This window comes from Martes martes, assembly GCF_963455335.1.
Source record: "Martes martes genome assembly, chromosome: 9".
NCBI lineage: Eukaryota > Metazoa > Chordata > Mammalia > Carnivora > Mustelidae > Martes > Martes martes.
The window spans coordinates 10,074,843-10,135,790 of record NC_137896.1 but is presented as its reverse complement, the minus strand read 5'-3'; the positions used below and the strand labels follow the sequence as shown (position 1 = coordinate 10,135,790).

General features: G+C 41.0%; 3 protein-coding genes across 4 annotated transcripts; 1 reads left to right on the top strand and 2 right to left on the bottom strand.

Moving 5' to 3' along the window:
• Nucleotides 1-765: 765 nt before the first annotated feature.
• Nucleotides 766-30,838, bottom strand: ADNP (activity dependent neuroprotector homeobox). Its single transcript, XM_080812967.1, has 4 exons — nucleotides 30,712-30,838; nucleotides 10,389-10,501; nucleotides 8,514-8,606; nucleotides 766-6,269 (listed from the first exon to the last, which is right to left on the bottom strand). Exons 2-4 carry the CDS (start codon nucleotides 10,494-10,496, stop codon nucleotides 3,162-3,164), a joined length of 3,309 nt encoding a protein of 1,102 aa, XP_080669093.1. The 5' UTR covers nucleotides 10,497-10,501; nucleotides 30,712-30,838; the 3' UTR covers nucleotides 766-3,161.
• Nucleotides 30,839-34,946: 4,108 nt separating this feature from the next.
• Nucleotides 34,947-54,175, bottom strand: DPM1 (dolichyl-phosphate mannosyltransferase subunit 1, catalytic). Of its 2 annotated transcripts, XR_013967362.1 has the most exons (10): nucleotides 54,012-54,172; nucleotides 51,348-51,447; nucleotides 46,116-46,149; nucleotides 44,496-44,572; nucleotides 44,385-44,410; nucleotides 42,025-42,120; nucleotides 39,485-39,553; nucleotides 37,777-37,891; nucleotides 36,694-36,901; nucleotides 34,947-36,527 (listed from the first exon to the last, which is right to left on the bottom strand). XR_013967362.1 is itself a non-coding variant. In XM_080812814.1 (9 exons), exons 1-9 carry the CDS (start codon nucleotides 54,170-54,172, stop codon nucleotides 36,797-36,799), a joined length of 783 nt encoding a protein of 260 aa, XP_080668940.1. In that variant the 5' UTR covers nucleotides 54,173-54,175; the 3' UTR covers nucleotides 36,551-36,796. The 2 variants fall into 2 exon arrangements, 1 of the variants encoding a protein (XP_080668940.1); XM_080812814.1 differs by lacking the exon at nucleotides 34,947-36,527 and having other exon boundaries at nucleotides 36,551-36,901; nucleotides 54,012-54,175.
• Nucleotides 54,176-54,491: 316 nt separating this feature from the next.
• Nucleotides 54,492-56,674, top strand: MOCS3 (molybdenum cofactor synthesis 3). Its single transcript, XM_080814109.1, has one exon. The coding sequence runs from the start codon at nucleotides 54,494-54,496 to the stop codon at nucleotides 55,868-55,870; it is 1,377 nt and encodes a 458-aa protein (XP_080670235.1). The 5' UTR covers nucleotides 54,492-54,493; the 3' UTR covers nucleotides 55,871-56,674.
• The last annotated feature ends 4,274 nt before the right edge of the window (nucleotides 56,675-60,948 follow it).

Genomic DNA, 60,948 nt, shown 5'->3' with positions numbered 1-60,948 from the left:
CTGACCAGGCGCAATAGGGTAGGTTAGAAATGAGGGTCACGATGGGTAGAAAAGACCACTGCCGAAGGAAGGGCAGAGGCTAATCCGATGCTCTGTGAAACCCATGTACTTAATACATCCTAATTTCATCAGTAAAGAGTGTGTTTTCCATTACGCAAATTAAGTGATTCTCAAGCTTATAGCACAGAATCCCTGAGAGGATTTTGGGGCCTCCATCCCGAGGGTTTGATGCTGGCAGTCTGGGGTCAAGGTAGGGAAACCACCCCTGTATATAGCAGTACTTACTCGACAAAGCCAAGTTTAGTGGCTTCCAATGGTGTTTCGGTTGGGGCGCCCCACCCCCATCACAGGTTTTCAAATCTGGCACTTGTTTTGTTCTCCTCTGAAACCTATCGGTCTTTACAAACGGGCAGGCATTTGGGTTGGATACATAACTACAGGGCAGTCAAAGGGGCAAATCCTTTTCTTTTTAGCTCTTAGGAGGGAGACAAAGTGCTGTTTGATGGAGACCAACGATGGGAGAAGAAAGTGCCTCAATGTGCTGAAAAGCGAGAGAAATCCCGCTGCTCGTCGGTCGGACTCTGGAAGTCAGGGCCACAGGAGAATTGGAAGGACATAAAGGAAAGTCTCCTGGGAAGAACATTTACAGACTTGTTCAGTCTACGGTGCATAGACATTCTCTAATTAGAAGGTGGCAGGTTGCCACAGCTTTTATTTCCAGATTATTCCAAAAGTAAACAGTAGCAACAACATTCTTTTAAAATGGCTTTTATTGAGACACTTTTAGGGCTTCGGCAACATGGCTGGTTGGGGATCTTCGTTTCCAGTTCTCAGGTGGCCGAATTCTTCTCCGAATGCCAACAATGCCCGTGTCGACCGCCTTAGCGAGGAAGCACACTCATCTGTCTCTGCTCAAATGTTCAACCAGGAACGTACGCCCCTCTCCACTATTCTATGCGAGTCTCCTTACAACTCCACGTAGGCCTCCTGAGCCCGGGCGCCATCCTTCCCACCTAGTAATTTATTAGGCAGCCTAATTTCACCCCAAGGGCGAGAGGGCTTCAGTACAGCTGCTATTTACTATCCTTAAGTAGGAGAAAAATATTTCTCAGTGCCAGTTCTTCTGATGTGATCATCTGTGGCATCTTAGTTTGGGGATGTCCTGTCCGAACTATCATTAGTGGGTGTCTATAGAATTTATCCTCTCCTTACAGAACAGACTTAACTCCAGGCCAGCCCCAAATGCCCTAAAGGTCCTGGTCTATTCTTGCACTTGCTCCTGTAGTTTTTGAGAAGCAGGACAGTACCATTTTAGGAGGTTGGTCAACTTACTTTGGTCTTGTTAATGCTTTTACAGCTGTTTTTTGGAAGGAGTCTTAAAAATTATGGAAGCTAGCCACTTAAGACCTGTTTAGACCAATGTCCCCAAGAGGTGCTTGCTCGGCTTCTGCCCTCTGTAAGGTTTGGAGCTTTCCATCATTGTAATTACTGAAAACGATCCCCTAAGACTGCTTCCTCCTACTCTTCCACTCTTTAGTCCAAGCTGCTTTTGGGAATCGATGTAGTAAATATACTAGCTCCTTTGATCTTAACAGCCCTTCAGGTGTGTGATCTCCAAAGCCTTTTTAGTGGCAAGATGGTCAAGAGAATTACAACAAAAGCAGAGAGTAGTTGCCTGTTTAGTACAATTGTTCCCATTGTAAGGCGAAAACTAACACTTACTTCCTTTTAGAAGAACGAACTGCCAGGGCATTAATACTCTGCTTGCAAATTAATGCCAGTTTGTTAACAACCTTTTCTCCAGACATTTACATATATAAGCAGGCTCTGCTCCTTGACAAAAGGGGAACTGAAAAACTCAAGGATGTTTATTTTTGCAGTCAAAAAGGGGAAAGACAAAAGGAAACCAAAAGAAGTTTTAACAGGTGCCTTGAGAGAAAGCATTCTTAACGCCAGTGGCACATCTTGGTCTTAAGTTTCCTCAGTGGCCATGGCTTCCGGCCCTGGTGAAAGTGAGCCATGGCATCGGCTGGCACATGACATAATGGACACATAGGATTGTAATTTGTAATAAAGCAAATATTTACATTAAGCACAATACAGCAATTTATTTAGATGCTTAAAATGAATACAAAGGGAAATAAAGATCACAAAATTATACATACTACAACAGTGTGTCATATATTAGATGGTATAAATGAATACACCGGGGTGGTGTTTAACTAAAGATAAAACTAAATATCCAAAATGCAGCAGTGGTTTGCTGCTTCAACACAACACACTTTCATACAGATCTAAAAGGTGTCAAAATTAGTAGCTGCAAAGTCAATTCTTGCATGTGATTTTTAGCTTAAAAGATTTCAGAAAACAGATCTGAAATGCCAGTTTTTGTTTCTGTCAGCTGTAATGTCAAGGATATTCAGAACGAGAAAAATTCTATAATACAAGAGAGTCCAGATATATATCTTATGTGGCTGGCCTCTGTTGCGAGATTGTACAAGGTTATGTGCAAAAACTAAGTCTGTCCAAAAGTCCATACTAGCGCAGTTTCAGGCTTTTGCTAGGTAAACTAGATAGAGCGTTTATTACACAGCAAGGGCAACACTAAAAAAAGAAAACAAATCTAGATGGGTACACAATAACAATATCATAGGCATCACTTGAATAGGTCTAAAAGACTGTACAAATATACATTTCAACTATTCAGAATGAATACATGAAAAAAAATTGATTTTCCCCGAAGTCTACTATACACATTGGACTGGTAGCTTGAATGTTGGCCCTACACTACAGTGTCAATCAGGGTAACGCTTCCCAAGATCATCCAACCAAACATTTTACAGAGGGAAAGAAATGTTGAGAAGGCAGATAAAATAAACCTCTGCTTTTCCTCATGTGCGTTCGTGAGCCACCAGCTTATCGGTTTTTCACATTTATTTACTGTGTCTGTCACAGCAAGTTCTGAAGCCAGATCAGCCAGTCGTGTGTCATAGACAAGGGAAGAACCACCGGGATTAGCAGTGGCCTCGTATCCCCACAGCCCGGTGACCTAGCACTCAAAAGGCGGTACCAGTCAGAATACAGCTTTGCAGTCCCACGGAAAGGAGAGCAGAGCAGAGCCCCAGGCAGCAGCAGGTCCCCGGTGCCGGAGAACCTGGCACTCAGGCCTGCTGGCTGCTCAGTTTCACTCCGGTCAGGCCACCGTGCATCGGCTCGGCGACCCCGTCAGTCATGTTGTCAAACTGCTCCCCGTCCTCACTGTCAATTGTGCTATTCTGCCACTCAATCTGTGGGTTAGATAAGCGCTCGTCATTTTCAGATGCGTTCTTCCACTGTGACTGGTCCTTGGACCAAAACCCTTCAACTTTTCCATAGGAACTATTCTTCCATTTCAACTGATCTCTGTCGCCTTGCACGGTAGCCTTTTTTTTGGCAGCTGGCTTACTGCTTCTTGCGTCTTCACTCTGGGAAGACTCATCAGACCAGGTTCCCGCTTTCATTTCACTTGTGTTGTCCTCAAAGTCCGACACCTGTTGGGAACCGGGGCCACTCTCAGACGGAGAAGCACCATCCTTCCACTCAACAGCGTCATCGTGGTCAACGTCACTGTCAGAGGCATCGCGCAGCAGCTTGGTTGGTTCCTCAGTCAAATGAATAGTTTCGTATTTTGAACCATCCTCCTCTTTTTGGTCTAGCTTCTCCTCAGATTCTAAAGCATCCTCAGAAATGACCTTCGGTATGTGCTCCTCCGGGGTATCATTGGGGATTTTAGGCTCGACTTCAAACACAGGGTCAAAAGGGCTACCACTTCCATTGGATTCTTCCTCCAAATTTTCAAAACTGTCTGAGGAGCTGTCCTCCTCCTTCCCAAGGCTGAGCTTTTTGTCAGCAGTTTTACTAGCATTGACTCGGGAATCCTTCTCGTCATGATTCTCAAACAGCCACTCAGCGTCAAAATCCATCTCGTGCTTCACTTTGTTCAGTTCTTTCATGTTGAAGCCCAGTAACACACCAGGCTTGTACTTTTCACAGTCTCGGACACACTTCTTCCTCTTGTTACTAAAGTGGGAAGCAATGTCACTCTTCCACAACCACAAACTGGCAGCCAGCTTCTCAATTTCTCTCCTGGTGGGGTAGGGCTGTTTATTGAAATACTTCGTTAGGAAGCTTTTCCTGGCTTCATAGGAATCATCTTCATGACCCTTGGGGTCTAAAGCTAAAACAACAGGTTCCTCAGGCTTCTCTTCAAAGCTGGGCGAATCACTATCATCATCTAACTTTCGCTTTTTCAGCAAGGGAAATTCCACTTGCTCGTAAGTGCGCTTCACAGGTGCCAGGCCTGGTGACTGATTAAGCCGAGAGGGTGCATTTGTCTTATCCTGGCCATTCTGGGTCTTTCCAACACCCCTGCAGTGAACTAGATGCAAAGTGATAGTCGAGGCGGTCATGTTGCTGGTGTACACACCAAGGCAATGGATGCATTTGTAGGTGAGCTTTTTTTCCACGGGATGAACCGTCTGAATAACTTGGTGCCTCTCTCGTAGGTGATGGGCAAGTGCATCAGATATGGGTCCTTTTAGGATTGAAAAGCAAAGCGGGCAAAGGGTTTTCCCAACATCTTTTTTATAGGGTACAGCAGCTTGAGGTGAACTTTTAACAGGTATATCTGCCTTTTCCTGAACTTTTGGCTGTGGCTTTGGAGGGACCGGAGGGTTATTCTGGGCATGGTAAGCAACAGATTCAGCTGGGGCATCCCTCAGGTTGTATGTGGTTACAAGGAGATGGATATTAGTGTGACTACCCTGCTGCAATGTCAAATCAAAGCTCAAAGTAGAATCTGTTTTAGGTCCCATCTCTTCATCAATGTGAACCATCCGCATGTGTGCCGCCATCTTTTCCACGTCATTGAAAGTTGAACGGCAATATGGGCAAGACAGACCATGGATTAACATGTGGTTGAGCAGGGTATCTGTGGGCAAATAGCGATTACAGTAGAGGCATTTGCTAGTAAAATTGTGTATTTTCATAATGTAGTTGGCTACTGCTGGGACTTTCTCAGCTTTATGTTCTTTTTCGAAGTGCACACTATAAACATTTTCAGGAAAAAGCTCATTACAGATTGTACATATTTTCCACTTTTGAGTTGAGGAAGTATTGGCTGGGGGAGGGCCCGTGGCAGCTGCAGTAGGTTTGGAACTGGACTGACCTAATACTCTGGATGCCTGTGACTGGGAGAGGGAGGGAGACTTTAACTGGCCTGATGAGAGAGAAGAGGCATTAGCAGACTGCAGGGAGTATCTTGCTGGTGCCTGGGACCTCTGCTCTGACCCAAGCCCGTAAGATCTTCCATTTCCACTCGGAAGTAGCTGCTTCACAGACTGAGACTGCTGAGGGATGGAGACTGGTGCATTGCCACCCAGACCTAGTCTCATTGACTGACCAACGCCATAGCCCTGGCCTACAGATTTGACTCCGTAGTTATTCTGCTGTAGGTGAACATTGGACATCATGTTGACTCCTGTAGAATTTAAGTTAGGCTTTGGTATTGAAAGTCGATTTACCATCTGCTGTGATGGCAAAGACCGGACATTTCCAGAAGCAAGGGAACCAATTCTTGATTGGAGCCCCATGCCCTTCTTCTCTTGAGGTTTGGGAGCAATTAGCATCAAGGGTTTGGATCGGGGAACCACCACATTTGTGTGCCCAATCATGGCAGTGACCTGATAGCCTATGCGTTCATGGTCTTCGATGACATGTTGTACCAAAGCTTCGTAGGACTTTGGCATGAAAAGGCATCGCTTGCAGTGAATACTACTCTCTTCCCGGGCATTTGAACCTAAAGGGACTGCACCGTTGAGTGACTTCTCACCTGCCTTTGCTATGTAAGGCGCCGCCACGTGCTGAAAATGTTCCCTGTAAATGTGCTTCCTAACGATCTCATAAAGAGGATCTCGGTAAGTGCACTTCTTACAGTAATAAACAGCTTGTTCTACACTGTCAGCCTGCTTAGGTTTAAGGCCATCATTTTTGCTTTTATCTTTGAAAGTGCTGAGGCTGCTACTTGGTGCGCTGGCGTTTGGAGCATGAAATATTTTAATGTGTGTTTCCAAAGTCTTTTTGTCTGCATTGAAGGTACAGTAGGGGCAATTAAGGAGAATCCTATTTTCAAAGTCTTCACTATGGACATTCCGGAAATGACTTTTGTAGGCAGAGAAGAATTTTGAAGAAAATGGACAAGCACTGCAGCAAAAAGGTTTCGTCCGGTAGTCCTAAAGAAAAGACAAAACCTGGAATCAGAATGCCACTTCAGAAAAGATAGTAATAGGTTCTAGATTTTCTCCCCGAGATGTTCTCTATTTTCAAAATAGAGATATAATGCTATTTTTAGACCTGAAACTCAAATGCATCGATATAATTTTTTTTCCTTTTGCAAAATCAAATTGTAAAATACAAATCCAAATGAGAAAGCTGTTTTAAACCAAATAATTTTATTTGGGTCCCAGAGTATTAAAAAAACCCCTCAATTCCAAGCTTCCCCTCAATGTTTAGAAAAGATCAAAGTCATATTTGCTGATTGGTTTTAGAGAAGCCAAAGACAAATGGCTTCAAAGATAAACATTTTACAGTTAGAAATGACAAAAATAAACACTGTGAAATCACTCTCACTCTTGCAAAAGGTTCCAGATTTACTATTCAGTGAAAGTCAGGGCCCAGAGTGCTATAGTGCCATTAGAAAGTAGGATATAAAGATACACCTTTCATCCCTCCCATCATAGAAACTCTTCAAAAATCTCAAAACATTTTCCCCCTCTGATCGAAGTGCAGTGTAGTATTTAGATTTCATTACTGATCAAAAAGCTACTGATTTGAAGGGCTGGCTTTCTTCTATAAGCCATGCTCTCTCTTCTCAAGCAAGAGCAGCTTCAAAAGAACTAATGAAGTGCTAGCTGCTTTGATTCAAATTAAGAAGTTAAATAAAAATTTCCCATAGACTATGAGGAGTGCATGATGTTAAAAATCCAATGAAGTACTGCAGAATATACTGGTATCAAAGAGCAACTTCCAGAATTATGCTCATTAGCACTTGTGCAGTTTGTCCTTTGAAGACCAGTGAAACACAAGCGGGGCAAGAGATTATCTTTTCTCCCTAGAAACCTACTTTGTTTCAGATACTGGTTTGACACAAAATAAAATACCCTGCTTCTCCTTAAAGCTCAATCCCCTATTCAGTGTTAGAATGTGAAGCTTTGGGATTTGTTAAACCCAATTAAGTGACATGTCCCACTGGAAGGCTTTTACATTTGAAGACTTCTGGTGCATACATTTTTTTCCTGTGGTATGGATAAGAAAAAAAACAGGTAACTATACTCTCAAATTTCTGAGGCAGAGTTTTTTTTTTTTTTTAAATTTATTTATTTGACAGACAGAGATCACAAGTAAGGAGAGAGGCAGGCAGAGAGAGGAAGGGAAGCAGGCTCCCTGCTGAGCAGAGAGCCCCACGTGGGGCTCGATCCCAGGACCCTGAGATCATGACCCGAGCTGAAGGCAGAGGCTTTAACCTACTGAGCCACCCAGGCGCCCCTCTGAGGCAGAGTTTAAAAGTACTTCCACAATTTAAAATCTTTGCCCAAGTATAAGAGATCAATAATTATAGAACTAGGGGCACCTGGGTGGCTCAGCGGGTTAAGCCTCTGCCTTCAGCTCAGGTCATGATCTCAGGGTCCTGGGATGGGGCCCCACATCGGGCTCTCTGCTCAGCGGGGAGCCTGCTTCCCCCACCCCGCCCCGGGCCTTCCTATCTGCCTACTTGTGATCTCTGTCGGTCAAATAAATAAATAAAATCTTAAAATAATTACAGAACTACAGTCACTACTGAAATAGGTAATGATAAAGTCTGCAGTGACAATCACTTCTCCCTGTGGGACAGAGACCACTACCTATACCACCTTCTCTGTTACATCTTTACCTCCTGATACTTGCTGGCATCACTGGTGCCTTGGACTACCTAAGAGTGTTCTTAATTCCAATCTGAAAAATATAAATGATACCTTTCTGTCATTACTGTCCTATAAAGCCACCCATCCCCTTCCCCATGTGCTGGCTTAGCAACCCCAGAGGTTGGATGATACCAACACAGAAAAAAACACCTTCTCCAGAAATAACATGAACTGCAACAGACACAAAAAAATGACGGATGGCCTAGATGAACAGAATATTGGAGGGGACGTTTCGGAAACAGAAATAGAAGAGCAAAAGTACTGCTGATATACAGTAGACCTCAGAACATTTAAGTAACAAAATTTCCCATTATTATACTTTAAAGTTTCAGTCCAATGACAAAAAAGATTCTTTCTAGTTCTCCCTGCCACTTAGGAAAATTGAAATAATCAACTTTGACATTTTCCACACAAGGTTACTGACCACAAAACAATGCATCACTATGAGAGGCCTAGAGCTGAAAAGGGAGTACACCAAGGAGGTTGCCATTTGGGAAAGTCCCCTGTGCTACTTACCTGATTTTTTGTAAGTGAAGGGTCCCACAGTCCTACATCCTCCCATGTAGTGTTTTTCAAATAAAAGTCATTAGGTTCAAACTGTTTAAAATCCTAGAAAAACAGTGAAAGAAGTTTACAAAAACATAGTGATATCAACTCTAGCCCAACCTTACTTATAAATCCCATCTCTTAGCTAGAACTGGGAAGACACACAGAAAAATCAATCCCACCAAGAACTAAACTAGGAATGATAAGGCTCAGGAAATAAAAAAAGGCATAAGGAAGTTGCATTCAACATTTCCTAACAACCGAACATTCCCCAAATGGTCAGCTAGGTTTCCAAGGAAACCACTGGAAGTTCTAATTAAGTAAAAACTTCAGCCACGTAGTAATACCAAAGCTCCTTTCATGAGAGTATTGTAACTCCTCGGTTGTAGCATTAGAATGGAGTGTAAGCTAGCAATGTTTGCTTACAGCACCACGGATGTGATATTCTGAGGGGGACAAAGGGTGGAAATGGACGGGGAAGAAAACTCAGGATTTCTACACCCACAAAAGGAAGAAAGCTATCCGAAGAAAAGTAAGCAGTGTTACGTTAAATTTATACTCTTACGTAAAAATTTAATGGCCCGTTTCCCCCCCCAGGCCAGGAAGATACAAAGTCTCAGGAGAAAATTCCCCTTGACTCCTAAAAGGTTCACAGTTCAGTGTGGGAAAATCAAGCACATATAAATTCCACAGTATGTAATCGGTGTAATAATGGGAGGAACACATCAAATGCAGGATAGAAAAGGCACCTTAACATTGGCATTATTTAGTCTTGTGCAGATTACCCCACTGAGTGCAAAGTGGAATGAGATGGACTGTTTTATTGGGCAGATCTGCCTGAATTTGAGGGGATGGAGAGGCAGTGAACTTCCACACTGGGGATAACGTAACTAGAGAAGCCCACTTTTGAGAAGCTTCGGTCTTCATGAAAATACCCCCCCGCCACCAAGTATTATTCATGGGAGTCAGGAAAAGAAAATCTGTTGCATGAAGGAAATTGCTTTTTAACTTTCAATTCCATCCGAACAGTTGCTGAATGCCTGTTATGTACCCAGCACTGTGCTAGGTGCTGGTTATACACGGAGGGACAAGGTAGTTACAGTTCCTGGCCAGATGGAACTTAAAGGCTAGTGGGGAAAACAGCTTTAAACATTTCAATCAGAGGCTCTGACCAACTAAACCGCAAGACCTAGAGTAATGAGATCTGGAAAAGGAGGAGACCAGTACACTGGCTATCCCACAGGGCTGCTACAAAGCTCAGAAAAAAGGTCAGAAAAACAGTTTGCAAAAGTCCAAACTGTTATACAAGGGGGAAGATAATAGTGTATGATGGGTCAGAAGGGCCAACAAATGCTCGTCCTAAGGAAAGAGACACAAGCACCCAAACCACCAGCCTCACCAATCAGAAGGTCAACCAGAACACTCAGGCGTATCAGAATGAGAACAGGCTCTGGAGCCTGCAGACAGACCCTACCATATGCTTAACTGTGAGGTGGACCTAAACCTTTACTGGTTCTTCATTGTAAACTGGAGATAAGAATTCCTACATCCCCCCCAGGGGCTGTTCTAAGAGTGTAAAATTAGAGACAATTTTAAAGCACCTAAAATGTCTGACATGTTACACCCTCACCAGTAGAACTGCTTTTGCTTCATGATGCAAAGATGAAAAAGCCCATTTTAGGGAGAAGGGAACAAGTTAAGTCAACTGAGAAAGCTCGGGTGAAGCTAATGCTGCAGTTACAATTCAGAATCACAACTAAGAATTAACCAATCCCGGCTGCTGACACAAAGTAATGGATCAGAAGCTGAGTCATGTTAAAATTTAAAAAATGGCATGCTACTTACTTCTATGTGTTCTTTACAGTATTCCAACCCAATGTCACTAAGTATTTTTTTCACAGTTTTCCGGGCTTTTCTTAAACTGCCAAGATTGTTGACAGGAAGTTGGAACATAGTTTCTATTGGAAAAAAAAATTTAAGTCAAGTCAAAACACGTACAACTTGTAATATTTCCTACTTCCACTGATGGTAGGACCACAAACCCTGGCCCGCTGACAAAGAAGGAGAGTAGATACCCTTATCTAGTATGTTCCGATTACTTATAAAGCAGACAGGCAAAGTAAGTGCTCTCTGATCTTTTCTATTTTTAACAGGGTGCTTTATGTTATATTATCAACTATGGGTCTAATCTGGCACAATTCTAATTAAGTTCATCACCAAACTGGTTTTTTTAAAGTTGAGAATTAGGTTAATAATACCAACCGATTATCTTAAAATTGAGTTAGTGCTTTTCTCCTTGTGATGTTGAGCCTCTGAAAATAGAAAAATGTTCACCATTTCAGCATCATTATCACAAAATTTTGAGTGCCAGGGAAAAGAAGTTTTTGTTTTCTGGGAACTGTCCTGCACATTGCTAAGAAATATCCTTCAGTGTTTCCAAATACTATCCAAACTAAAGACAATACTGGTTGTGTACCTGGCCCCCCAGCCAGCATGACCCCTGGACAAAGGCACTCAGCATCAGGGCAGGTGATGACTGTGTTACAGACTTTAGGGGATCCTCTTGAAAAATGAAAAGCTTACATGTATGTGTGAAGGAACTGAAAAATTCTTTAGATGACCTAATACATTAAAAGCACAAATTTAGGTCCACTTCCCCCAAGTTCCTTAAAAAGCAAAAGTTAAAATAAAATTAGTATTTGTATGGCTTCTACGTGACCATAAATGTTTCCTATAAAATACGGTAAGAATTTATCATCAATGTAATAATCCAAATAAATTTTGTAGAATATTAAAGAGTTCCAAAAACCAAAACCAGAGGCAAACCCAAAAGCCAAAGCAAGAGGAATTAAAGTTTAATACACACAAATCTGGTTTTCTAATAAAGGCTGTTATTCTATAATACCACTACCATTTGTAAGTACAACCATAATCAACTAATCCAAATGTAATATAGTATCATGTTACCTCATTTATTATTCTAATCCAAAAATCAATATTAACTATGAAAAATGGAAAAGCCTACCAAAACAAACAACTCCTACAAATTCTGAGTTTGGATGTGTCATCAGAACTGAGAAGTTTCAAAATATTCTACATGAAGTACAAAGTATAACTGAGGCCAAAAAAGAAATGCATTTCACTAAAAAACACTGCTTATTCTTCCCATCCTCAGCAGCTAAAAAGCATGACTATGTGTCCTTCACACTCTCTGCCATCCAACAATCTGCATATTACTTAAGAGTGGACTCAGAAATCACTTTGGTTACAAATTAATGTGCATTCACAGACAGATCCATTATTCCTTGTGGAAATTTTATTGCTAAATCGTTTTAAACCATCTTTTGGAAAGTATTAGATCAGTTGCTGCTTAATGAAACTGTTCCCACAGCCAGGTCACTGAGAGAGAACCACCGGACAGCAACGTTTCAGAAATACAGCAAATGTTACAGGCTAGTTCTGAAGAGCCCAGGCATCACAACAGATGCCCACCAACGCCCAAGTCTGAGAAGAGACATCTTGCTTCTCTCTTCATTTCATAAACTCTCTGTGGGCCCAAATCCAGCAGTTCCTTTGGAACTTCCCAAGTCAGTCCTGCTTCACTTAAGAGGAGAGATGAGCCCAGAAGGCAGCCACTGGTTTTCCCCGCCTCTGGTTATATGCAGCTGAACATCTCAGCAGAAACAAATACACAATGATTGGGAAATGTCACCACCACTGAAGCCACCAGTCTATACAGAAAGCACCCAGGGAGTTAAACTGCAGCCAAGGATAAAGGAAAACTCATTCTCCTATGGGCAATACATCAGGCTTTCTCAGTGCCCACCACCCACGGCTAACCAAGTTGTCTTAAGACCTCCAACTGAAGCACCTCCCTGCATGGTAGGCACCGAGTTTACACACCTACAGTTCTGGAAATGTCAGTATGTTCATAAAGGAGCTTCGTTACAAGAAACTTGTAATTTATAAAATTGTGGTATTTTAGCCATGGAGTAAATCTCAAGTCTACTTAGGCTGAATTAAACAGGCATATAAATATTGAACACTGCTTACCAGAAAATGTTGTATAAAAACGTTTTTTTTTTTAATGATTAGCAACTAGGAGGAATCTAAATTAAAGTTTACACTGGAAGATGTAGAATTAAATTACTGGCATTGTTCATGGATCTGGGGACTTCTCTTTGCCCTCTCCCCAGATGGAGGTACCCTCTGTATTTGCTTATGGAGGTCACTTAAGATTTTGTCCATCTGGAGCTAGAATAACTCACTCATTCATGTGTGTTAGCATCATCAAAAGCATTTACAAAGACTCCTGTTTTTTTAAGTAAAACTTTATAGAACAGGCACACAGTGTTAGAATATAAGCAAAGAAGGATCCCTCCTGCTCTTATCCTTTTGCCATGGAGCTCCCCTTCTGTTAAGGGGCCACTGTTATCTCAAGCTTTTCCGCAACGAGCCAGAATTCAATTCTGTGAATGTTAGCATTATTATGGGTGACAAGATAAAGAACTCAAGGGCCCTACAGGTTGTTTTCCCCAGCCTCTTGCTTGCTGTTAAGAAAGAACTTCGGGGCGCCTGGGTGGCTCAGTGGGTTAAGCCTCTGCATTCGGCTCAGGTCATGATTCCAGGGCCCTGGGATGGAGCCCTGAATCAGGTTCTCTGCTCAGCGGGGGAGCCTGCTTTCCCCTCTCTCTCAGCCTGCCTCTCTGCCTACTTGTGATCTCTGTCTGTGTCTCTCTCTCTGTGTCAAATAAATAAATAAATAAATAAATAAATAAATAAACTTAAAGAACGAACTTCAAGGGGCCCCTGGGATCAAGGCCTGCATCAGGATCCCTGCTGAGAACGGAGCTTGCTTCTCCCTCTCCTGTTCCTCCCTCCCCTCTCCTTGTTTTCTCTCTTTCTCTCTGTCGAGTAAGTTTTCTTCCTTTAAAGAAACAACTTCAAATCAACAGCTGGCTTCAGGGTTCATCAATGTTATCTATTTGATTCATACTTAAAAACTTTTACAAGAATTACTCCTGGCCCTCTGCACCCCTCAAAAGTCCTCTGATTTAGAAATGTGTCCAAGGGGCCCATACCATAAGTGACTGAGGGGCAGGAACAGAGTAAATGGGAAATCAACTGTTTGAGATTAAGGGCTGATCCCTCATTTTTGAATAGAAATAGGGCTAAAAACAAAATATCTAGAATAATTACTCTTAAGTAGGAAGAGCCTTTAATGTCAAAAATTGCCAGAAGATGGGCTTTCTCTCCAGATTTATCCCCAGGTGGCTAGTCCTTTCTCTTAAGCCTCCTTGTTTGTCAGAATGGCCATTTTCACCATTATCCCAATACCAAGGGGAGCTCCTCCAGTCAAACCAAAAACCTTTCAGCTCACGGCAAAAAACGGGAAAATATCCAATTTAATAGACTGGAACCACTGTTCTCCTGTTTATCAGTCATTTTTGAAGAACCTATACTTTGTCACTGTGCTGGGAACAGAGAGATGAACAGGACACAGTTCTTCCCTTCCACAATCCATCATATCTAAGGGCCAGGAACTAGAACACACAGCAGGCACCTGGCCACTGGAGTAAAAAAGATGGCTTCTGCCTGCCAAACTGCCTCTTGGAGCCACCTCCTCCATCAGAGCAGAGTGTGTCTGACTCAGGTCCACTGATCGGAGTGTTCTACCTCTGCCGACACTGAGACTGGTAGAACTGGATGTGTGCCCCAAACACGGCTGATAGTGATGCTGAAAAGGACTCAGGACCTGCTACTACATGGAGAAAGCAGAGGGAGGGAAAGACTCCCATTCGACAATACTTAAAGTCCTTAGTCCAGCTGTGCCTGACAGCCGCTTCCTAAACAAGAGCCAAGTACATGACCACTTTTGCTTAAGCCTTGGTTCACATTCCCTGCAACCAAAAGTCTTTGTAGACCCACTGGGCAGTAGGACACAGAAGAGGAAGTGAACAAGAGAAAAGATGAAGAACTTTATGCCAAGTAATTACACTTATTTATTAGGTCTAGGAGAAAGAACAAGTTTGTTAGGAAGACAGAGTTCTTCTGAAAGATGCTTTGGCCCCTGGTTTCATTAATCAAAAACAAAAACACCGAATGGTCAAACACCTCTACCATTTTTTTTTTAGAGACAGGGAGGTCAGTGTGGGTGGAGGGCCAGAAGAGGAGGGAGAATCCCAAGCAGGTTCATGCACAGTGCAGGGGCCGACACGGAGCTTGATCCCACAACACCAAGATCATGACCCAAGCCGAAATCAAGAGCTGGGTGCTTGACTGACTAAACCACTCAGATGCCCCTCCCCCCAATATTTTAGAATATTAGAAAGGGAGCGCCTGGGTGGCTTAGTCAGTTAAGCATCCGACTCTTGATTTTGGCTCGGGTCATGAGATGGCCCTGCATCAGGCTCTGCACTTGGCATGGAGACTGCTCAAGATTCTCAACCTCACCCTCTGCCCCTCCCCCACTCTCAAAAATAAAAATAAACAAGAACAATTGAAAGATTTGGGGGAAAGCTCAATGACCTATTAATAACAGAGTCAACATTTGCAAGTATTTTATTAACAACTTAAAATGAGTAGTGTTTGAGTAAGCATATGCCATCTGATGAACTAGACTTAAAAATATCAATTTTTAAGAATGATTTAAATTCATTGCTGAATGATTCAGCCACATCCCTTCCTATTGATCTTTGTGAATTTTACCCACACCTACTGACTGGGTCCAAAACATTAAAGTTTTACTTATAATCCTGGCCAAACTTCTACTCATGTGCTTTCTTAGAAAGCAAGAGTCAGATGGCAGAAATGAAAAATCTGAGATCTGTAGCCCTAGGCTAGAGATGAATTGAAAACATACATAGAAGACTGATCAAACACAGGTTTCTCTTTCCCTTCCAAATACCAAAACTAAAAATACTCCTTTACTCCACATACCAAGAGAGAAATGAGGCAGACTGAGCCTGTCTCATGAGGAAGGATCTATAGGATGAACCTGTACAGGTAAAGAATAACAACATCTCAATGACTGTGAACATCACTTAAGCAAAGAAGTCATCATCTGAGAAACGTAATTATAATCATTTATGAAACAACAGCTCTGCCAAAAGGCTTGAATCAAATCAGGTGTTGTATTGATGCTCTTCTGGGTCAGGAAGACAGAGAGAGGATCCCGACAGCAGATGGTTCTAGTTTAGCCCACTCACGGCAAGGTTCGCAGGACCTGATGTACCAAGGGTCAATGAGGCCTGTCTATGTACATGATAAGGTTCCTTGCAAAGGGATCGAGGATGACATCACTTAGTCTGTTTTTTGGAGTAGGGAAAAAGCAGAAAAACATCTGTAACTGTGCCCACAGAAAGTTAAATAACAAAAACAAAAACAAAAATACCCCATAAACTTTAAACCTTTGACCAGGCACAGTTAATCAAACAAGCCAGGAGAAAAAAAAAAGCCTCCAGATCAAACTTTTCCAGATTATCTTTTAAGCTACTGCAAGTGTGGATGTTAACATGACATTTTCCAGGATATAATTCTTCATATTTTTATGTGCCTTCTTAGGTTTCCCAAGTTCTTCATAAGAACATATGGTATTAATTTAACATACCAGAAAATACAGAAGTAAATATGATAGCATGCCCTAATTTCCATCACCTGCAACTTTCTTCTATCTGTGAACCAAAATCTGCAGGGTGACAACTAATGCGTCAGTTGTATCAGTGAATACAAATTTACAAGTTTCTTAAGAAAACGTTTCTAACACTGCATTGACAGCTAGACAGGAACAGTTACTTCTTCCTGGTAACACCTAAACACAAGCTGCTTGGTCTAAACAAATGGTTTTCAACATGCTCCCACCCCTCTTTTAAAGAGGAAACCCTTGTTTCTGAACAAATCTTAGCTGACTTATTAAAAAAAAAAAAAAGAAAGAAAAAAAGCAGAGGGGCTCAGAGTTTGAACTGGTAGGAAGAAGGAGGGAAACTTCTGTTACTAAGTATCTCCTTGAAATAGTTACTTGTCTAAATTAAGCTTCTAATGAAAATTTAAGCCAAGGTGAGCCGTCTGAAATGTAGAATGAGGACCTAGTGGACAATCAACCAAAGCAGAAGTTTGATGGCTACAGGAGAATTCTAAAAGTTTACTGAAAACCTCCCCTGAGTAAAATTAGTCTGATCAGAGTATGGCTGTCAGAAGCCCACAGTAAGCCTAAGGATCAGAATACAGTTTATACTTTGGTGGTGTCCTTTAAACATTTCTACATTAAGCTGTAAAGAAAAACACACATCTGAGAAAATATTTTAGTGGGGGTGGGATCAAAGGCTGGAAATAAGTCCATTACTAGTGAAGAAAAACAGCAGTTGTATTTTCTATGTTAATAAAAACTAGGAAGACATTTTAACTACTACAATATAGACAGTTTCATTTTTGGTAACATCATCAATCCAAATTAACACAAAGGAAATTCAGATCCTTGATATTAAATCAAGAAAACAAAGTATTCTATTCTCACACAGATGCAAGTATTTATATAAAGATCTTATAACCTGAGCTGGGATTTAAGGATCAGATACATTTTAAGTTTCTTTAAACCACTAACTAAAAAGTACTGTTTTGTTAAGAGGCACAGACATTTTAAGAAGACTGTCATAAATCTTCATGCAACCCAAGATGGCACCTTTCTTTTTTTTTTAAACGGATTTTGTGATGTCTCTGTGGAAACATTTAGGACCCATTAAAATAAAAACTAGGCAGAAAGAAAACATCATTTCCTTATTTATGTGCTCACTTTTCCTCCTACCACCCCCTCAGCAACATACTTAATACCTGTCAATATCACTGAGTAAAACTGTGGTCACTGAAAAAGTTTCTTTTTATAATCAGTAAGTGCTTATCTTTCCTGACTATTCTGGGATCAGAAATAGTGAAGAGAGATACCTTATTTGTTTTCTAAGGGTGTCACTAAGTCCTACATTTAAACTAAACCAGTTGTAAATAGGTTTATATGTTTGTATTTTGAAAAAATAAACACCATAAAGCCTTTTTAGAACAACCCTCCGGTGAGTGAGCATGTTGAGAGCCCAGAACCTACATTTGGTCTGGAAGAAACCACCCTTCTCCATCTTTATACAACAACAAACATAGTCCTAAACAGAAGCAACTAATCTTTCAATTTCCTATAAGCTCGGGTAAAAGATGTTGCAGATGCCAGAGGCTCTTCACAGAAAGGCAGATCTAACTGTCTCCTCTCTTTCTCAATCCCAAATACGACAGAACAAGTAACTGATAATCCAGGGCAGAATGCTCTTCTGGATTAGCAGTAAAACTGTGCAGTGTGACAGTGGTGAGTATTAAAGTTTAGACTCCTTTCTCCTTAAGTAACAGAAAATGTGCAGTAGTGTTGAGACTAAAAAGAGGGGGTTATTTGTAAAGCCCAGGAGGATTAGGAAAACTTCTTGCAAATGAAGACACACTTGTACCAAAAGCCAACTTTGAATAATGAACACCAATTATTTTGCATAGGTTATTGTATTAGAACACTGTTAATAAAGACAAGAAGCCGACAGAAAATGTAACCAACTTCTGTTTTCTTCTATACTCATCTACTAACTGCACTGGCTTTTACTATTCTCTAATAAAAAAATTGCAGTGGAGTTAATTGTGTCAAATACAAAACTGCCTTCAGAAAAAAAGACACTTTGACTTTCTTGAAGTTTTTACCAAATCAATGATTAAATTCCGCAGATTTTATTTATTTTTTATTTTTTTGGGTAAGTAGACTTGTTACTTATGAAAGGCAAAATGAGTACATTTCCCTAAATATAGCATCTGGTACAGCAATGCTTGGTCACAGGAATACTTTTGGCCACAGTCTATAAACAATGTGTGAATCCCTTCCACAAGTAGCCCCGCTCTAATCTAAGACACTCTCTCTGCCTGATCACAAGTGAGCGGAGCACAAACCCCGCCAGGCAGTTTGTTTCACAATGGACATATGATGTTCACAAGCCCACAGTTCTCAGTTCAGTCTACAGAAATCGAATTCCCTAGCCACAGAACAGCCTTTCACATTTTTAAGACCCTTCCTCCTTCCCTCCTCCCAAGTCAAGCATGCTCAGTTCTTTTCACCATTACTTCTGTTATCACAGGAGCCAACTGCTAATGGATGGGCTCCAGTCTGTCAATCTCTCTGGTGCCCTGAATAAAACTTATTCCAGACGTGACACAATCAGAAGTCAAGTGGGACAACACTTCTCTAGTTCTAGATATTTTCTTAAAAATTTTATTATTTTTATTATTAGAGAAAAGAGAGGGTGTGAGTGGGGGAAGGGAGAGAGAGAGAATTCCAAGCAGATGCTGCGTCTGGTGGAGGGCCCAATGTGGGACTTGATCCCACGACCCTGAGATCATGAACTGAGCCAAAAATAAAGAGTTGGGTGCTTAACTGACTGAGGCACCCAGACAGACACCCCTAATATATTATTATTTTTTAAAAAGTAATCTCTGTGCCCAACATGGGGCTTGAACTCATGACCCAGAGGTCAAGAGTCACATGCTCTACCTGAGATATTATTTTTAAATTAATATTCCCAAAAGGTGCACTGTGTTGGTGGCAGCCACTTTACACATATTACAACAATCAACCAAGATCTTTTATTTTTTTAAAATATGTGTTGTGCTTCTCAGTATTAGGTAGTTCAGTTGGTAGGAACAAAAACTTTCTGTACTGAATCCAAGTCTGGTTAAAGGGAAGTTAACTATCAAGTCTTTGAGTATCTTCTCAGTTAAAGGGGCACGAACATTCTGATTCCAAAATGTAGCATCGTGAATCACTGAAAGAACCGAAGGGTTGCCTCATCTACACTTGTCTCATTTTACAGATTAGCAACTGAGGTGAAGCAACTGGCCAAGGTGATCAGCTTGTCCGTGACAGACCTGGGTCTCAAAGTTATCTCCAGATCTAGGATGCTGTGCTCCTCCCACTACCCTTGTAGACGAAGCTCTTATCTCAGACATTAAAGGTAAACAAGAGCATGTTAAATACATACACTGAAAGTGCCAGAACTTCATACTCTAAGTTGAAACAACCTCAAACAAGTTCAACCAAACTAGCTTAAGTGATGAAACAGATTAAGAATACACACACATCTCAGGTCAGATGGTCCCGTCAGATGCAGAGAAGAACTGAAACAAGAACCTACTAGCTCTGAGACCACTTGCCCAAAAGTGCTCTTAACCATCACCATGGATGCCGAGAGTCGACAGATAGTCACATCAGGAAGGTAGTCCTGATTGTATTAATACCCTGCAAAATAAAAACCACAATCTTGGTATCCCTCAATAAAATAACAGCTTTTCAAAAACAGATGTATCCCATGTCTTTCTTTTATCACCTTCCCATTATCAATACTCAAAACATGCTATTCCAAAAATTGCTTGGGAAAGCAGAGGCTTTAATGATCCTTCTTTTTCTGGACAGTAGGGTTAGGCAGGAGGGCAGTCTGCTTTCAACTACCTTTTAGGCTCCTTTTTTGTAAATAAAGTTCCGGTTGTTTTTATTAGAAAAGCAACTGGGAAATAAAAACACATACACACCAAAACCTGTACATGAGGGTGCCTGGGGGGCTCACAGTCGGTCAAGTGTCTGACTCTTGATTTTGGCTCATGTTGTGATCTCATGGGTGGTGAGACGGAACCCTGCATGGGCTCCGCCCTCAGCTTGGGAGTCTGCTTGAGATTCTCTTCCTCTGCCTCTGCCCCTTTGCCCCCAGGCTCGCTCACTCTCAAGTAAATAAAATCCTGAAAAACCAAAAACACCAAAAAACCCCCACAAAAAACCAAAAAAGCAAAAACCTGTACAGGAATGGTCTCACAGTAGTCATTAATACCCAAGAAGGACAAAGAACCCAAATCTCCATAAATAAAATGTCGTATATTCATACAGCAAAATATGATTCAGCCATAAAAAATGAAGTATTGCTATATGCTAGAACATCGATGAACCCTGAAAAATCCCTGCTCATGGGAACCAGGTTCTTTGTGGGATGATGAAGATACTGCAAAAAACTGACTGTGGTGTTAGCCTCACTACTCTGAATACACTAAGAAATATTAAATTGTATACTTTAAAGGGGTGAATTGTATGGTGTATGAAGCACATCTCAGTAAAGCTGTTACAAAAGAAAAAAGCAGTTGGGCCTAACAGAACAAATACAGAAAAGGCAAGGAACACAAATAAGTATACGTAAGGAGTTAACTCCTTACTTAATCCTTCCAGCTTTTTATGCACATGTAATTTTTCTTTTAAAGGGAAATGAATCTTTTGTATCTCAGCATTTAGTCATGCAGCAACAAAACTAATGCTGCCGGAAAAGTTTTTAATTTTTAAGAACTGTGCTTTCCTTCCAATAGGTAGATGCTAGCCACAAACAGCTATTCGTCATGTAGAATATGGCCAGTCTGAAGTGAACGGAGATATGCTTTATTTTTATTGTGGTAAAACACACATAAAATTTACCATCTCCAGAATTTTTAAGCACACAGTTCAGTGATACTTAGTCGTAATATCATGACACCATCACCACCCGTCTCCAGAACTCTTTTCATGTCGCAAAACTGAAGTTCTGTACATTAAACAGTAACTCCCCCTCTGCACTGGACAACCACAATTCTACCGTCTCCTTGACTCTGACTACTCTAAGTACTTCATGGAGTGGAATCACAAAGTCCTTGTCTTTTTGTGCCTGTTTTATTTTACTTAGCATCATATCCCTCCAGGTTTATCCATGTTGGAGCCTGTGCCAAAATTCCCTTTCTTTTAAAGGCTGAATAATATTCTATATGGTATGTGCACCATATTTTGCTTATCTATTATTCCAAGGCTGAGTAACATTCCATGCTATATGTACACACATTTGGCAGGCGATGGGAGGGACACTTGGACTGGTTCCATCTTTTAGCTATTGTGAATACTGCTGTGAACATGGGTGTACAAATCTCTCTTCACACGGTAATGTTATGGTTCCACAGTGGTTCTTCATTTACATTCCCATCAGCAGTGCACAATGCCTCCTATTTCTCCACATTCTCACCAACACCCGTTAAATGTTTTTTTTATAATAGCCATCTTAACATGTATGAGATAGTATTTCACTGTAAGTGGGATGTGCATTTCTCTAATGATTAATGGATACTGAGTATCTTTTCATTTGTTTATTGGCTACTTGTATGTCTTCTTTGGAGAAAAATCTATTCAAGTCCTTTGCCCATCTGCGGCATGCTTTCACATGTAAAACATACTTGGGATTTCCAAGGCTTAGTATGAAAAAATGCACAATACCTCATAAATACCTTTTCAAAAATACTGACATGTTGAAGTTATACTTTGGATGTAGCAGGTTAAAGGTATGTTAAAATTAATTTCATTTTTAAATTAAGTGTTCAGGCTCTCTGCTCAGCGTGGAGCCTGCTTCCCCCCCTCTCTCTGCCTGCCTCTCTGCCTGCTTGTGACCTCTCAAATAAATAAATAAAATCTTAAAAAAAAAATAAGTGCTAACATTAAATGAAATTTAATGTTAAAATGTGGTTAGTGGAAACACAGATGAACCTTGAAGACATGCTAACTGAAATAAGCTGACAGCAAAAGGACAAATACTTTTTGTGCTTCTACTCATATGAGATACTAAAAGTGAAATTCAGACAGAAGATAGTGGTTGCCAAGGGCTGGGTAGAGAGCAGAATGGAGACTTGGGTGTTAACGGGTATAGGATTCAGTTTTGTAAGACGAAAAAAAGTTCTGGAGATAAACAGTAGTAAAGGTTGCATGACAATGTGAGCGTACTTAATGACAAAGAATTTACACTTAGGAGTCATTAAAATGGTAAATTTTATGGTGCATTTTACCATAATTAAAAATATTTTTTTTCAATGTGGCTACTGGAAAATTTAAGGCAACAGTACTGAATATGGAACCAAATAAGGTTTGCTCGTAGTTTTACCAGCAGGATGGAGTGGGTTCAAAATGAGAGGCATTTATCATTGATGACTCTGCCAAATCTATGAACATTAAGCATCTGTTAAGACTGTTTTTTTTTTTGAACAGGACAGATCCTCTAGAGCAAGACCTGGATGTAATACAGGAACTTTGAAGTACTTTATAATTTCCAGACCATTCTGGACAATATTAAATGAAAGACTCTATGGTAACATTATTAATGGCCCCCAAACTGTTGGATATTAAAAAAAAAAAAATCTTAGAATTCACTTTCCTGGCAGATCTGCTCTATTCTAAGAGGCCAGGAACAGAGGAATGTATCATTTCTGCCAATGTCAAAGGCTCCAGTTCACTCGGCCTTAACTAAAAGAGTTAATCCAGCTGAGGTTACTTTAATAAGTTCAACTGTTTTTTAATTTTTTAAAAGATTTTATTTATTTATTTGACAGAGATCACAAGTAGGCAGAGAGGCAGGCAGAGAGAGAGAGAGGGAAGCAGGCTCCCCGCTGAGCAGAGAGCCCGATGCGGGGCTCCATCCCAGGACCCTGAAGATCATGACCTGAGCTGAAGGCAAAGGCTTTAACCTACTGAGCCACCCAGGCACCCCAGTTCAACTGTTTTTTTAGTTTTGCAGAAGGGAAATGATTCTGGAGAATGCAGTGGTACAGAAAAGATTTTCAAAGAACTTCCATGTATTAAATTTTTAAATAACCCTTAAGTTTCTTCCAAACAGTTTTAAGGATAGAACTGTACAAGGGGAGAGATCCTGAAAAATAGGAAACCTTTTCAAAGGTAATACAATGATGAAAACTTAATTTTAGCAAGTTTTGTTTTCTTTCATGTGGTGTGGCTCATTAATATCAAACTAAGAATCTAATGGGAAATAAGCAGCCCCATTCACCATATTACCAATCTCCAAAATTATAATTACACTGTAACTTAAAATTTGTTTTATTTTAAATGCCTATCACAAGTGATTTCAGATTTATCAGAGTATGACCTGAAATTATGATTGATACAGTCTGGTAAAGAGGTATTTATGTCTGTAAATTATAACCACTATGAATCATTTTTCAGCAGAGATTGATTTTTCTGATCTCAAATGATGGAATTATGAACTCATAAATATTCAGTAAGACAAGGGTGCTATCTCACTATACAAAGCAAAGCAGGGTCTATTAAAAAGACCTTGCTTGGCTTTTTTGTGTTTTTTTCCCCTCTTGCTAGGTACTAGATATCTAGCATCTACAGCAATGGCTGACACATAGCAGGCACTTAATAAATGTAGACTAAAGACCAGCCCCTGCCTAGAAAGGACTTACAGACATGATACCCCATAAACATCCACAGGAAAAGCAGCAAAGTGTCAAATGTGTCATAAAAGTAAATGCTCTGAGGTTTTATAAGAGGGAGAATTCATTCTCCGTAGGGGAACGCAGGAGAAGGTGGAAGTAGATGCTAAGCGGGGCCACTAGGTTAGTTGAGAATCTGCATTCACTGCAAACAAAACAAAACAAAAAAAACCTTGCTGGCACAGTTCCAGAAATGGGACAGCAAGGAGTTCTAGAAACTATGTATAGAGTCCAAAATGGCTGCTACGCCAAGCTTCTGAGTAATAAGGAATGACAGGGTTGGAAAGGCAGGTTGGGGATAGGACAGGAGTCTTGAGTGTGAAGCTAGAGCCTGCAGCTGTATCTGGTAGGCACTGAGGAGGTGCTGTAGACAATGAAGCAGAGAAAGGATACAATTCTATGGGCACTTTTAGAGAATTAAATCCAGACTGTTTGGCAGATACTATTACAAAGGGCCTAGGAGAAGTCCATGCAGAGTGCAGTATCAGACCTAGGCAACTGTCAGAATCACCAGAAGGAGTTGACACCAACCTCAGACCCACACAATCTGAAAGGTCTGCACAGAGCCTTAGGTGTAAAGACAGTAAGATACTGAAATGACGGCAAAAGGAAGATGAAGTTCAAGGGTGAAGCCTACAGCCTACATCGACATTTCTGTTTTCCAGTAAAACTATACTGTTTTCATGAATAAAAATTTAGCTGACCTGTTAGCCACATGTAAAATTTTTACAACTTCAAATTTCTGTTAACAAGTAGGGTGACACAACACACTAAAAGCTTTCCTCTGCTCAGAAGAAAGACAGTACAATGTAGTAATTAAGAACACAGTTGCAGAGCTGGGCAGATCTGTGTCCTTACTTAATCCTCACTCTGCCACTTACCAGCTTTGTGAACCTAAAAATGTTACTCAACCTCTGGAGGTCTCCTTCCTTATGGTATATGCAGAAGGACACTATTCCATTGTTCAATTCCAATGTCAGAAGGATTAAATGAGATGCTGCCAGTTAACACTTTAAGCAGTTATCATTATTTTAAACCACATCAGATACTAGTCACTTTGAAAATTATAAGCTCACACTGTTATAATCTTTTAAAAAATATGGACTATTAATCCTGAAAATCAGATGTGGTTGCTATATATTTGTTCCAAGACACATTACAATGTGCATTCACACACATAATACTTTGCATTTGTGAGTTAGCATATTCTTAATCTTATAAACTCTGTGGTACTTAAAATGTGCATGCAATTTAACATCTGCAAGTACCCACAATAAACCTAGTGACTTACAGTCACACAGAAACATAAAGGTATGAGCTAGATTTTGCATAAAAAAAGTCTATTAAGACTTTTCAGACTAGAAGACTAATGCCTACAACCAGAAACTATTATATTTCTGTTTATCCTGTCACTTGGGAGAATTTAGATTTTAGATGAGAATCCTAGCTGTGACCACCAGAATTTACAGAACACTAATGGAACCAAAGGCTTTCAGGGTGTTTTGAGAATGTGCTGAAACTATGACAGAACACATGCACGGAGGGAAAGATGATGCTGGAGAGACAAGATGAAAGCCGAGGAACTGAAGGTATGCTCCCTAACCCTTTATTGATTTTTACATACTGAAGTTCACAAAGAATTTTACTTGAAAGGGAGAAAGATGCCTCACAGCTTACAAAAAAAAAAAAAAAAAAAAGAGAGAGACTATTTCTAACACCTTCATCTAGCTTTAGAGAGTATGAGATGGGGAGCATTTCCCAATTTACTCCATTTTAAACAAGCATTCCAGCAAGGCAGACACACACCACAGGGAATGACTGCAACCCTTTGCTGCCTACATACCCCACAGCTGAGCACTGTTGCTGCCAATACAGGTAGGTGGACAACCTGGCTTAAGAGAAACGTGAAAATGGGAAATCAATTCACAAGTAGGCCTAAGAAGACATCCAGACATATCCATTTTAATCATTCCAGTAGCATGTTACTGGTCTGGTCATCTAAAAGGCGTAGGACACAAAGTAGGTTATTTTCAATTCCTTAACGAGAAAATTTCCATGCTCTATCACAACTACTCGGAAATAATTTTCCTGGAGTAAGGGAAAGGAAATTTTCTCATTCATGAATAACAGAATTATTTACCTAAATCACCTCAAGTTTTTCTGAGCAATCTCCTAGGAGTCAAGGCCTAATAGGCAAAGCTTTCTCCATAGCAGAACCATTATTTGTGTAGCAGGCTTTGCCACTTGGTGGCTTGACTCTTATGGTTTCTGCAGAGTAGTTTTTCTTGGTGTGGTTTTTAAGCCTACCTGATTTTGGACCAGGACTTTGAGTCGACTGCGTAGGACACTCTCAGTTCTAGTTCACTCCTTTCACAAGAGCAAGAATTGCAACTGTTGACTTATGTTTACAATCCCCACCCCCAATTTAAAACTTTAATGACTTCTTCCATATTTCTGCTAGACAGAAGTCTCTTCAGATATAACAGATTTGAAGAGAAACCACTCATACAGGTTCTCAATTGTTGCCAGTCCCCACCAGAAAAAGCTGCATGTTTCAATGCAAGTACAGGCTTCCACTAACTCTTAAATGGAGACCAGAAGGTTCAGAAAATGGAAAGGCAGAAGGGCAAAAGCCAACAATTATCTGTCTAAACAAAAATGACTGTCCAGAAGAAAGAAAGAACAAGACTGCCCTAAACCAAACCATTCGAAAAGCAACAGGACCATAAACAAACTTTCTTTTTTTTTTAGATCCTTGTACAGGCAACTTCAAACCAGACATGTGCTGCTTCAACTGACCACCCCTAACACAATTTTGCTGGTACTCTCTTGCTCGGGGTTTGGTCAGCCTCTCTGACTGTCAAGCACACGCAGGATCCTTGGGTCTTCGTTGACACAGAAGCATGAAACAGCATTATCGTTACGAAGTATTCATGTGAGCCCTCGTTAGCCAAAGAGCACATGCGAACCCTACAAAAACCTGTGTTCAAGCACAGGCCTGGCATGGACACTCTTTGTGTCTCACTTCACTGCATGCTGAAGTGCCTTGACTTCCCCACTCGTGAAACAAGGACAATCTTGAGAAAATTCAGAATGGTTTATAAAATGCTTGCTAAATAAAATGGGCGTCATTAATATTACCCTAAAGGCCAGCAAAGAGGCCTTTACACTCATAGCTCACCGTTCTTAAAGGCATCAACCAAGTCATATGAGAAGTGACACATAAAGACAAACAACTCACAGCTGAGTGACTCAATTACAAATCTATATCCTTACTGGAGAGGGAGTTAGGATGTGTAGGGATTTTTAATTCTAAGGGATGGTCAAACAATGCATGAGCCTCCTATAGATTACGTGCATGTTTTGGAGTTAAACCTTAAATCTTAAACTGCGGTACATGTTCAGGGCAGTCTTCCTTAGTAAACTCTATCAAAAGCATTTAGGCTTTCCTCTTAATTTCCACACCTTTATTTCTGGAACATTGCTGCAATTTTGGAGATGTTGTTATTTCTCAAGCTGTGGTCTTAGAACTAAGCTAGGGATTAATAAAAGCAAGGAAGCTTGAGCGTGCATTTCAAAGAACTACAACCAGAGGACAAGTGAATGCAAACACAGAGATGAGAGAACCCAGAACTGAAACAGTGAAAAGAACTTTGCATTTTACACTGATTAGAAAATGTGTGCCCTCAATCAAAACAGTTCCTGTATATAGTTGGCTCACATTTTATCTGTGACTTCCTAATATAGACAAAACATCACATTATAATCAAGTTGATATATATATCCCAATCTGAGAAGCCTGATAATATATGAGGAGAGCCTTCTTCCAGTGGAACAGAATATGGATTCTCATTTAAGATGACTCCTTAACTGCAAGACAGCAAAGGTAGGTCACAACCAAAACACAAGTCTAAGGAGTCCTAAGACACAGAAAGACTGAGGGAGCACAATCATCCTTCCCCTCACTTTGTAATTAACAGGATCAGGCAAACAAACAATATAAAAATCATGAAGTCACGATGGAACGGTGGCCACTCACGCTGGGCAAAACAAGGATGGCTTCTTTTATAAAGTATCTCAATGATTAAGGCAGCAAGTGCCAATGAGTAAACAAGAAACAGCTTCTACATTCAAAGTATCAATTCAGTTAGTGTGGGGCTTTGGTTCTCACCAGTTTCAAATGTCAAGTATCCAAACTAACAACATAAAATGTAGAACTGACAGTGATACACATCAGCAAAATATGGCGTTTGTTCTAGACTTAACACCACAAGCTCTTACAAAACTAGAAGTGTGCACGATGCTAATAACATGTCGAGCTCTGTGAGTCTAATTATAATTAAATTATTTACTTAGGGTAACAACATTTGACTCAATGTTCATGCCTTTTAGGCAAATAAATGGAAGTTAAACTCCCATGGGAAATATTTTATCTTCTGGAAGACATAACAGACTTTAAAGTAAAAGCCCTTTTGGAAGTTTAGGATGAACATGTAGATTATTACACAGCAGTATCGGGCATCTTGTGTAATTTGTGTAAACTACAAATTAGTTTCTAATCTCACAAAAATTTCCATTTTTTGGCTACTCTGACATCATTTTGTAAGTTATCTAAGATTTTAACAGGTTATTTAAAGAAAAACTGCAGTATCTAATTCCGACATTTTTTCTGTAGTTAAATGTACTGTCTCCCAACCACATCTCTGATGGTAGGACTTTGTATTTAATAACAGTTACTTCCAACTCTAAAAAAGTGAGTTGTATTTTATGTGTATGTATGTACACACCAATTGATGGAGTCAACCTGCTGAAGTCTATTACAACTTATGCAATTTTGTTATTTATAAATAGTTCCCAAAAGACAAAAATACTACTGATACTGAGATTTTTCTTTTCTCTCTCTAGCCAAGTATTGATCCCTACTTGCTCCTTTGTAACTCATCTTCCTCATTAATTTCCACTCTACTCTACAATTAATTTCTACAATTACTCATTAATTTCCACAATAACTCTATCTTCCTCATTAATTTCCACAATTAAACATGTAGCCAGCATGTGTACATCACCTTAAATGTATCAACAAACAGATTGCTGAATACTTAAAATTTTCAGAATACTAGAAATCATGTTTAGTAGTATTTTTCAAATTTTGTGAAGTTACAAGGAAAGCAACAATTTAACACATTGTGCACTTTAATTATACTTTTAATAATCAAATTGAAGTAATAAACTCGTTCATATATGTTAGAACAAAAAACAAATCATTTTTACTCGGTAAAAGCCAATTTAAGCTGATTATCTGGTAGCAACTACATGTTCATGAAAAGGCCTATTCTGATCAAAGAATGTTTAAGGTTTTTAAAAGCTTAGCAACTCTTGAGATTGGGTCATCAAAATAACAATAATTGAGAACTTACTTGACACTTAATCTGTTCAACATGGTGACGTTTTATTTTTAATATAAATAGTATTAGAACTTTTCCTGCACTCTGGTTTAAGGAAAAAAAAGAGAAATTTAAGCAAAATAAATTCACAGTGGGTATGTTTACAACCAATGACCTCCAGGACAGGCAGGGCCAGACGTCTTTAGAGATTCAAATCCCAATCTCCTATATTTTCTATACAGAGACATTAAGAACCAAAATCAAAGATTTAATTAGTTCAATGTCTAATAGCCTCTGATAAGGTAATTTTAGGAAATTTTCAACAATGGCCAAGATAAAGAAGGAACTTCTACTTAAAGTTCAATTAAACAGAATACCCATCCCCACCCTCTGGTTAGTAGAGGCTTTTTACCATTCTTTTAATGAACTCTCACAGTTTACCTAAATTCTAGCCTTCAAGCCCAACTGTTTCACTATTCATTCATTCACTCACTCTGAGGCCCAAACCAGGAAACTTTGAAACTGCAAAATAGATGCTAAGAGCTCACAGCAAGTTTTCCTGTAGGGGGAAAATGGCTATTACCACTAAGGATATCAGTTAACGCTGTATCTTATGTATAATTTGCCGAATCAAACAGAAGGACCTTCACAAATTTCATCTCAAACGCACCTCAAATAAGTTGTTTCCAAATTACTCATTTAAAAACTCATATAACTACATATCAAAGACCAAGTACAGGTCAAAGTTACTTCCATTTAACATATACTAAGCAGTATTTAAATATTATAAATATCACCAATTAGATTTAAAATCTGATTCTTGCATTTACTAAAAAATTTCAAAACCAATATAGTTAAGTCTCCATCGGAATACCTAAACCAAGCTGCCTCCTTTTCACTCACCAAAATGTTACTTAGTAGCAAATGTTCCAGGAAAATTCTCCCTTAAGCACCAACTGGTTAACTATGTATCAAAGAATACACCCCATAAATTTACCTTGGTGTATCTATATAAAATACTTGCAACAAAGTCTTACAAGTACCCCAAGTATCAACAACCACTGTCAATCATTGGTAGCAAGTACATGTTCATGGAAAGGCCTGTTCTGATCAGAGAATTGGTAAGATTTACAGAAGCTTAGCAACTCTTGAGATTGGGTCATCTAGATAACAATAATTGAGAACTTAACATACTTTATACACAAGAGTGCAGAATGTAAATGATTAAAACAGTATTAGCAACTTAAATTTTCTCTTAAACAAGCCATAAGTCATTTCTCTGTTCAGAACCCATGACTGCAACCAGCTCTAACCAGTTCCTTGAGGAATGTGGCTAGGCTGAAATTTTGGAAGTGTTGGCTTTGGTGGTGACCAAGGAGGAAGAAGTCTCTGGCTTCCCTGTTGCTGCAGTTCCCACCCTCCAAAATGAAGATACCCACCGGTGTGAATTGACAATGTGGTCCAAAGAGCAAGGCAGGAACGGAGTCCAGATCCTCAAAATGGTAGTACAGGGCATAACCACTAGGCCACCTATCAGTTCAGTACAAAAAGTACAACCCTGTGCATCATGGTGCAAAAGCTGGGGCCTAGGTTTCGCATTGTGCATCTCACACCTATGGAAATAACAAGAGGAGTAAAATCTATAGAAATCAACACACCCTAAGAAGGTGGGTGCTCACAGAAGACCGGTGTCAATGCTTTTGCAAAGGTGGCTGGCTAAGAAAATGAATGGCAATTACAAGTCCAAAGTTGGAAGGCAACAAAATTTTACAATCAACTCTGTTGAGTTTGACCATGAAGAACTCAACGTGGGTTTAATGTTTACCAACAAGGCTTTGCAAATCATGACACCCATCTACATACTTATGAAAATTACTACCCCACTAAAATCTAGCATCTTTCAAGAATGATTTTTAACTCTCAAAGAGTTGGAAAGATGTGGGCCATGAAGAAAGGAGGTAATCAGCAATACCCCCAAACCCATAACTCTCAGGTTTTAAACTTTCCCCTTTACCATCTGACCTTGGAAAGACATGGTGACACATTCAAAGCTTAAGGTGGAAGAATTCCAGAATTCCAAAGAACAGGAAATCTGTGTACCAATGATGTGCCAAGAACAAATGTGGATTGTCTGAGGGTCAACAGTTTTGAAAAAGTAAAAAGAGAACTTCTAAAATGCAGGGTGAATTCTTTAAAAGAAATAAAATCACCGCTCTTGACTCACTTAATCCTTCGCCATGTTGCTGTCAGCTCACCAACTAAGAGTGCGAGAGTGTGTGTCTTGCTGGGTCCATTTTCCCATGGTCTGTAGAAGGCGCTGTGAAGCACATCCTGTTCTAGCTCTGGGGCCCTTCCCCCCTCTGCAGCCTTACCCAGTGCAGGGAATGCGCCCCCTACTGACTCCAACACTCATCGCCTTTAGCCGACTTGGCTGCGGTGCATTTTGGGTGGGGGCTGGTATTTTCTTGATGGCCATAAACCAGAAGCAACAATGCAGATTTATAAAGAAACTGTATCAAGCTACCCAGGAGTTCCCCCCCCTCCCCTTTGAAGGTCCAAGACACTGGCACGAGAAGCATCAGGGTTAGGAATTGGGTGTGTGGGGATGGACAGCATTAAAATGGCAAACACAGGAAACAGTTTGGTTCTTTTTCCCTCCTAAGCCTTTGTCTGAGAAATGGGGTTATGGCAAGAACTGCTCAGAGGAATTGGTGAACGCAAGAACATCAAGAAGACTTAGTGTGGGTACATGTGTGGCTAAAAAGGATATTAGACCTTAGCGCCTGATCTTGGGCAGAAGAGGAAGAGAAGCAATCGCGCCTTTTCCAGCAGACAGGCATCCAGGTTTGGGGGGAGGGGAGGGGAGGGCAGGCAGGCAGCCCAGAGGAAAAAGAGGTGAATAAAAGGGTGCTCAAAGAACTCCTTCCCATTCATTGCATTAAAAAAAAAAAAAATCTTTTCGCAGCTTTCTGGATTTCCATTTTTTACTATCTTATTGCAAAGTTGGGGCTCAGAATGTTCCTAAGAGGTCGTGCTGACCAGGCAGCTGCGACTGAGAAAAAGGGGGTGGTGGTGGACTCCGTGCTTAGGACAGGAGGGTAGCTGGCATGTTGGGGAGGAAGGGTTGCACGGCGGAGGCAAAGACTTTCCACTCCGTGCCATGCATGCTCCCCGCCCCCCAATCTGTCCCCCCTCCCCCAACTAAGGGTGGGTAGACCTGGCAGAAGGCTCGTCCCAGGCACTGGGGGTGTGCGTGGGGGGCTCGTTGGGGGGGGGGGAGCGGGAGGAAGGGATTAGTTCCAGGGATGGGAGCAGCTCTGTTCTTGCTGGGGGCGGGGTGGAGGGAGATGCCATCAGCGGCACAAGCTTCGGGGGCCAGGCTGGCTGCTGGCCTCGGCGGGCTCACGGGGCGGGGAAGGGAGGTCGGGCTGCAGGAGGAGGCGCCTGGACCCCGGAGCAGAGCCCGGGTAGCGGTCCGCGCCGGGGCGGGCGTTCCGTCAGCACCAGAGTATGCAAAGGAGCGTGTGCGGCTGGAGGACTGGCAGTGGGAACAACAATGCGCCCGCGGGGCCGGCTAGGCGGGAGCGGGGCCGGGCCGCGGGGTCGGCGCGCGGCGGCCGCCGGGGCTTACCTTGACTCGGCCTCGAGGCGCGCGCGGGGCCGGCGTGCTCGGGGGCCGGGCGGCGGCGGCGGCGGCGGGCGGATGGCGGCGGCACGGCGGTGGCGGCGGCGAGGGCGCGCCCGGGGCCTCGTCGCGCTCTGGGTCGGCGGGCTCCGGCTCGCGCCGCGGCCGCGGCTGCTGCCGGGGGGCGCGGCGGGCGCAGCAGAGCGGCGGGCGGCGGCGGCGGCGCGAGCGGCTCCCTCCAGTCCCCGCGCGGGCGGCGGCGGCAGCGTCGTCGAGCGGTGCAGACAAAGGAGGGGCGGAGGGAGGAGACGGAGGGTGTGGGAGAGGCGGCTTCACCGGCGCGGGCAGGCGGGCGGCGGCGGCGGCCGCGCTCCTTTCGCTCCTCAGCAGCGGGGACCGAGAGAGGGAGCTGTGTCTGAGGAGACGCCAAAATCCCCCTTAGCGCTGCCCGCGGGAGGGGGAGGGGGCACAAGATGGCGGCGGCCGGGGGGGGGGGCGGGAGTTCAGCTCATGGATCCCGGCGGGCGGCGGAGGGGAGACCGGGCCGGTGGAAGCGACGGCGGCAACGGGCGGGGGAGGGGGCTGATCCCGCGTCTCCCCTCAGCAGACAATACAAGCGCCTCGGAGCGAGTCCCCGAACCTGCCCTAGCCAAAATGGCGGCCGAGAAAGAGCGGAAGTGACGTAAATACCTTATTAGCATAAGAGGACTCATTGTCCAGCTAAGTAGGGGGGGTAGTGGGGGACAGTACCCCTTCCCCCATGTCCCCCAGGGACAACTCTCTCACTGCCACCTGTGCTCGCACCTAACTTTTTTGGGGGGGAGGGTGGTCCCAGTACCCCCACCTAAGGGAAATTATATAATCCCCACAGAGGGGTAGCTCTCGCGAGAACCAAGAGGATTTTTGCCATTGACCCACTAGGAGGCGCCGCGGATAATGGCCGCAGTGCGCTTCCAGGGCCCGTGTGCACGGCGGGCGCCTTCCTCTGGCCGCAGCGCCGGCGGCGGAGGCACCAGCAGCGGGCCGCAGCACGCCCTGCACTCAGTCAGGTGGCCGTGCTGGGGATCCCTGCGCGGGCCCAGCTGGGCCTGGACTACATCTGGCGGGAGGGGGCGTGCGGGCAGCCCAGCGGCTCCACGTGCTGGGAGGCCTGCGCTCTCACCCGCCCTGCAGCAGCGGGAAGGGCAGGGACACCTGGCCGGTCGTGCGCGATGCCTCCTGCCTTATATGAGGTGTGAGGGCCTCGTGCTTCACACACCGACTGGAGATAAGCCACGAGCTCATGGAGCCCTGGTTCCTTCCCGGTGGGGTGGATTACTTAGTGGACAGGGGCTGACAGTCTTCCAGGTCGGTGATGGGCTCTTCTCTTTGGCCTGAAGAAAACAAATGGGAACCCTAGCCCATTGGGGGGGCCACCAGACTCGTGAAGCCGAAAGATGAGAAATGATGTTGCTGATGGGCCGCCACAAGATGCTCAAAAACTACACTTCAACTGTGGCCCCAGGGACACCATAATCTGGACAGCACAAGATAGCACATGGACAGTCTGTGCAAACTTAGGTCAATCCCAACCAACACATTACCTCGTTTCTGAACCCACCTTTCGGAGTAGAGTGCATCTGAGAGTATGTTATTAGCTAAACATACTGAAGAGTCATGAACACCATGAGGAAGGATTAACCAAGCCTGTTTTCTTAAAGTGTGTGCTCTGTAAATACACTGATCTTTGGCTGTTTCTCTAAATTTCAAGTTAAGATAGTTTCAAATCATACTTAACATCCCCAAAGATTCGGACATAATTGAAAGTAGTACTAGTTGTGGTTACACATAGCTCAGTGAAGACTTCAGTTAGCAGGTTTAAACAAGCCATTTCATCCAACACAGAATTTCACTAATTTCTGAAAGCCAAATCAGTATTTCAAGGGGAAACAAGAACTGGAGAAGTTAAAAAAAAGGGGGGTGGGGGTGGTGGCACCAAAGCATTTGATTTAGAGAAACAAAGATGAAGAATCTAATTACATGTTACAGAAGACAGGCAAAAGCAACTATGAAATAAGCAAAATTTATCACAAGTTCAGTTGTCCTTAGATATACTTAGATTTCATAGAGTGGTAATACAAATAAATACAAAGGGAAAACATCTGGATTTCATCCTTGACCTAATTTAAAAATTAAAGAGATGCTAGGTTCACATATAAATGTTTTAAGATTTTTAGTGCTTAAATCATCAGATTTACTAAAAAAATACCATCTAAATAGTTCAGATTCTTTTCTAAATAACTGCTACATGATGAAAGTCTCACTGTTCAAATGCTTTCTCTACTATCAATTCCAGTAGTGACAGTGTTGTGACTGGAATTAAGAATCAAAAAGATTAAAAAGGCAAAAGATAGCTATCTACTCTCCTGGGGTTTGAGAAGGCAATACTTATAGTGAGTTCTCTGAGGTACTTACTTAATCTCTGCTCCACACACTCGACAATAAAAACTTTGGGTTTAGATGAAGAAGAAGAGAATCTAAACACTCAACAACCAAAAAAGGGTATTATATTTCTATTACGTTAGGTAATTCTACATCAAACAGTGATGAATTTTCTAGTTATTAATGATGAAAGAAGTCATTTCCCCCAGGAAGGTGGGTCCCTGGTGTGCTGGCTGGCTACACAGCTCTATAAAAGGGAAACAGAATAGTAGAGGTCCTTATTGGAATGTGTCCTATGGATTCAACTATGGGAGTAGGTAATGTTCAAAATGACACCAAAGGTTTTATAGTCTGGTATTAATTTCTGGTAGGATCTGTTAGAAATGCAAGGGAAAAAGCTGATTTTAAATTTCTTTAGCATCCAAATTAAGCCAGGAAAACGTAATTAAGAAGACTATTCAATAAATATGCTTATTAAATAACTTAGAGGGGTCTCTTCCTTTTACTTGCAAAGGACAATCAACTTGATCTTAAGCTTATTTGCTCAAAGTATGCCTTCCCCCAAATTTAAAAGGTACTATGAGTTCCATAAGCTATGCTACAGTCAGAAATTTATCTTTTTTTTGGAAACACTTAGGTTAGAGAAGGTAGGTAAACAGAACATTTGTGCTGGCTTTCATGAACAGCTTAAACTTAAGGAGCATTTTAACTGGCGGAACACTTACAACTTAGCAAGAGGTTTAAAAATTACTATAGCAACTAAGTCTCGAAGTCATCAAAATACTGATGCCTTAATGTCATCAGTATTTTTTTCTTACTGATAGAAGTTATTGCTCAGGATAGAAAAAATAGTAGCTATGCAATCAAGAGATGTCACGTTTCCAATTCACAGTATGTTAAATAGACTTGCTGTGACAGAAGAAATCCTTCCCATCAATTCAAGAGCTACAAACAGCCCAACTCTAAATTCATGACCTAAACATATTTTATGCAGTTTAAGAAATTTGAGATACATTTTTGAAGAAGGGGCAGAGGTGTCTACTTATTCATTAATACAGAAATAGCCATATATATTTCATGAATATAATTAACATTTTTCTTGCTTCTGACATCTATTACAAAGAACTATGAGTCCAGTTCTTTATATACTTCAAAATCTTCCCCATGTACAAAATTCTGCACATACTCTAATGAAAGCAGCAATAGTTTCTGGAGAAAAAAAAAAACAAAAAACAAAAACCCATGTATATTTATTTACAAGTCTTAATATAGCAAAATCAAATGAAAATTGAGAACACTGCTCATTTTTCTAATTTCACTTGACATACAAAATGGAGTTTCCTCAGATAAAAGATTTGTATGAAATTTACCTTACCTTATGATTTATGCTCTAAGAGTACATTTTATAAAAATCAGCAACCAGCCTTCTTTTATGTTTAAATGAAATCAACATGATAAGTATAATGAGTAACTTTCTTTTATGTAGTAGCAAAGAGGGTCAATAATCCTTTCAAGAAAGAGACTATTTCATTTCCTCCCAATTTGGATTCACCGTAAACACGATCCACAAATGATATTGGAACCTGGTTAAAAAAACACACGTTAAGTCAGTCTTCAAAAATATTAAAAAGGAAGCATAGCAAGCATACACCAATGCAGTACAAACAGCCCTTCAAGTAAGTTCAGAAGTTATGTGTTATATATAGTTGTTATAGCAACTGTACATCCAAATCTTTAAAGTTAACCATTTCGTTACCTAAAAAAAGATCAAATGAACCAAATCTAAAACCATTTGAAAAGCAATGATCCTGAATATTAAGCTGTTGACCTGTTTCAACCAATATTTCAAGAAAAAAATCTATACTCCAAAGTAAAAGCCTTTCACTAAATTTTTTCAGTAGTCCGTTCAATTTATGTTACTATGTTTTAGTGTTAAATTAAAAATCTTGACACTTCCATGGAGACATGGCATTCTAGTTATTTTCTTGCTATAAGTAGGAACATTAGTGTTAAAGGAGGAGAGCCCTTCCTAAGAGCTCAAAAGCTAGCTGTAAATATTACTGACCACCTCCCGCCCCCATTAACTCCTGTCCTCTTCATGGAAAATGGCAAACGGATTCATCATTAGAGTGGTTCTTGGCTATGGAAAGAGGAAAAGGAGCAAACACACTCATCCCACAGTGCTGAGTGGTCAGAAGAAAGGGCAAGATGCAGAACCTACCAATAACTTTTAATTCTTTAAAAGGGAATGATGCCTTTTATTAATGTTTTAAATCCTGGTAGGGTCAATGTAGTTAATTCAAAAGTGAATTTTCACCCTTTAGTGCATGGACGTTCCAAACAACTAGAAGCCTCCCACATTTATTTAGTAGTTGTGCAAGTTAAACTTTTTATTATAGTCTAAACCTACTGTTTCCTACAAGGGATACGGCACTCTATTTACCAGCAGTTTGCCTACCTCGCCAATAGTGTAATTCAACTGTCTTGCCCGAACAATCATCTCCATCTGGAACACATAGCCTTTAGAAACACATTTTTCTATTAATTTCTGTAGAACTTCTTTTCGGTATAACCTGTGAGAAAGCAAAATACACATGAATACCTAGGTAAATACACTTGCTACACGTACCCTTTATAAAAGTCCACTGGTATTTATAAAACCTACAACTTTTCACTAGCCGTTTGCATGCAGAAAAACTGTCACAGCCTATGATTAGGATACACTTGTCCTGAACGGGAATGGTCATGCAATCTTTGGTAAATAATTTAGAATAGTTTTGAAAACGAATTCTTAGTATCTTTTAGGGAATTATTTCCTTACCATACTACCACAAATTATAAAAATAGGATAAAGTGAATCATTTGAAGTAGAACCACCGTTTTAAGCTTTTAAATTTTCTTAAAATTAAAGTTGTATGAAGAGAAACCATTCCAAATATTCGAACAATAGAGTTGACAGATGATGATTAATTAATATAAAGTAGATGACAAGAGCAAACCCAGTAATTAACAAGTGTTTCCTCATAAATGTCTGAGCAGCTTCTATTTCCCAAGATGTACTAAATAAATTCCTTGAGATAAACACAGTCCCTTTAGAGGACTTAACGGGGAGCTCCTGAAGAAAGTGACTGGGTTCATCCACAGGACTTCCCAGCTCCTGTCTCTTACTTTGTGAATCTGATGTGCTCCATGTTTGGCCTGTGCATCTGCCCATTGCAGGTCTCTGTGACCTCAATTGGTGATAGCTGTATCCTACCAGGATTGCCTCAATCCTGCAATGCCTAGATTCCTGTCTTAACTTTGTGTGTCAATTCTGACAAAGGACCAAAGAATTAACATTATTTAATGGAAAAAAGCAAATGCCAAATAATACATGGTCATACAAAACAGTTCATCTTCTATAGCAAGACTAAAATTAAAAATATCACCTGCCAAAACAAACAAAAATTACCCTTCCCCCAACCTGGAAGAAGGCTTTGTTCTAACAATAATTTTTTTAAATTAAAAATACAGAGAGCAAGGTAACTGCAAACACCCTAACCATGAACTATTTTAAGCTTTTCTGTGGACAGAGCAACAATATTCATATGAATTGCAGAAAGTTGCTGGAAGAAGTGCTGTTCTTTGGAGCCTATCACCAATGATAGCAATGTTCTGAATAAGAAGTGGATTAAGCAGCAACCTTGGCCCCCTAAGGCCCCCACTAGGGGCTGAGTACCAATGTGAATACTAACAAGCACACTAACCTAAGCCCTACCTTTGATGCTCCTTACAAAGTACATTTCCTTTAAGAAGATGCTCAGGCCTCATTAGCAATTTCTTAAACATTTTACTTATTTATTTACGAGAGAGAGAGCACAAGCAGGCAGAGTGGCAGCCAGAGGCAGAGGGAAAAGCAGGTTCCCCACTGAGCAAGGAGCCCGAGGTGGACTCGATCCCAGGACCCCAGGATCATGACCTGAGCCTAAGTTAGTGGCTTAATCGACTGAACCACCCAGGCTTCCCTCATTAGCAACTTTTAAGGAATTTCAGTCTATCTTTGTTATGTTCTGGAACAAAAATGTGATAGAAATTAAAAGCATTTCTTAAAAATAAGTCACTGCATACTAAGAAATTCAGATAAGAAGTTAATAATAGAAAAAATAAAATTACAGTTTTTACTGTACCTGAAACTTCCTGTTAAATCAGATGCTCCTGGTCTGAGCAAAATCTGTGTTATAAAATTGGCCCCGCGGCTGTTTAAATAAAACAATTAGATTTTCTTTATATAATACATTTTCTAAACAAGAGAAACACAACCAGGGTCAGAGTGCTAAAACCGTTACACTAATTTCATAAATGCAACACTATTTTACAAACACGTCAATTTTATAGAAATTTTAGTTAGTAAAGGATCTGATATTCTCATTTTTGAGGAAATGGGGACTTATATTCTCCGAATGTGACACTTAGAGAGGACCTATAAAATAATCATTCTTCTAAACTTTAGGTAAGAAAGATAACGGATTTTTAACTCAATTTGCATATTTGCTACCAGTCCTCATTTAGAATTATGACCATCTCTCAGAAAGCAAAAGGAATCGGGGATTTGGAGTTTCCTTTTCAGATTCTAATAAGCACAAGGGATCATGGGTTTCAATTAGGCAACAGGTCAGTCTGCATAATAATGGCACTTTTTTTAAAAAGAAGGTATGCAAATGGGCAAGAGTTTTGGTTTTTGGCAATCTCTGGAAATTGAACAAAATGTTCATTCCGAAACTGTTTCTTTCTACTTGGGCCGCTGTAACTAAAGACCACAGACTGCGTGGCTTAAATGACAGATATTTATTTCTCCCAGTTCTGAAGGCTGCGAAGTCCAAGATCAAGGTGCAGCAGAGGTGGTTCCTGGTGAGAACCCCCTTCTTGGCATACACAGGGCTGTCTTTCTGCTGTGTGCTCTCACAGAAGAAGAGGGCAACAAAAGCCAAGCCCTCTGGTCTCTTCTGGAAAGGGCACTAATTCCACCATGAGTGCCCCATGATCACTAAATTTAATTACCTCCCAAAGGCCCCACCTCCAAATACCAACAATTTGAGGGTAAAGTATTTTAACAAATAAATTTTAGCAGAGACATCCTGGCCCTAACAATGACAACGTATGTGCTTCAAACAAAACTAAGTATCAGTTTCAAGCTATTACTAATACCAATGATTAACATTTCGAAAAGATCTGAAGTGCCCTTGGAAAAAAGTGACTTTTGTATTACAGCTATTTTAGTGAGCTCCGATTGAGAAAAAAAAAAAAGTTTTCTGAGGCAGTCTGGAAAGAATAGTTTCTCTCCAAAGCCAAGGTAACTACCAAGGCCCTCCCTAGGAAAGATTATTTTTACAATGGTTAGGGCTATAGCTGGGATAATAGCTTACAAAAACATTTTCCCTTTCAAATTGCTTCTAATAACAAAATTCTAGGACATAGTTTACCCTTCAAAATGGGTTTAATCAAAGGAAACTGAGCGTATAGGTATATACATGTATGTATACATACACATTTGTACCTCAAATCAGTGACTATATCTCTAAATTGGGGTTTTTAAATTAAAATGCAGCAAGAGTCAGATGGGCTTGGATTAAAATTCTAGTTCATACAAAGGAGTCCATGGGCAAGTGATTATGTAATCTTTCTCAGGAGTATATATTTCAGTCAGTGCAGACATTAACAACTAATGACAAACACACCTCAATACAACTTGGGACTCCTTAATTTTAAAGTGGGAGCTGTGATGACCAAATTCAGAGGGCCTGAGAGATTACTCACTTGTTGTTCTCAACACTGGCTGCACAATAGAATCCTCTGGAGAGCCTGTGAAAAATACTGATGGTTCTGCCCCACCCGTGGAGATCCATTTGCATGGTCTACAGTGTGCGTGCGCACACGAGAAAGGGAAAATGACAGGGAAGAGTAGTGTACGATTTTCTCTCTATGTGATTCCAATATGCGGCAGGATTAAAAACCACTGTTTTATCCAACCCCTTCATTTCACCAAACATTGAGGCTCTTACAGGTCTTAAATGACTTTCCCAAGGTTCCACAGTTAAGAGGCAGAACTGTGATTAACTTAACAAAATCTTCAATAGGAATGAAAAGGGTCATAAAAAACACTAATATTAGTAAATATTTAGTAAATATTAGTAAAGGCATACCTTTACATCTGTAGAGGTATGCTGTCATGTATTAAGCAGGAAGCTACATAGATCCCTTATAGATTTCATCTTCTCAACCACCACAAAAAGGTGATATAGATTAAATAAGGTCAGAAATTCTTTGTGAGTCTTCCAATCAAGAAGTGGATTCTCCTTCCCCATCCTTTGATTATGGACCCTCTCTCTCTTGTGTGTGTGTGTGTGTGTACACAAAACTACTCAGTCCCAAAATACAGATGAATAGTTCACTTAAAGCTGAAGGTACAGAATCAATTTTGCTGAATTAGACCATTTCTAACAAAGGTTCAAAGGCTTATGCTGATTTTTCCTTAGTGACAAATATTCAAAATAAAATACTTTAATCATAGGACAATTTGTACATAAGGAGCTATCTGGGAGTATATATTGGAAGTTAACAATCCGATCCCAGAAATCCCAAGGCAGCATGGTGAGTAATCCAAATACCTGTCATAAACACACTCCCAGTAGGTACAATAAATACTAGAGAAACTGCAGCACGTCTATACCTGATTATTTTTCTTTTCAAATCCCAGCCATATACGCCTCCATTTCCTTTGTAGCGAGTTCCAGAGACAATGTCAAAATTACCCTCCTTCTGCTTCCTGAAGAAAAAAATACATTAGCTGTCAATTAGAAAAAGCTACTGAGCTTTCAATACTTATTTTCACGAGCTACACAAAATGAACTTTTAAGATTTGCATAGGAAAAACAATGCCAAGAAAACAGATGAACTAAAATCTTTCAATGTAAGATTTTCAGACCTGATATTTTTCCTTTATTAATTTCTAAAACTAAAAAATAGTAGTACTTGCTGATGGTACCATGTGAAACCATCCTAAAATGTAATCTCCCTCCATTTGGTTCTTGGCCCTATTAATAAGTAAACAGTGCTACAACAGCCTGGTAACCTTCCAGACCTTTCTCTTTGCAGAAAAATACAAAGCCCCAGGGATTTTAGTTGCTTTAACAAAATTGGAAACCAAAAAAGTATATTCTGCAACTTGCCTTTTGTCAGTTAACGATATACATAATGGAATCATGGACATCCCTGGAGGTCAACAGAGAATTTCCCCATTTTTTCTAATAGCTGCAAAAATATCCCATGGAACATTGGACCCGTATACTTGTATGGTTGTTTTCATGGTGGGTCTCCCAACTCCCAACACCACAACCACAATGAACAGTGTGACAACGTTCTTATAAACTTACATCCTGGTGCTTATACAACCCAAAGTGGAACATAAGAGAATTGCTAAAACAAAGCTTACAAGTATTTTGAACAGGTATCACCAGAAATTACTTTCCAAGAAGGTTGTAGCAACTCACACTTCTCCAGCAATATTTGGGTGTGTCCACTTCCCACCATCTTATCCGTGCTAGATGTGTTGCTCTTTATGTTTGTAATTATGACAAAATAATGGGTAATAAAATACTGCCACAATTATTTCACTTTGTGTTTCCCTGCCAACATCCCAGGGTGTCTTCCCTTGGGCTTCATAGCCATTGGTCTTTCTTCTACATAGGGCTTGTTTCTAGCTTTCACCCATTTTCTATTCCCCTGGTTCCATTTCCTTCTCAGGTCAAAGGGGCTCTTGGGAATTAGATATATAAGCAGAAAGAGATCTCTGAGGCGACCTTATGCAGAGATCAAAGAATGAGAATAGCTAGCTATTAAGGAGCAGGGAAAGAGCATTTTAGGCAAAGAACACAGTGCTCCGTGTGACACAGAAATGGAAGGAGCATGCCTGCCGCAGAGGGGGTAGAGAGGAGGGGCACAAGATGAGCTCAGAAAGGGACGCAGGGGCCAGATCACGTAGCTGTTTGAGGGGCAAGGAAAAGTTTCTTTTTAAAGTTTCTCTCTAATGAGAACTCACTGAACTAATCAAAACAGGAGAGTAACATTACCTAATTCTGTTTTAGTATATTTAGCTTACACTGAAAACAGTTCCAAATTCTTATTCTAAGAGGTTTCATGTTGTCTTGGATTCTTTTTTTTTTTTTTAAAGGTTTTATTTATTTATTTGACAGAGAGAGAGCAAGAAAGAGAAAGCACCAGCAGGGGGAGGGGCAGAGGGAGAGAGAGAAGCAGATTCCATGCTGAGTAAGGAGCCTGATGTGGGACTCGATCCCAGGACTCTGGGATCATGACCTCAGCCGAAGGCACACACTTAACAACTGAGCCATCAGGTGCCCTTAGAGTTTCTAAGAATACAACCATACTGCCTGCAAATAAATACCACTTTGTATCCTTACTTAATATTCATACTAAATTCTTGTTCTTACATCACTTAAAACGTCCACATATAATGACAGCTGGCATGCCTGCCTCAATGCGTTTATTAATGATTCAACATTTCACCATTTAGTAAGATGTCTGTCTTAGGGCTGGGTTGTCTTTATCAAGTTTAAATGGTTTCTTTTTATTTCTGTTTTCAAGTTTTATTAGAAGTGGCTAGTACAGTTTATCAAATACCTTTAGGCACCTACAAACTTAATCATGCTGCTTTCTTTGCTAATATGATAAATTATGCGGATGATTTCCTGATGATGAACCATTCTGGCCCTCTTGGAATAAACCCTACTTGTTCATAGTGTTTTACCCTTATGATGTAGGGCTTAATTCCATTAACATGGAAGTCACCTTCCATCTTTTCCTGTGGTCTGGGAGAATTGAGAGTCCCTAAAATACATTATTTAGCCACAAATCTATAGTCATGAGGCTCAGATTTATATGTTGGTTTCATTTCTGACAGCAAACTTAAAATAGCATGTGCATTTTTAATTAGTAAAAAATGAAAATAAGTCAAATATTAAAGTAATATAAATGATTTGAATCACAATTCTTTCAAATATTAAAAATACCTACCTAATGAATTCAGGAATAAATTTTGGCTGAAATTTAGAAAAAATAAACATTAAGTCAGTAAAATAGGCTTAGACTACCACAAATAGCCGAATAAAGAAAGATACCACTTACATGGTGTGAGAGATCAGCATCCATAATAATTATGTAGTTTCCTGTGGCATGTTTCATTCCGTGAATATATGCAGTTCCTGGAAATGAGAATATATCCACTAAAGAAAGCCATCAGAAATGCTTACATATACATGTGAAATTAAGCACCTGAAAAGCATACATCAGTCCCTTAAAGGTGATACTAAACTATAATTAAATCCTATTTATTCTCAGTCAAAAACATCTCTCCATTCCATTCTTTCATCTGCCACTTCACCTTAGTCCCAGGCACCACCTTCTGAAGCTCAGCTCTCTACCTAAAAGTGTTTCCCTGCTTCTGCTCTTCCCATCACTCCTGGCCCACTTCCACAAAAGCTTTCCCAAGTGTAGTCTCCACTGTAAGCTTAGTACACTAGAGGGATCTGGTATTTGGGGTCAAAGACACAGCCAGCAATTACTTAGCTCCCTTCATGCCTAGAAGTCCCCCAGGGACCTGACAGGTAAGGGTAAGTGGGGATTTGGGGAGTCCCACATTCCCTAGTTCCAAACCCCCACAGTATCTTATTAGCAATGGTGAACTAGTCTAACTGCTTTTGCTAAAGAGTGAGGATCACAGCTTTTTGGATTTCCACGGACTCGTCAGGAATTCCTGGTTGCTTTCATGGCAGTTTCCATTATTTCAATTTCAAAGAACCTCTGGGTTCAGATACTCAGAGCACTTGATGATTGCCAGAGAAATGGTCTTCAAGACAGCAGCAAATACTCAAAATTTTAAGAACTGTGCTTCTTCCATGCTCTCCCCATTTTTCAGTAAAATTATACTACTTCTTAATCTAAGGAACTGTAACCAGCCCAGAAATAAAGGTACTGAGATACTCATTTCAGAATGATTAAGTTCATCTAAGATTTTAAAAGCCAGAAAAGTTTTTTTTTTTAAATAAAGAGTAACTTTTTACTACTTACAAAGAAATGTTCAAAGATTTATAGCTAACACAGCATGCTGGTCCAAAACATTTGCCCTCAGATCCCTTCTCTGGCCCTGCTCTACCCTGTTCTACATTGCATGGAACTATAGTTCCCATGTACTCTCCTCAACTGGCTGTCGGATAGCTTCGGGAGGCAAGAGGGATAGTTTCCAGGAGACAGAAAAGGAAAACTATGTGTCCCCTCTCCTACTCTGCCTCCCAGCACTGACTGGGTATCCTCCACGGCTCTAGCTCCTGCCAGGTATCCCCTACTTCATCCTTCCAGCCCCTTCTAAATAGCCTGGGTTCCTGGGCTCCAAAAACACCATCTCCTCCTATTGTTGCTCCATTCTAGGGGTGGGAGCAACCTCTCACCATTACTAGTTTGAGTGGCCTCACTGTTCCATTCCATTTGGCCTCTTAGCATTCCTCCACCTGTGTAACCAGATTCTTAGTATTAAATTCCCTACACTGAAAGGCTGACAGTGGTTTCTGTTTTCCCAAGTGGTCCCTGACTGATACGTGCAACTCAAGTTAAACCATATACACATCATTAAGATCATTAAAAACCATCAGAGGTCACTGTATTTTGGCCTTCTTCCAAATTTGGAAAATACACACTGGGTAAGCTTACCAAGGTGAGAAGCAGGTATGAGAATCGAGAGGTTCTACTTACCCAGGCCTAACTTTTTCTCCCGTGGTCTTAGAAGCTGCAAGAGTAAGAAACAGCATTTTAACACAAATACTAAAAATAATCTAATAAAAATTCTTTTTATAGGTGCCTACCCCTTTTAACAAAAACATAGCTGCATTTATTAGACCTTAAAGCACAGTATGTTTAACATTTTTTGCCATGGTAAAAAAGTGTTTAGTAACAAATCAAATAGCTTAGTAAGTTGGAAAAACAATATTCTTTTAACCCAACCCTGCAGGTCAAATTTTAAACATTTTTTTTTCCTGGTGCTATTCACCAGAAAACAGTAGGTAAACAATGTTACTTTATCATTTTAAACAATAGCTGTTGATTCCTTCTCCTAAGAAAACCGAGGATTTAACTCACTTATCCTATACCTTTGCGGATTTGATAGCCTTATCTGTTTTCTCAATCCCTTTTGTGACTTTATTATTTATTTACGTTCTTGATCCACCCCCCACCCCCGCTTTTTTTTTTTTTCAGTCACAAAAATAATACAGGCTTATGGTTACAAGGCAGACAATATATGGTCATACGTTAGTTAAGGCATTCAGGTCAGTTGCAGGTATGTGCCATTACAAATATTGCTATAATAAAGATACTTGTACATATATCCTTTTGTAGGAGTCCTGTCATTTTTGTAATTCGCATCCCAAAAGTTGAATCACAGTGGCTGAAAAGATATGCATGCTTCTTTCTCTGGATTCTTTGTATGATTTTAAATGCTGATATCACTCCATCAACTTATCCTGACTTTATGTTTGGAAGACATTACATTCTCTACTGGCCCAATGACATGATTTTAGGGTTACAGGCCTAACAATAAAAATTTTTTTTCTCTTCTTACTTTTTGTCAATCATTTAGTCTTTCTACCCTTTTTTTTTTCTTCATATATAAACCCTGACTTAGGGTTTAGCTTTTTTTCTTTTGTCTGGAAATTTCTGAAAAAAGTAGAATGCCAAGATTTTGACTCTGAGGTATGGGGCTCACATGGACTCACTACCAAGCCTATCTAAACCTCTTCTACATTTTCCAGTGTATAAGCAGGCTACCTCAGACTGCAAATCTCTTAAAGTATTTTCAGTTTAATTCAACCAGGATAGACTACTTTTTTTTTTTTTTTTAAACTTCATGTGAACTGCTGTAGGTCTTGGGGAGGAACAAAGATAAAATGCATTCCTGCTCAATGAATTCTTATATAGAAAAAAACTAGACATTTAATCGATCATGTATACTAATTATAATTCACTGGACAAAATCAAACAAGATATATCAGGTTTTATTTTTGTCACTGATGATTACTGACAAAATACTGACTTGGTATCTGCCCTAAAAAACAAATCCTTTAAAGTTCACCTTAGATTTTCTATAATCCTATGTTTCAGTTGGAAAAATCTTTTTTTCTGAAGTTTTTATAAAATATAAACCATGCTGCATGATAGATTACTATGGAACAGTTAAAAGAATGAGATAATTTAGCAATAAAAGATCTCTTGGCTACAATTAAAAATCAACAGAATGAGGGGCGCCTGGGTGGCTCAGTGGGTTAAAGCCTCTGCCTTCGGCTCAGGTCGTGATCCCAGGGTCCTGGGATCGAGCCCCATATCGGGCTCTCTGCTCAGCAGGAAGCCTGCTTCCTCCTCTCTGCCTGCCTCTCTGCCTGCTTGTGCTCTCTGTCTGTCAAATAAATAAATAAAATCTTTAAAAAAAAAAAATCAACAGAATGATACAGGGAGATTGCATTTATGTTGAAAAACAAAGAACGCCACATTGCCTAGTTTGACAAATATAGACACATACACAGGCATGCACAAAGGTCTGAAGCAAGCCACACCAAGCTGCCGACTGGGGTGTCCCCTGGAAAAGGGACTTGGAGGGGGACACAAAGGCAACGTCCGTTTCATCAGCAACTTTTTCACTGAAATGCGAGGCTCACATATTTTTCCATTTTATTTTTTTTCATTTTTGGCCATTTACAGTTGTGAATTATATTTTTTTAAAAGATTTTATTTATTTGAGGGTGCCTGGGTGGCTCAGTGGGTTAAAGCCTCTGCCTTTGGCTCAGGTCATGATCCCAGCGTCCTGGGATCGAGCCCCGCATCAGGCTCTCTGTTCTGCAGGGAGCCTGCTTCCCCCCTCCCCTTTCTCTCCCTGCCTCTCAGCCTACTTGTGATCTCTGTCCGTCAAATAAATAAATAAATCAATCTTAAAAAAAAAAAAAAAAGATTTTATTTATTTGAGAATGAGCAAGAGAAAACACAACTGGTGGGGGTGGGGAGGAGAGAAGCAGATCCCCTCTGAGTGGGGAGCCCAATGTGAAATCTATCCCAGGACCGAGACTATGACCCCAGCTGAAAGCAGATGCTTAACCAACTGAGCCACACAGGAGTCCTGAGAATTATGTTTTCATACATTTGATTAGGGTACTGATTTTTTTTTTTTTTAAGATTTTATTTATTAGAGAGAGAGAAAGAGCGCACAAGCAGGGGGAGCAACAAAGAGAGAGGGAAAAGCAGGCTCCCTCCCTACTGAGCAGGGAGCAAGAAGCAGGGCTCAACCCCAGGTCCCCGGGGTCATAATTGAGCTGAAGGCAGACGCTTAACCAACTGAGCCACCCAGGCGCCCCAGGGTACTGATCTTTTTGTTAGAGGTAAGATTTTGTTACTTAGGGATGAACGATATTCTTAAAGTAGTCAAATCTTTCAATCCTACAATTATATTAGATGTTTTTAAAGTAATGAATATGCATTACATTTTATTAAAAGAACAATCTGTAAAAAGACTAACCTGTGAAATAACATAGGTGACTTAAATTAACCTCTAGTTGGAGGCTGAAACAGCATACATCAAACGTAACAGAAGCACTCAACACGGAAAGGCTGAAGCCCAATCTCCTATCCCTCTGCCTTATAAGCATGGTTAACAGCTCAGGATACACGTGCCTCCAATTTTTCTTCAGTCCCACCTCTGCTGTTTGTCAGCTGTGTAACCTTGGAAAGTGCCTTAAACTCTCGTTTCCTCAGAGTTTAAAGAAAAAGAACTTCCTTCATTTTTTGAAACATTCATTTCGTCCACTTTGAAAGACTAGCAAACAAAGCATCTGTGAGTATTTTCAGATATTGTAAAATAACTTCAGTAATAATTTGTCTCCATCTTCTATCCCAACAAACCACACACATCACTTCAAAGCAAGGAAGCGCTATCCAAGGCATAGCCTGATATTGTCTGGGTTGGGGAGATGGGCAATTTTCTATTTTAAATGATTTAAAGGTCATAAACTAATGAAGGAACAGGGAACTTCCCAGGTAATACAGGAAAATCATAACAGTGAATGTAATTTTTTTTCTCATTATTTTGCATTTTATTGGGTTGGGAAAAATGGAACTTCTTGAGGGCTACGTAGTTTTAGAATTTGAAAAGGTCAATTTAATAGACATATTCTAATATCAATCAATTATACCTCAAGGTTGAATCAAGTTCTATGACAAAGGTGTTCAAAATATTGTCAGGTTGATGTTCCCAGATTAAATAACAACACGTAACTCAGAGTAGTCTATACAGTAACAAATGTGATTCAGTGCCTTGGCTCACCTCTATAAGAAAAACTGGGGAGCTGCTGGCCAAAAATATGAACCTGACATCATCAGAAGTCACTGCTAGAAGGTTGGAAATCTGTCAATTTTTAATCTCCTCCTGTGTATCACAAGATATTTAGAGAATTGGAGGTGTGACAGACATTTGAGTTGCCCATGCGTGATATGGAAAGAATAACTAGCACAGAAAAGATTTACCATGTGTGTAGGAATAACACATGCCCCTTAAACTCTTCTATTGACCAACATCTCCTCCAACTGAATAGAAATTATTTCATTATCAGGATTAATGAAGAATGTGTGTACCTGGTGACAGGTTTTTTTTCCTAATGCTTAATTACCTTTTCTTAAAATGCAAATATCAATAAAGGTTCTCCAAGAGACTTTTTTGGTTTATGTCTATATCGATGGTTCTCTTTTGGGAGGAAGGGACAATTTTGCCCACAAGGGCTCATTTGATGATACCCAGAGACATTTTTGGTTGTCACCCTGGGGAGAGGGGCTGCAAACGGCATCTAGTGGTTAAGAGTCCAGGGATGATGCTAAATGTCCTCTAACATACAGGACACAGCGCCCGCCCCTGCACCAACCAACCCCATCCCCCCACCGCGAATTACTAGGTCCCAAATGTTAATGGTACCAAGACTGAGAAACTCTTGTCTATACACATTAAAAAATACCCAATGCCTACAATGTGTTTTCTAATTAAATCTGGACTTAACTGCATGCTTTTATCTAAAGTTGAGCTCACAAGTATTTTCAAACATTTACAAAACAAACCATTATAAAAATAAACCAGTGATCAAAAATAAAAATGATAAAGCCATTATAAAATGAATTCTACATCTAAGTTACTCCAGTAGAAAAACAACACCCTTCAAAGTAGTGGGAAAATCTAAAATGTAAGACTCCAACAGTCAATCTCCTCCCATAAGACCGCTTTACAGGTAAAACAAAAGATGCTAAGTGCTCTGAAAAATAAAAAGATGCCAAATTTCCATGAAAACAATCGCCCACCCAACTATAAGCTTTTACAGTTGCAAAAAAGGAAGCCGAAAGGTCAAAACATACGTTACTAATTGCAATCTAGTTCCATAATATTCCTTGTCAATTCAGGAGCATGCTTTAATTTTGCCCTTCAAGAGAACTTATCTGCAGGGTAGGTCATAAAAACAGAGTTTATCCAAAGGCCAACTATTAACTTTTTAACAATTACTTTTCTTTTTTTAAGATCGTATTTATTTTAGAGAGAGAGAGAGAGAGTGCATAAGCAGGGGGAGCAGCAGGCAGAGGGAGAGGGAGAAGCAGGCTTCCCACTGAGCAAGGAGGCCAATTCGGGGCTCGATCCCAGGACCCTGGGATCATGACCTGAGCCAAAGGCAGAGGCTTAACCAACTGAATCACCCAGGTACCCCTTGCTGTACAATTATTACTGATCCAACGTATCAAAGGCATGTATAACCTCAAGCACAGTGAAAATGCATCTGAATCCCAAGTGTGTAAGATGCTTTTTATCATTTCAGTTTCTAGAAAATTGACTGAATTTAAGCACTGTCATTTCTCATTCTTTTCCCTAAACAAACACAAGTGATATGACAGAAAAATGTTCACATGACTTACAATCTTGTCTGACCCATACATCTTCTCCAACTGTTCAGCAATGTCCCTTGTTCCATCTGGGCTTCCATCATCTATGATTATAATTTCATAACTGATTCCACTAAAATAAAAAACAAAATGAAAGTCTGTATTGTTTGGAGACAGTATTCTCAAAATAAAAAAAAAAATTTTTTAAATTAATTCCTCACCAGTACAAGTGGAAATTTATTGTCACATTAATCACTAAGGGAAACTCAATTACCAAATGAAATAAATGACATTTAGTACTTCACCTCCAAACTCAGCATGTTGCCGAAAAATGCTGTAATAAAGTCCTGAGATGTTAAAAAAAATTCTCACACAGAAAACATACTCTTCAATTTAAAAAAATCACAGCAATTCTATATTCTATATGATAGGATATCACGAAATTTTACTTACCAACTTTGGAAATGGAATTGTAGGACCTTAATATCAAACCTTGGTTACAAAAAATATTTCAAAAGTACATTTAAAAGATATCTCAGGTTGACTGAGTTGCTGAGTGAATATTCTTTTAAATTTAATTCCAAATAGATTTAAATAACATAAGGAACAAATATGAGTTCATTCCACCCATTAAAAAACCCTCTTTAAAATGGCAAAATAATCTCTTACACCACTATTTCAAACAGTTGTACCCATTACTTCACACTATTAAATACATAAAGCACGGAGAATTACATAAGATTTCAATGTTCTTCAAAGTGAACATCTTTCTATTGGCTCTCCATTCATTTCATGTTACTGCTCTACTGTAAAAATAAGCCAACACAATACTTGGTTGTACATGTTATCACTATGTTTTCCCCCACCTCATTTTAGACTTTTTTTAAAATAATTTTTTGGGGAAACTTAATTGGAAAGTAAAGGAAAGCACAGGAAAACCCCCCTACAACACTGTTTCCTCTTTGCCTATACTAGAAACACATGTAAGGAAAAACACATTCCATTGTAAAAGGCTTAAAAAAGTCAGCCCCGGCAAACTAGGAAGAAAGCTAAACTCAGCCTATCTGTTAAGAGGAAATACTAGACTTCAGCTTCCCACAGTGCTTTAATTTTGGCAATTGCTTTACAAGCCAAAATATGTAAGATGTTGCTTCTAGCTGATATGCTGAGAAAGATATACTTCAAAAACAAATGAAGTTACTCTAGCAAATTATACTTTCTCTCACTTCAATGTGCCCAGAACACCTGAGGGTAAGGTAGTTTAAAGGAATCCAGCTAAGCTGCCTTTAATTCGACTACACCTGAAAAGAAAATCGTTGTTCCCTTCTTGAAACTTCCCTCGGATTAAAGCAAAAAAATATTTGAGACTCAGAAGACAAACTAAACAAGATCGACTATATGACAATTTCTCTCATGTGGGAAGTGCTTACAGAAACCAAAATAAGATAACTAAATAAAAGAGGAAAAGAGAAATTAAAAAAAAATGTGAGGAGCCATATACATGATAATAGCTATGATATTCTAAGAATTATAGTCAAAACAGCAATGGTTTTCACCAATTAGCATTTCCAAAAATGTAAGTTTAATAAAGCCCAGGTTGGCTTGTTGGTGGGGAAACAAGCACTCTCGGGATGTCCTATACAGATATGTTTATCCCGCCACCCCCCAGCATTTTGGTAATAACTGTCAATTTTAAGCACATCTGTTGACCCAGCAATTCCATCCTAAAGACTTTATCCCCACTACACTAGTAAAAGTACGAGCGTGTCTGTTGCAACATTCTTCCAAAGGAGCATTCACTATGTGTCCAGCACTCTTCTAAATCGTGGAAAACATGGGGTGAACAAAGTCTCTGTTTTCATCTGTAAAGCAAAAGTCAAAAAAAAAAAAAAAAACGAAAAAAGCTCCAGAAATAATCTGCGTTCACTGGGATGACACAGCTCGTTAAATTATGAGTCATATGGAATATTATCGAATTAAAAAAGATAATTTTCTAAGTTGGTATATGTTGATCTGGAAAGAACTCCAGAGATCTATACATAATCCCATTGGTATAACCCTAAAACAAGTAACTTCGTACTGACACCAAGATATCCCGAAATTTTAAAAAAAATATTGTGTAACACTTCCAAACTCGAACTCTAAAAGCCCTAGTTTCTAACAATCACATCAAACATCCACTAGTGACCAAGGAAGTTGCCCGGCCCAGCAGCAGCTCTCTAACCCACAGAGATCAAACCTCATGCTTACATAAGCACTCAGCACGGGGGCGGGAGTGAGCGTGCTCATTTAGACTCCCGGCTCCTGCCGCATCCTGACCATCTAGAAGTAGGAGTGAGGTCAAGCTTTCAACCTCGCTCCAAGTAAAAGAGAGCCCAACCCTACTTAAAAAAAAGAAGAAGAAGAAGAAGAAGAAAAAGACAGCCGGGGGCGGAGGGAAGGGGGGGAAGAGTTGGTGGGGGTGTACAATTAAGAGACTGTCTCACAAAACCCAAGGGCAGGAATGAAAACCCAAGACACGGAGAGAATCCCAGAAGTATCCGCTTCTGCTTTCTCCAAGGGTGGCCCTCTCCCCAGGTCTTCCCTCAAGAGCCCAAGGAAGGCGGCGCAGGGCCGCCTCGCGCAACCAACTGCCGACACCCAGGCCGGCGAAGCCAGCTCATCTCATTCCTCAGGGAGGGCGGCCGGGCACGCTACCTCTCGGAGAAGCTTTTCACCAGCAGCCATACGATGAGCGGTAGGTTCTCGCGCTCGTTGTACGTGGGCAAAAGCACTGAATACTTGTCCTGTCCCCGGGCGCGCCCCTCCGACTCCCGCCGAGACCTACGGGGACTACCGCTCGCTTCCTCGGAGGCCATGGCGGAACTGCGCGAGACGCCGGAAACGGAATGACGTCAACGCGCCTCGAGAAGGGGACGGGTCGGACCGTACCAAATTCGGGAAGGGGGGGACAGGCTCTGTGGTTGGGTTCTAGTTCTCTTAAGGCTATCTTCGTGGTGCCTAGAAATATCCAGGAACTATGACTCCTTAAAGTTGAATATGAGGGTTTCTCCAGGAAGTACATGTCTACTTATCACTTTTTCCTATGCTCCGTAAAGATCTTTTAGTTTCTTCCAGTCGCTAGGGGCGCTAAGCCGGAAAAGGAAACGCCTTTTAAGACAACTTCCGAGAGTGGCGCCATGGGTTCTAAGGAGGAGGTGCTCGCCTTGCAGGCTGAAGTTGCCCGGCGTGAGGAAGAGCTAAGTTCTCTGAAGCAGAGGCTGGCGGCGGCTCTTTTGGCGGAGCAGGAGCCAGAGCGGCTGGTTCCGGTGTCGCCCCTGCCGCCGAAGGCCGCCCTGTCTCGAGATGAGATTTTGCGTTATAGCCGGCAGCTAGTGCTGCCTGAGCTGGGCGTGCACGGACAGCTGCGCTTGGCCACCGCGTCCGTGCTAATCGTGGGCTGCGGTGGGCTCGGCTGTCCGCTGGCGCAGTACCTGGCGGCGGCCGGCGTAGGCCGCCTTGGCCTTGTGGACTACGACGTAGTGGAAGTGAGCAATTTGGCCCGCCAGGTGCTGCATGGCGAGGCGTTGGCCGGCCAAGCCAAGGTCTTCTCGGCCGCCGCCTCGCTGCGCCGCCTCAATTCTGCGGTGGAGTGCGTGCCCTACGCTCAGGCGCTTACGGCAGCCACCGCGCTGGACTTAATCCGCCGCTATGACGTGGTAGCCGACTGCTCTGACAACGTGCCCACTCGCTACCTGGTTAATGACGCGTGTGTGCTAGCCGGCCGACCTCTTGTGTCGGCCAGCGCCCTGCGCTTTGAGGGCCAAATCACAGTGTACCACTATGACGGCGGGCCTTGCTATCGCTGCGTATTCCCCCAACCACCTCCCGCGGAGACGGTGACCAACTGCGCGGATGGCGGGGTTCTCGGTGTCGTAACGGGGGTCCTGGGCTGTTTGCAGGCGTTGGAAGTGTTGAAGATCGTAGCAGGTCTGGGTCCGTCTTACTGTCGCAGCTTGTTGATCTTTGATGCCCTCAGAGGACAGTTTCGTTGTATTCGGCTTCGGAGCCGCAGGCCTGATTGTGCGGCTTGCGGCGAGCGGCCCACTGTGACAGACCTGCAGGACTACGAAGCCTTCTGTGGCTCCTCGGCCACTGAGAAGTGCCGCTCTCTGCACTTGCTGAGCCCAGAGGAGCGAGTTTCGGTCACCGACTATAAGCGTCTTCTGGATTCGGGCTCCCCCCACCTGTTGCTGGACGTCAGGCCTCAAGTGGAGGTGGACATCTGTCGTTTGCCTCATGCCTTACACATCCCTTTGAAACATTTGGAACGGAGGGATGCAGAGAGCTTAGAACTCCTAGGAGAAGCAATCCGGGAAGGGAAGCAGGGCACACAGGAAGGGGCGGCTTTCCCAGTTTATGTGATTTGCAAACTGGGCAATGACTCCCAGAAAGCCGTGAAGGTCCTGCAGTCCTTGACGGCGATTCAGGAGTTAGAATCTTCAACCATTCAGGATGTTGTGGGGGGCCTCATGGCCTGGGCTGCAAAAATCGATGGAACATTTCCGCAGTACTGAGGTGGATGGGAGATCCTGACCTGAGGCAGATGTGGACTGCCATGTTACCCAAAAGATACATTTATTTGCGATTTTTCCAGGAATGTATGGGAGAGACTGGGATTGTCCAAAAACTGACTACATTGGACCCCTTTTTGTAAGGGGCTTTTTTGTTGTAATGCATTGGATGCTCTTCTTATTAATGGGTTGTAATACTGTTTCTGAGAACTGTCTTGTGTTTCCAGCACTTGGAAGATGCCTTGAACGTGTGAATTACAATGTTAAGTGACAGGATTTTGTGTTTTGACTGATCATTTCTCTGTTCTGCTTTTTTCCCCACCTCCCCCAATCAAAAAATACTTTAAATTGTCTATTTTAATGCTTGGAAAGCTGTAGTAAACTTAGTCTCCCTGAATTGATCACAGATGATAAACTTGAGGTCAGTTTATTGTTTGCCAAGACATTGTTTGGGTCTTCAATTTCAAATGATAGAATATGTTCCATAGAAATGTTTAAAATGTAAATTATTTTAATTATCTGGGAAAGGGTCATTCTATTAAATATTTGAATTAATATCAAAGTGAGATATTTAGTAAGATAAAGGAAACCACCTTTGTAGTCTGTCAGTTTCTCTTATAAATTGCTGATTTAAAAAATTCTTACAGTTTTGTACCCACTGTGTACTGTGGTTTGGCTTGCTTTGGAATTTTCAAACCCAGGTCCCAAACTTCTGCCCTCTCCTGCCCTTTATTCCTTACCCAATCTGTTATTTTTTTTTCTTGCTTTACTGGCCAAGTACACCAAATACAGTATTGAATTAAAGTGGCATAGTGAGCATTGTTATTTCCTTCACAATCTCAGGTGAAAAACTGACTCTTTGACCAATATGACTTGTTACTGCTTTACTGTAGCTATTGCCATTTATCAGATTAAAGAAAATTTCCTTCCTTTTAAAGTTTGCTAACTTTTCGTTGAATTCATCAAATGCTTTTTTTGCATTATTATGTGCTGCTTTTTTCTCTTTGGTTAATGCAGTGGATTACATTGATTCTCTTTGGTGGCAAAACACACACACACACACACACACACACACACATACACAATTTCCCCTCTCAGTAACTTCCAAGTGTACAATACGGTATTGTCAACCACATGCACATGGTATACAACAGATTCCAGAATCCCCTGTCCTGCATGGCTGAGACTTGACACCCGCCAAACCACTCCCCATTTCTCCCCTTCAGTTTGCCTCTTCTATTTTGATTTCATCTATTTTACTCCCATATTTTTTAGTAGTACAAAATGTAGGTGTTTTTATGTTTATTGATTAGACAACGTTTTCGTGAAATGGCAGGTTTGCATAACTTCTATACAAAATGAAAAGCAAAGATTTGGTCGATATCCGTGGCAAGTTGAAGAATGCCTGCCGTGTCAAAGGGCCTCTGCTCTCCAGTTGATTGTTGCGTCCAGATCTATAATCCTCAGAAATCACAGATGTAAATGTGAATTCTCTGTATCTTTGGTTACAGTTTTTTTAAGTCCAGCGGCTTGTGGACTACACAAATCCCTTGCCGGTCAAATTTCCTTGGTTTGTAACCTCTGATAGACTCCTTTTTTTTTTTTTTTTTTTTAAATCATAAAAGGGTGGTATTTTTTAACAATCAAATTCAAAATTAGGATAGTCCTTACCTTTTAACTGTGAAACACTGTAACCCATGTTTTGAATATGCCTCATGCCTCAACCTTTGTTGTAAAGACGGAGCAGTTTTCTTGTGACTGTTTTTCCCAAGGAGTTGTGGAAATAAATGATCGAGACCAGTGAGTAAAGATGGCTGGCCTGTGTCTTACCATCTTACTTCCAGGACAAAAACTGCTCCGGATTCATACCAAGAAATAAAGTGAACAGATGAGGGAACTATTTCCTATTCTAAGGACAGATATCCTAAAGTTGAACGGTTTTGGTAGTTCCTGTAAACTTGGTTCTCAGTAGGACAGGCAACAGATGATGACTCTGACTGCTTAAGTGGGAAAGGGGCTTATTAAAGAGAGATGAGGTACTTCCAAGAATTTGGGGGACAGCCTTAAAGCTATAATTCCAGAAGTGATTCCCCAAACCACACGCAGAACTGACCTCAGAATACTTTCTATGCTATGCTGCTCCGTCTAGCCCTTGAGGAAACTGCTAGCATAGCCTCACTGTTCTCCCAGGAAGCCCAGCACTTCAGTCACGGCTCAGGGGACAGAAAGCAGAATTGCCTTATATTGATCGCTCTTCTGAATCAGTCTTCTGAGGTGTGTCTGGTAGGGAGAGCCTAGTCTCAGTGCCTCCATCCTTGCTGCTAGAGTCTTGATGTCTACAGTCGGGACAGAACCCAATCCGGCTTTTTCTCAAACTAGTGAAAGATTTTTTTCAAAAGTTGGGCTGTTACTATGACCGGTATCTGTTACAGGATCCAGATTCTTTTATTCTTTGGAATTTTGTTTTCTCTGGGGATTGTGACCAGTTTTTCTACATTCAGATGGGATTTTTAACTTGATAAATATTTTTTCCTTTTTATTTAGCAAATGTCAAGTGTACCAGTTACTATTCTAAACTCTGGGATAAAGATGAAGAGATTTTCTATTTCAGACTTTACATGTAAATGAGGGGAGACAAATCAACAAATCAGCGTTAAGTGTCATAAAAAAAAAAAAAACGAAACCGATGTATTGGGGTAGAGATCTATTTTGGATAGATTAATTAGAGGAAAGCTCCTTGCAGAAGGGTTGACATTGAAACCCAGAACCTAATCGGTGATAAGGAGCCAGCTCGATTTGGGAGAACCTCCCTGACTGGGAGGAAAACAAGTGGAAAGACCTTGAGGCAAATAAACTTACAAGTTTATAAGTTCGAGAAACTGAAGAAGCAAGTGGGGCAAGGTGAGGTTTATGGAGATCGGGAACACGTCAAGAATAGGCTGTGGACCAGCAATTTGGTTTTTATTCCAAGTAAAATAATAGCTAACATTTACTGGGTACTTACTATGTGATTAGGAACTTGAACCCAGATGGTCTGGCTAGAGAGCCCATGTTCTAAGCAATACGCTATACTGACTCCCAGTGAGAACTTTGTACTTGTTTTACACGGTTTCGCTTTTGAAAAACAATCCATGCCCTAAGCGTCAGGTTGGAAAGAGCTCGGATTTCAGACGCAGAAGAAATGTACTCCGACTCACTTGGCTTCCAGGCTTCTCTCTAGGGAAGGAAACCCAGATTGAAATCCCTGGGAGCCCTCTGACACCAATGTGTTACCTAGGTAATGTCCAGTTAATAATGAGTCACTTTGGTCAAGGAAATTGAGAAATAAGGTCTCAACGTGAGCCACAGCTGGTAAATAGAAGGGTTTCCAAGGAAGGGGGTCAAAAAAGGGCAGGAAGTCTCCCGAGACTGTTCCCGTGGGAGAGGAGCAATTTTTTTTTCCAAGGGTGTTTATTTTTAATTAGCTGCTCCCTCTCACGGCAGCAGAGGGGCCCCTCAGAGCCTGAGGTCAGGTACGCAGCCCAGTTTGCTCTACCCAGGAAAAATTTCTTTGCTTTTATAGGTTGTATCTTAAGATTCCGTGTGTAACATGAGGTAGCCCTATCCAGGTTAAGAATAAAATCTCATCATTTGAAATCATGCACCTGCCTTCAGATTTGGGATAATCCTGGAGTCAGTTTGGAATATTAGGAAAACAATGTTGCAGGGGTAGTGAAGTGTTTTGCAAACAAAATGGGTTAATTCATGCTTTCCATGTACTATAATCTCTGAGGCACTCAGGATGTGAGAGAAAAACTAATTAAACTAGCCCAGAATTGGGGTGATAAACACGATATCATTTACTATGAAGTTTTATGTAGTCATACTGACTCTGGCTTTTAATCATTGCAGAAAATCTGCGTGTAAGTGGACCCACACAGTTCAAACCCATGTTGCTCAATGGTCAGCTGTACACACAGACTGCGTCTTCCTTCCCACTCCTAACTACTCTCAGTTCCTTCCCCCGGAGACCATCTCTGTAACCAGTCTTGGTATGTTCCTACACACACCTTTTTGTGCCTATGCTTTTTAAACACAAAGAGTTTTAACACTGTTTCTATGGTTTTTTTTAAAGATTTTTAAAAGATTTTATTGATTTATTTGAGAGACAGAGACAGTGAGAGAGAGCGTGAGCAGGGAGCAGAGGGAGAAGCAGGCTCCCTTCTGAGCAGGGAGCCCAACATGGGGCTGGATCCCAGGATCCGGAGATCATGATCTTAGCTGAAGGCAGATACTTAATGGACTGAGCCACCCAGGCCCCCCTGTATACTTTGGGTTTTGTTTGTTTTTTCTTTAGAGAAAAACTAAAGGGGAGGGAAGAGGCAGAAGGAGAGGGAGAGAGAGAATCTCAAGCAGGCTCCATGCCCAGCACAGAGCCCAATGCAGGGCTCAATCTCACAGCCCGAGATCATGACCTGAGCCAAAAATCAGGAATCAGATGCTCAACCAACTGAGCAACCCAGGGGCCCCTGTACTTTGTTTTTTAAAAAAGTATTTATATATTGGCCACTTTGTTCTCTTCTGACATAGACCAGCCTCATGCTGTTTATCCAACATTTAGAACACCATCATATACACGCCCTGGAATTTCTTTAACCAGTTCCCCCACTGAAGGACATTCAGGATTTTTTTTTTTTAAGATTTTGATTATTTATTTGACAGAGTTCACAAGTAGGCAGAGAAAGGCAGACAGAGAGAGAGAGAGAGTGGGGAGCAGGCTCCCTGCTGAGCAGAGAGCCTGATGTGGGGCTCGATCCCAGGACCCTGAGATCACGACCCGAGCCGAAAGCAGAGGCTTAACCCACTGAGCCACCCAGGCACCCGATTTCAGTATATTTATAGTCTTTCTGTTATTAGTAATAGTGCTTCCAAGAATATCTTGATATTTGTATCTTTGTACAAATACATTGAACAAATAATCAAGAGCTTACTATGTACCTCGGAACCTGTGAATGTGACCTTGTATATGGAAATGGAGTCTTGGCAGATGGCATTAACTTAAGGATCCTGGGATGAAATTATGCCAGATAGATGTTGGGCCC

What these genes read in the sequence shown, in the direction of transcription:
- ADNP (XM_080812967.1), bottom strand. Translation starts at nt 10,496, where the DNA reads ATGTTCCAACTTCCTGTCAACAATCTTGGCAGTTTAAGAAAAGCCCGG. An exon ending in ACTGTAAAGAACACATAGAA is followed by an intron (nt 8,607 to 10,388) that starts GTAAGTAGCATG and finishes CTGTTTTTCTAG; the next exon opens with GATTTTAAACAGTTTGAACC. An exon ending in CTTCACTTACAAAAAATCAG is followed by an intron (nt 6,270 to 8,513) that starts GTAAGTAGCACA and finishes TCTTTTCTTTAG; the next exon opens with GACTACCGGACGAAACCTTT.
- DPM1 (XM_080812814.1), bottom strand. Translation starts at nt 54,172, where the DNA reads ATGGCCTCCGAGGAAGCGAGCGGTAGTCCCCGTAGGTCTCGGCGGGAG. An exon ending in GGAGAAAAAGTTAGGCCTGG is followed by an intron (nt 44,573 to 46,115) that starts GTAAGTAGAACC and finishes TCTCATTTCCAG; the next exon opens with GAACTGCATATATTCACGGA. An exon ending in TGAATTACACTATTGGCGAG is followed by an intron (nt 36,902 to 37,776) that starts GTAGGCAAACTG and finishes TTTTTTAACCAG; the next exon opens with GTTCCAATATCATTTGTGGA.
- MOCS3 (XM_080814109.1), top strand. Translation starts at nt 54,494, where the DNA reads ATGGGTTCTAAGGAGGAGGTGCTCGCCTTGCAGGCTGAAGTTGCCCGG.